This window comes from Petaurus breviceps, unplaced genomic scaffold (assembly GCF_028583685.1).
Source record: "Petaurus breviceps papuanus isolate PSGF00001 unplaced genomic scaffold, PetGlider_PUasm1.0 220, whole genome shotgun sequence".
NCBI classification, from domain to species: domain Eukaryota; kingdom Metazoa; phylum Chordata; class Mammalia; order Diprotodontia; family Petauridae; genus Petaurus; species Petaurus breviceps.
In genome coordinates, this window is record NW_027185876.1 from 18,461,360 (window position 1) to 18,523,832 (window position 62,473).

Consider the following 62,473-nt stretch of genomic DNA (forward strand, 5'->3'; position numbering starts at 1 on the left):
GAGAGAGAGAGAGAGAGAGAGAGAGAGAGAGAGAGAGAGAGAGAGAACTTGGGATTGAATCTTGAATCCTGCCTCTGACACTTGCTATTCATGTCACCTTAGCCAGGTCACTAGACCTTTCTGGGCCTTAATCTTATCTATAACAAATGAGGAGGGGGTGGGGGGAGGAACTACATGATTTCTAAGTCCCCTTCCAGCTCTCAATCTATAGTCCTATAACCAAACCCTCACTTCAACACAGCAAAACTCCAGCATTAGGTGGCTCCTTCTTCCCAGTCACTGAGACATATCCCCTCATCTGGGTCTCTCCCCACTCCCCACTGCCTCCTCAACCCTGCCCCAGCATGCCTGATTTTTTCTATGAATTCTTCTGTTGTTTTTCAAATTTGTCATTGGGGCAGCTAGGTATCACAGTGGACAGAGTGGGAGGTCTAGACACAGTAAGAGTCATCTTCTTGAATTCAAATTTGGTCTCAGACACTTATAAGATGTGCAGCCTGGGCAAGTCACTTAACCCAATTTGCCTCGGTTTCCTCATCTGTCAAATAACCTGGAGAAGGAAATGGCAAACCACTCCAGTATCTCTGCCAAGAAATCCCCAAATGGGGTGACAAAGAGTTAGGCACAGCTGAACAACTACAGCAACAAATTAGTTGTGCAGACTCTGTGCCTTTCTCTACCCTTGCTCCATTCCAAGAGGATGAAGAAAAAGTCCTGCTTTCACTATTGTTCAGCATTTTCATATTGCTATTTTGAGGCTTGCCATGTAGTTCTGTTCACATAAAACTCATCAGAGAGCTTGCGACATTGATCGCTAGCCCAATCTTGAAAGTCAGTTGGAAAGCCATCGTTACCTTTTGATTATAGTGTTCCCTGTCCTGGTTTGACTATGATCCACTTAGCCCCCTTCACTCTCCTGGGGATTCCCTTGTGCCCAGAGGTACCCCAGACACTCTGGAGAACTTAGCTCTTCCTTGGTCAGAGTAGCCTGGTTCATATTCTTAGCCTGGGGTCAGTGAATTTGTAGGGGTGGGGGGTTTTTAATATTTTGATAAATTTATTGCAATATAATTGGTTTACTTTGTAATCTTATTTGCTTTATATTATGTATTAAAAAAAAAACATTCTGAGAAAGGTTTGTGCTTAGCACAGTGCCTGGAATGTAGTAGGTGCTTAATAAATGTTTATTGATTGATTGAGAATGGGTTCATAGGCTTTCCCAGCTTTACAATGGAGTCCATGACATAGAAAGGTTAAGAGCTCAGGTAACTAACATTCACAAGTCCTCCTGGGTCTTCCTCACAGAGTGTTCTCCACAGATATTGGTATATTTACAACCCATCTCTCATTAATGACATTGTTTCTGTTGAACTAAGCTATTTCAGCAATATTGTTTGGACTAAAGTTGCATTGTCATAAAAACCAATTAAGTACTAGGGTGTGCTTATGTTCCCTGTGGATGGAGTTGGACCTGGAAGCAGGAAGACCTGAGTCCAAAACCATCCTTAGACACTGTGTGACCTCAGTTTTCTCATCTTTAAATTGGGGGAGGGGGTAATAATAGCACCCATCTCCTAGAATGGTTGTGAGGAACAAATAAGATAACATTTGTAAAGAACTTTGTAAACCGGGGCGGCCAGGTAGCACAGCGAGTAAGAGCACCGGCTCCAGTGTTGAGAAGACCTGGAGATCGAATCCCGGGCTCAGACACTCAGCACCCACCCAGAAACACCTGGCCATGTAACCTTGAGCAAGTTACTTAACCCCGATTGCTTAGGGGCAGCCAGGTGGTTCAGCGAGTAAGAGCACCGGCTCCAGTGTCGGGATGACCTGGATCAAATCCGGGCTCAGATACTCAGCACCACACCCAGAAATAACTGGCCATGTAACCTTGAGCAAGTTACTTAACCCCGATTGCTTAAAAAAAAAAGAAAAAAGAACTTTGTAAACCTTAAATAAGTACTCTATAAATTCTAACTCCTACTATCATTATTGTTTCTTCTCAATCAGCACTTTTCTCCCTCCAAGAGGATACTTCGACCTAGTTTTTGTCTTCAAACCAGAGCAGTCATTATCAGAAATGGGAAAGGTGAACAAGAATGTCTCTGATCTCACCACTTAAAGCTCCCTGAGTTACTTCAACTGAGTTATTTTGCCATCATCACCTCTGAAAATAGAAAGGTAATGAGTGATTCCTACTTAGCCTTCAGAAGTAGGCTATGCATCTAAAATGCATTTTCTCTGAAGGATTTTATGTGAGAAAAACACATATTGGACCAGAAACAACAAAATAAAATGTCAAGCAAATATATATTAAGAGCCAGGCTCTGTGTGTGTGTGTGTGTGTGTGTGTGTGAGAGAGAGAGAGAGAGAGAGAGAGAGAGAGAGAGAGAGAGAGAGAGAGATGGAAAGCTTGTCCTCTCACCTGGTTTTCTTTGTTTGTCCTTTGGTGACACCATAAGCTTGCTAAGTGAATTTATGGTCATATGGATTGAGGAGCAACAAAACAGCTCTTTAATCCAGACTCTTCTTGACTGGCTGAGAATGACTAGGATGAGAACAATGAATGAATTAGCTTATCCAGGTAGATTTATTCTAAAATTGGGAAGGACAGGGGAAAGAATCTCGGAACAAAAATTACATTCTCACCTTACCCCAGCACTATAACTAGTAATTCTGGTATGTATGTGGGGGGCATGCCCCCCCCAAAAAAAAGCACTTTGGCAAGTGGGACAAGCAGACAGAAATATTCCTTCAAATCTACATTTTGGGACAAATTTATAGGACTTGGAATCCTCAATTAGCTCTCCATCTGTTCTCTGTTTATAACTGGTTTCTCCTTGGAAGTTTCTCCCAAGGTCAACAGAAACTGGAAAGGTCTCCAACTTTTCCAAGGCATCCTATGTACATCTAGCCTTGTTGACTGGCTTTCACAAAGTCCATTGGTATGGGGCTCTCTCCTTGCATGAGGGACAGGCCAAAGTTGGTGAAAGATGAGAGAGCTTCCATTCTTGACCAGTTAGCTTTGGGACTTTCCAGGGGCAGACCCCCTTTGGGTCTCTTCAGAACCAATCTCCCTTGGAGACACTTTAAATGAGAACCTCTTTCTCAAAGAGGGTCCCCTTTGGGATTCCTCAAGCTTCAAGTCTTCAAGTATCAAGTAACTTTGAATGCTTCAGTCTTGTAGCTTCAAGAGGGAGGATGGGACAGGCCAATCCCACTTCAGGTTGCTGAAGGACAAGACTCTGGGAAAGCATGTTCAGAGCTGGCAGTCTCAATCATGTCCCTATCTCCGGCTTGCTACACTAAAGATTTCAGGGAATTTCCTCTTGGGTGAGGTCAAGGATAATCCCTCTTGCTTGAGCTGTGTTACTGTCTGTAATAGATCTCCTATGCATATCTTCTCCAATTTCTGTGTTGAATAAATGGGTCTCTACACTATTCCTATGTATTCATTGTGGAACTGGTATTTGATAGGAAAAGAGTCAAGTCTTGAATACAGAGTTTGGGGGCCCCCTGACCCCATTAATAATAACAAATTGATCAGAAGTTGGCTTGAACACAATCATGTTCCCTTAGTCTAGACTAACAATATTTAAGGAAGTAGATAGATATAATTCTAGTCCAGTGCCCCCTCTCTCTAAGGAGAGAAGAGTGGCCAGCAGCCCCCAACTCCTCCTTCCTCTCTCAGCAAGAAGAAAAGTCACCCTCCCTTGGAGAAGGATGGGGAGAGAAGAGTCTAAAGATGCCTATTCTGCTTCCCTTTGAGCCACATATCAACAACCCTCACCACTGGTGGACATCTCTACACACAGGGTTCACTCTTTTCCTACAACTGTTTGATGGATATGAGAGAAAGCCTGAAAAGAAAATCTTTGAGAAAAATGCACACAGAATTCTGGACACAAATAGACCAGGCCTTATGGCATAGGAGCTGATTTTTAATGTTGAGTGGGATAATGAACAATGTGCCATGATAGAGACTTCAAAGTTCCTTCAGTTTTTGTGACTATGAAAACTTCGGCCCATGTTGGAATCATGTGTTCCATTTGTAAATTGCTCAATTTAAAGGAATAAAACAGTATATTCTGGATCTTAGACTTGCCAGTTTGATCTTTTGGGTTCAGAGGGCTACTTCTCCTAAATACTAATTAACTTTTGCCTTCGCCTAATTTTGCTGGTTGCTCCATTGTCATAAAAAAATTTTTAAAAGAAAAATTGGTCACTATGGAGATGCTGGTAAATTTGTCCCATTTTTCATCTATTTGTTCTCTTCCTAACTGTATCTATAAATATTCTTAGAATGATCTAGCTTACTTAATTTCACCTCAAGATTTCTGCACCTTTATTTTCCTCTCTACCTCATCCATTCACTCTGACTCATAATCTTCTCCAATATTTCTCTCCATTAACATTTTGAAAATAATCTATATTCTAAAACTGGCGTTGCCCCCTTCTTGTCATGCCTCTCTTCTTTATTAAATGTTGGACAGCTGAGGGGCAGTTTAGAGAATCTGTTGAAGGAAATACTAGAAGTGTATCCTAGAATGAAGTAGCCCTTTGTCCCTTCCTTCTAGGACTAGGACAGGATGGGAAACATGCCCCCTTGAAGCTGAATGTGGTCCTCTAGGTCCTCAAGTTCGGCTCTTTGATTGAATCCAAACTTCACAGAACAACAAATATGACCTAGAGGACAAGTGGCCTGGAGGCCACAAGTTCCCATCCCAGGGTTAGGAGGTCAGCAGAGAACCGTTCCCCTTCCCCAAGTGCAAAAGACCTTCCTTCAAATCCACTCTCAAAAACTTACCAGCTTTGTGACCCTGACCAAGTCACTTGACCTCTGCCTCAGTTTCCTCATCTTTAACATAGCACCTCCCTCCCAGAGCTCTTGTGACCATCACATGAGGCAATAATTGTATATAGCTTAGCACAGTGCCTGGCACATAGTAAGATATAAAAATATTACCTATTATTAGAAGGAGGTGGGGGGGAAAGACAATCGAACCACCAGACAAGACTGAAACAACATAATCACCAAACGGGAATTAAGTAAAACATCTCCAGCATGAATGCCACTTCTCTACTCAACTCAGCTAAATCTTGTTTCAAATTCTTAGTGAAATACAGAATTTACCTTACTAACAGAAGCAGTGTAAAATTCAGGGTCAGAATCTTGAAGGAAACATGCCTCCTTCCCTTGCGTAGAGGAGATGATTCTAGGCTAGTTGGATTTTTGCCCAAATTTGTCTTTGCTACCAAGAAGGATATTGGGAAATTATTGGTGTTGTTTTCTTTTTTCTTAAAAAAATAAAAAGCATAAATAGAAGTCATTAACTAGGAGTACGGAGTCAGACTCTCCCCCCAAATCTGGGCATTTTTTAAAACAATGGACAATAACATATCACAGATTCCCGTGCTTCTGCTGAAGGAGTTACTGGGCCAGAGGCACCGCCCGCCCTCGGGCCGGGTTTCCGCAATCAATGTACTCCTGCCAGACAGAAAAAGGACAGGATCAAAAGCTAGAGTTGCTCACTCTTCAGCCTTAAAAACAGATAGAACAGAACTACGGTGGCTCTGCCGAGGCGAAAGTAATAACGCGCTACTCCCCGCCTCCTGTGGAACCCGCTTCGAGAAGGCAAAGGCGAGAGCGTTAGTGAAGCCGTGGCTGGGAACAATGGAGCACCCTCATGGGTTAGCTTCTTGGAAAAGGGGTGTCGCAGTGCAGGGAGGCACAGGCCGGGTTGGCCGCGATTCCAGCCGCACTGCTTCCTAGGAGCCCATTCCCTAACCCCAGAGCCCCGCCCGAGAGGAAGGGAGGGACAGGGCGTGGCCTACGGCTAGGCGTTCTTCCTAGGGCGTGGTCCACTCTGGGCACAGCCTTCTCCTCCTCCTTTTTCTCCTCTCTTGCCTGTTGTCAGTAGAGCTTTCCACCACCTAGTCGGATCGCCTTGTGACTGTTGGGGGAAGGTAATTCAGGTAAGTGGATGGGGGCTTGGACTGCCAAGCTGAGTAGGGTCCCACCACTCGCTCAGGTTCTATCGCCTCCCCTTCTCCAGACCCGAAGTAGAACCCCAGCAGCCGAGGGGTGCTGATTAGCTTTTAGGGACTCTTTCTCTCTCTTTTCTCTCGGCTCGGAAAGCGTCTCTCTGCTGCCCGTCTCATTCCCCTTTCCAGCATGTCAGAGTTGCGGGGTTTCGAGGGAGAGGGGCCGAGAAGGTTAGAAAGCAGGGTCGCAGGCTGGGTAGCCCAGGGGGAGCTCCAAGGTCAAGGCTTGCTTGGTTGCTTCCCATATTCTCACCAACTCCCGCCCCTCCTTGGGTACCCAGCTGGCGAGCACCACCTGCCCAAGCGCTTTCCCTGGGTCTCTGCACTGAGAGTACGCGCGGCGGGGGGGGTGACCGAAGGTCACGGGGCTAGGGCTGCCGCGGGCCTCTTTCGATGACATTGGGGTTTCCGAGCTGGCCTAGTAGGCAGACAGCCCCGGATGCAGCCAGCAAGACTCCCTTTGGGGAACGCAGGGGCGGGGGCGGCTGGGTTGTTGCTAGGAGCCGGTCACCGCCCAGGGAATTGGGGCTCTCTTTTTCTCCTGCCTCGTGGAAACGTTTGTCCATTTGTATTTGCACGTGTTTGTGGGTTTGCTCCCTACTGCAGTAGAGGCCGGCGCGGGGGCAGGGACACGGCGGACAGTCTTTGGGCTGTAGCTTTAAAATACTGCCTGGCATTTGCGAAGGGATTTTCAGGAGCTCTCCCAGCACCGTTGATGCAGAGAGACCCAGTGGAACCAGGGTGGGGCTGCGGGACGTAGGAGTGCTGGCAGGCAGCTGCCCTTGAGTCATTCTCTGAAGTTGTGACTTCGATGTCAAACTTCCATCTTTGATGCCTTCCTTTTTGATCTCTAGAGTTTACTAGCTACGTCTTAGCGCCAGGGGTGGGGAAAAGCAGAAAGCGAAAGGCTAAAATCTCTGGGGAGGAAGGCTGCTGAAGACAGTCGTGACCCTCATCCCTTGGGGGAGAAACATGATAGGAGGAAGGGTTTTGGGGATTGCCTCCCTGGACTTACTTTGTAGCTACAGCATTTCTTACTGTGGTGGATTTCTTTGAAGCAAGAGTGTAGGGTTGAATCTGGGGATTTAAAACCAAAAGAACCGGGTGTCATTTAGTCCGACCCCCTTGTTTTTACCGATAGGGAAACTGAGGCACAAAAAATAAATCACTTGACTGTGGCAGTAGTAGCAGAGCTAGGCCTAGGACCCAGATCCTCAGACTCCACGTTTCTAGTTTTTCCAGCCGGTTAGCAGATGCTTTCTAAAGCCTGCGTAAGAGTTCTCTCCTGTAGGCAGGAGGCTTGTTCTTGGGGTAATGCTGATCACATGCAACCTACAGCTAATGGAAGCTACTCAGAGTTATTGGGCACATACCACACTGCAACATTTTGCGGGGCTTTCAAAGTCTTGATTGAATTGGATAGTGTGAGTCCTTGGATGGGTTTAAATGGATTTTTAAAAATGAAATCAGGTCAGCTGCAGTGTTTTTGGAAAGAAGTTATAAAACCTGGATTCAAGTTCCACTTCTCCCCCTTTTCTACCTGTGTGACCTTGGGTAAAGCATTCCACTGTTCCGGGCATCAGGTCCCTCATCTATAATATGAAAAAGATGAATTAGGATCCGTTCACCCTTTTAGAAGAATAAAGTTGTTCATTTTCATTCAGACACAATGATGTTCCAATCTGTAATGCTATGTCATTGGAGATAATCATGGCAGGGTTTTAAAGACTTATAGATCCTTTAAAGGTCCTCATTATCAATGCTAGATTATAAAGATACTGAGTAAGGCCTTAAACAAATCAAAGGTTGTCTTTCAATTCACTCACTACTCACAGGACCACTCCCTTAGTTCAGGCCTTTACCTTCTCACCTGGATTGTTGAAAAGGCATTTTAATTCATGTCTTTGCCCCAGGTCTTTCTGAATTCAGTCCATCTCCATACAACTACCAGAGGATGGGGGCAAAATCTCCAATAAATGGTGCCTCGACTACCTCTTTTCTAAACAAACAGCAGCCTCATCTTTCAACTGAGACTGCTCACTCCAAAGTTGCCACTTATCCTTTAACTACCAAATCTCAGTCTTTTCTCAATCCTCAAGCTTGCTCACCTCTCTGAAGCATCTGACACTGTTGGTCACAACCCCCAAAAGAGATTCTGTCAGGGGTTTTATGATGTTATTTTCTCTTGGTTCTTCTCTCATCCGATTGCCCCTCAGTCTACTTTGCAGATTTTCATCTTTGTAATAACCTTTAAGGGTGTCCCCAAAGGTTCTCTCCTGGCCCTTCTTCTCTTTTTTTCTCTTTACCCTTTCCCTCTATGCTCTCATCAGCTCCCTTGGGTTTAATTATCTCTATGAAACTTTATTCTATATCCAACCACTGGACATTTTGAACTATCCCTTTCATGCTCCAAAACTCATTATGTCCAAAACAAAACTCATTATCTGTTTCCTAAAACCTTCTTCTCTTCCCCAACTTCCTGTAACTGTTGAAGGTACCACATCCTCATAGTTTCCCAGGCATGTGGCTGCCAAATCTTTACTATGTTTATTCTTGTATATGTCCCCATCTCTCTAGTTGCACAGCTACCCCTTTATTTCAGGCCCTTGTCACCTCTTGCCTGGACTATTGCAATAGCCTCTGGATTGATCTCCTTCCCTGAACTCTCTCCCCTTTCTAATCCATTCTCCATACAGCCTTCCAAAGTGATTTTCCAAAATCAAAAGCCTGTCTTTGTCACTCCCCATTCTCAGTGAACTCCAGTAGGTTCCACTTCCATGACCAAACATAAACTTCTCCATTTGTCTTTGAAAATTTTTCACAACCTGGTCCCTTCCTACCTTCCCAGTCTTTTGTTTTGTTTTGGGGGTTTGGGAGACATTTGGGGTTAACTGACTTGCCCGAAGCCACACAGCTAGTGTCTCAGGACCAGAAGTCTTTCTAACTTCAGGCTTAGCACACTATCCAATGTGTTACCTAGAAGCATTTATCACGGCCATTTTTAAGTCTTCAGACATCCTTATTATAATCCATTGAATCCTTTTACAACCTGAAAGATATTTATTACATCCTTTACTACTAAAGCATTTTAATCATCAACACATTATTTTCAGGTGAAGTATCTCTGGGTAAGTTATTTGATTCTAGGCTACTTTTTGCTGATTTCCTATTATACTATTGACTATTTGCCCACTGCCCAGCTTGTATGTTTTTTGAATCAAGCTAATATGACTGTTTGACTAGGTAAAATATAATTAGGAAGGTAAGCACTTTAGCACACAAAAAAAGATGCATTTAAAAAGCAATTGTAAATTTTCTTTTAAAAATTCAGTTTGACATTATATCTGCTATTGTTCCCACTCTTAACAGTTTTTTTTATGAATTTGAGACAGTGTGGTTTAGCGGAATGAGAGCTGGACTCCAGTCCAGGAAGATTTAGGTCTTGTTCTGTCTCTGATACCCATTATTGCAGTGGTGTCAAACTCAGGTAGCAAGAATATTCATAAGGATCCCTGCAAACAGCATGTTGACTTAGAAAAACACAGATTAACATTATCTATATTTTATTGTATTTTCAATTATTTTATTAAACATTTTCCAAATTTTAATCTGGTTCTGGCCACACTCAGGAATTTTACACACTGCATGTTCCCATAGCCAGGTGTTTGAAACCCCTAGTCTAGGCAACTGTCTAAAGCTGTAGTTGAAGGGAAACCTTCATTGGTTCAGGGAATTTCCCATTAATGAAATGGGCTCCCATCTCTATCTCTATTTGAGCCAAAGTCTAAATCTCATCTAGAACAAGACCCAACTCTTCAGTAGTCATTGTGAATCTGCCTCAATCCATCTATTCACAGAATTTTTAAAAAGTAATATTTTAATCTCTGCAGGTTGGGATGTGCCTGTGACTACATTTTAAATAAAGCTGCGCAGAGATCTATTCATGTTGGAGCTAAACACTTCCCATGTGCTGGGGCACAGCTGGTGATGCTACAGACTCCTGAGAATCAGCTCTAGGCTGCCAGAATTTCTTTTGTTAACTGGAGGTGGAGGGGTGGGAGGAGGGTTGAAAGCTTAAATTTTTTTTTCCAGCCTTGACTTTTTCTCCTCTGTAACTGTTTGTCCTCCATAGCTTCCCACGTCCTTTCTTAAGTATGACCAAAGATCTCCCTCCTGTGTCTTGGGATTTAAGTTCATGGGCTATCATGAGTCAAAAATCAATTGGAAGGTTGCCATAGTTTTACGTGTAGTATTGGTACTATTGTCCACACAACAAACACCATGAAGAAAAACCAACGCCCTCTAAAAACTGGAGAAATTGGGAATCGTTCTCCTTCCTGTGGTTTCTATCCTTGTGTTATTGTGTAGAGTCCAAGTACAGTATTAACTTGTTAAGATGAAGACTTGCTTCAATTTGGAGCTCTTTCTGAACTTTTTTTCCCCAGAGAAATTCCATATGGCCGGAAATCTCAGGCTGAAATCAACATCACTTCTTTAGCTAGTTAACTACTTCCTGGACATCTGTGTGCTGCAGTGAACTCTAGTTTGGGGAGGTCTCCTAAGGATTACATTAGAAGCTAAGCAATCTAGTAGATAATACATGGGCAACAATGTAGACTTATTCTACAATACCATATGTGTGATGTATAGAATGAATGAGTTGTTCAAAGGATGATCAGGGCTAAATAAGATTACTTCAGGAGGACTTCCTGGAGGAGGCAGGTTTTAAGGTAGAAGTTCTAGAAGACGGTGATATACATGGTTTCAGACGTTGAAAAGGAATTCAATTTGGGAGAAGTCACATGTGCTAAGGCATTTTGATATATCAAGTCAAGGATGATTTTCTTTGATTGTTGTTAATAATGACAACTAACCTTTAAATACATTTCAGCATTTCCAAAGCACTTTGATCTCAGGGTTGTGAGGAAGGTGGAACAGGCCCCACTTCACTCTGAGGAGACAACTCAGAGATTATGACTTGACCATAGTCACATAGCTAATAAGCCTCAACCTCAGTCTCCCATCTCCAAATCCAGAACTCTTTCTAACTATACTGTTGCTAAATTGTTGTAGGATTTGGAAAAATTAGCTCTGGCCACAAACTTAAGTCTACTGTCTGTGAATTTTACTCTTTTCTCTTTCCTACTCATTTAGACTTTTGCCTTTTGTAAAACACGCTGACACTAGGAAACAGTGTTTACTCAAAAGGTTACATTATCGGAGAGCTAAAGGAAGTAAGACTGGACTCCAAATAAACATGGAATAACAGAAAGGCAATCTGGGAAAGCTAGTTTTTGGATTTATGCATATATGGGGGTTTTATGTCTTTTTTTTTTAATCATGATTCAAAGTAGGAGATTTGGAGTTTATAGTCACTTGCCCCCAATCTAGTTTGTTGGGTTTTTTTTTTAAGATTCTTTTCCAAGAGAAGAAGAAACTCAGTTTCATTTGACAGTGTGTTTTAATGCCTCTTTACCCACCAATGTGTGTATTCAGAGACAAGGAAACACAAAATGTCCTTGTTTTTTAGACCTTAACAGAGCTGACTTGTACTGGTTGAAAGCTTGTCCCATATAGCTAAGAACCGGACAATATCTGTACCAATGATGATGCCTCCTTGTCTCTCCAAGGGAAAGATAGTGAATTAGGTTATTGTCTTCATTACTGGTGGTATTTATACAAAAAGCATTGCAGTGGACTTAACACTCCTGGATTTAGAAAAGTTTCATATCTAAGTCATGTTACCCATGGCCTGTCATTTCATTAGTATAGAGGTAACTTGGGTGACAAACTTCCTTCCACTAATATGGTAGCTTGGCATCTTCTTTGTAATTGACAGCCCTAGAGAGCTACCTAGAACAGAGAGATAGGAAATTATTTGCCCAGGTCATATAGCATATAGCAGAAATGAAATTTGAACCTAGGTCTTCAAAGATCTCAGGCCAGCCTGTATCCATACTACCATGCTACCTCTCATAGGTATTTGCTTTTCTTTTTTAATTGTGTTAAAGAGCACTCCCCATTGACCTTTAATTTGGAGGGTTGGAATTCCAACAATGCTTAGTTAAATAAAGCTAAATTCCATTTTTTCCCCAGACCTTTCACAAGCAGCACCTGCTGTGTGCCTGTTGCATTCAGGTATAGTGCTGTAGAGCAGAGCCCTGACTCCACTGCCTAGTCATCTGCTAGCCCAGCTGGGTTGAGACCTAAAAGTGGGAAGAGAATTGGAAATAGCCCACTCCTGGAGAGGTGCCTTCTTTGGGACTCTGCTGATATGGATGATCAAGCTTTGGGTTTAGGAAAATGTGTTACTATTTTAGTCTTTTTGAAACTCACTATTCAGCCCTTAATGACATTGCAACTTCACTCCCTTCTCATTTACTTACATGAATGTGCCATATATTCTCCTCCAACACTTCCTCCCAACCCCCATGTAATGTAATTTCTCTACGGGCAGAAGACTGGCATTTTGGGCACCAAGCCTTACCACAGTGCCTTGTCCCAGCAGGTGTTTAATACATGTTTTGACTTGAATTACCTATATCTTATATAGCTTAATAAAAGGGATTGCTTTATTAATTAAACACTAAATAGATCCATGGTTTTTAAGCAAAATTAGTTGTAGTCCTATAACTTTGATATGCCTTATGAACTTTGATATTCCATATGAGGAATAAAGCCTGACTCAGGTGCTGAGTAGGAAGGAGAGAGCTTTTTTTTTTTTTAATCACTTCATAGTGTAAATTTTGGTCAAGGGGACTTTGTACTGGGAAACTAGGTATGTTGTAAGGAAACAATTTGGTTAGTGACGGAGGGCCCCACACCCAGTTGAGTTCATTCAAGCATAATTCAGAAATACTGTTAGTTTAACGCTGGTGCAATAGAAGGAACTCCTCCTGCCTAACTAAGATAAGAACAGATCCAGAAGCATGAAATTGGAGAAAAGGTTAGGTGAAGTCCTACAGTTGAAAAACCTTCACCAGTGAATAGCATTACTAAAGAAGAAAGTACCTTGGTCAAAGTTTATTCTAAAACTCATCACAAAACAAAGTGAGAAACTGACCATTTCTTCTAAAACTCACATGTTCTGCCTTTCCACAGCAGATACTCCTTACTCTTACTTAAGCTTTTAAGAGTTTGTAATCATAACAATTTCAAACGAAAGTATATGGACCCTTTGGGACTTGCCTGAGATAAGGTTTAATGTTTAATGGCTCCCAGCAGAAAATTTTTCCCAGCCTACTTTGGTTCTTATTACCACAAACTCCTACTTACCTTACAAGCTTAAATAATGCCCAGTCTTTACCCTCCTCCTCAACCTCAGCCATTGACAGTTGCTGTAACCAGTTTACATTTTATACAAGACAGCAAGCAATATAGTTTAGTTCGGGAAACACTGCTCTGTTCAGACTTGACTTCATCTTGCCAATGTTTTGTCCTTTGGTCCAATATGACTTGAGCCTTGGGTTTTTTTTTTCCCTGTCTGTTGTATTAACGTGAACAGTCACTCTACTTTTTGGGAAACTAATCTTGTTTCTTGGCTGAGGAAGAGGGAGTCATTTCCTTAGCTGAGCCCAAACGATTCCTCCCCTGGTCTTCAAGTAGATTATAACTGTGAATTTATAGTTAACATCTTTCCCATTTCTTAGAAAGTTCCTGATCTTATAAAACTATCCTTTCACTGTCTGGGCTTTCTTTGGCCCATTTCCGTAGAACTTTGATCTCTAACCCATGTTTCAGGGTTCACTTGGTCTTGGCATATTTGTGAGCAGATGAACCTGCTTATGCCTTCAAGTTAAAAGCTGCACACTCACATGTTCTAGGTCCAGTTTCCTGAGGAAACATTTTCCCAAACCATGTTGCATTCTAGACAGCCCAGGTATCCAGGGGATCCCAGAGTAGAAATGGACAGTTGAAGAGGAGGAGGAGATCAGTTCTGACCCCAACCCCAAAACAGAAGAATGTTTTCCTCCATATCCCTTAACTACATGCTACCCTTCATCACCTCATGCTGACCTTGAATCTCAAGTATGATTTGGTTTGGGAAAAGAATAAGCATTCTGTATTCAAATGCAAACCCTTATTCAATGTAAAAACCATTTAGGAAATTTTAGCCCCACTAATCACACTTAGATTGGGTGATTTGGGCGGGGGGGAGGGTTTAGATTTTGTTTTATTTTTATTTAAAGGATCACTAAATGAATTGAAGTACCATAACAAACAGAACCAGGAACTCTCTTTAAAAAGGAAATGTCTTGAGTTCATTCTAGAAGTGATCATCTACTTTTATGGGACTAGAGCTAGGTAACATGAAGTGTTAAGAATATAATTAAAGTGCATCCTGTGGTATAGAAGGAAACAGCTGACTCAGACTCGGATCCCAGTCCCGTTGCATAGGTAGTACATTGTCAATTAGAACTGGTCAACCTCATCCATTTTGCTGGTTCTGATAGTTAGGCCTAACTAAATCAAGCTTTGTGCAGCAAGGTGGAAGACTAAGACTGTTTTCATTTTGGATTTCCAAATTGGATGTTTTAAGAGTTTGCAATAATAACCATTCAGTTTCTGAACTATTTCCTACTTGTATTATCTTAGAAAGTAGGGTTAGGGAATGGACTTGTGATTACATGAATATAGGAAACACCCTTTACCAGTGCAAGTCAACACTTTTGCAACTTACAAGTTTTTAAAAGTCACCTATGGGTATTATAAATATTCTAATCAACTACAAATGACCTATGACAGAAGATGCTATTCATCTCCAGAGAGAGAACTGATCAATAGAAATATGCATACTATGGTTTTACAGATACACACACACACACAAAACCAGGATCACCAATCCAGTACATGTCAGAAGCAAGATTTGAACTTGGATCTTATGGACTATGAGGCACAGAAAAATGGGGCATGGGTGTTTTGTTTAAAAGTCTATTCTGGTTCATCACGATCATGAAAGAGGATACAGATCAAAAACTAATCATTTTGTTTTCAAGAGACTATGGGCTATTTTTCCCTTTTCTTATGATAAGGAATGGAGGGTTTGTAATTTATATTAATGGAGGATAGATACCTTTGAAATTGCAAATCCATTAAAGCTAAGAGCATTAGACTTACAGTCAGAGGACCTGGGTTCAAATCTCAGCTCTACCACCTATAAGTAGCTTTGGGCAAGTACTTCACTTCTCTAGATTTCTGTCTTCTCATCTGTAAAATGAAGGGCTTGATCAATCTCCAAGGTCCTTCCAGCTCTAAATCTTTAGTCTCATGACCAACAGTATCAAGTGCTTTTCTTGAGTATGCCCCACCCCAATAGACATCACAAGAAGTAACCGTTAAGTGTGTTTTGGGAAGGGCTGGTCAAGCCAAACATTCGATGAATAAAATAACCTTTAGCAGAGTTAGCCGGATTAACTCCACCCTGCCTGGCTCAGAAGTTTTTTCCTCTTTGGCAACTATTGGGGGTATGCCCAAAGTGGAAAGGGCAAAGTCTAGGCTTTACTCATCATATTTTAGACCTAGTAAAAGTCACTTTTGCTGAAGTTTGACTTTTCGATCTATAACTCTCTTCAAATCTTGGAGTTCCTTGTGAATACAAAGCATTGAGTGGGGTACAAAGAAGTATAAGGAATAGAGACCCTGCCCTAAAGGAATTTATAGTCTGATTACAGAGAAAACAGGTCCACTCTCTTGCATTTATTGTTAGTTTGCTTTCCTTGTTACCTTGCAGCGCTAAGTGGGTGATGGGCAAATATGAAAGACATTCAGAGCACAGGGAGACCCACAAAGATTGGGTGATCTAGCTATAACAGATGGGACTAAAGGTGGGCAAGAGGATGGGTGAGAAGGAGAGTACAATGCTAAAGCAGAAATTCAGGAAACACATTAAGGGGATTGATCAGTGCCTCTTTGCCTTAACACTTTCTCACTGCTTAACCTTCTTCAGCTTAATTGACTCTTAATTACTAAATCCAATTCAAAGACTTTATTCTCCTAAATATCTCATGATATTTAACAGTTGTGATTCAAAGATCACAATCAATGATTCAGCAAAGACTTAGGATAATGGAAAAGATACTACTCTTGATCAAGGAAAAATGATCTTTCCAAAAAGGAAAAATAAAATAAAACCTTAAAATTATAGGACAGTGAACTTTTGAGTTTCGTTCCTAACAAAATTCTAGACTATTATTAAAGGAATATTTAGTGAATATCATGGGGGGCAGGAGACTGGGGGAGGGAGGAAAATAATATTTCCCTGGAACCAGAATGCCTTCAATCTAACTAGATCTCCAGCCTGACTTTTTCGACAAGGCTTCTAAATTGGAAAAGCACAGGTATGTTGGAGATATACTTACCTGGGTTTTAACAAGATGTTTGACAAAGTCTTGTGCTGTTGTGGACTAGCTGGAATAAATAAGGTGGGCTAGATAATAGTAGATTAATTCAGAACTAGTGGAATGGCCAGCTTCAAAGATATCTTTAATTGTTGGATGTCAACTTGGAAGGTCTCTGGTGGAATGTTACAAGGAACTGTTCCTGATCCTATGCTTTTAATTCTTATCAATGATCTAGTTAGAGGTATTGATAGACTGCTTATCCAATGTGTAGATGATACACAGATGGTAGGGATATCTAGATACACCGGATGTTGGTCTCCAAAAATATTTTGACACTGGGCTGAAACAAAATAAATATAATAGGGATGAATATAAAGCTATACACCTATGTTTTGAAAAATTCTTGAATACCAGGTGAGGAGTCATGGTTGGACAGGTTTTTTGGGGGAGGAGGAGGGATTAAAGGTATGGTTGACTGAAAATCTAAAGTGAATCAACAGTGTTCTAGGGGAACCAATGAAGCTGATGAATTTTGGGATTGCATTAAAAGAAACATAAGAGATAAGGGGGTGATAGTCTCATTGTGCTATACCCTAGTCAGAGTATATCTACAAAAAGCATAGTGTTCAGTTTAGGGTGTCATATTTTAAGAACATTGATAAGCTGGAAGGCCAGCAAAATGATAAATGATATGAAGCTCAGTTGAAGGAACTGAGGGCATTTAGCCTGAAAAAAAAGATGGGGTGGGAGGGGCAACATTAGAATTGTATTCAAATATCTGAAAGCCCTTCATACACAAGAGAGATTAGATGTGTTCTGTTTCTTAGAGGGCAGAACTAGGAACATTAGGTAGAAGTTTTACAGAAAGAAACAGTCTTCATGCAAGGAAAAACTTTCTAACTAGGACTGTACCAAAACAGAATGGGCTGCCTCAGGGAATGAAGGTCCCTGCTTTGTTGGAGGCCTCCAAACTAAGTGGTTACTTGTCAGTTATAGCATAAAAGAAATTTTTGGTGAGTTATGGATTGCACTAGATGGCTACTGAGGTCCCTTCCAGCTTTGAAATTCTATAATTCTGTGACTTCCTGGATCTTCCTTGACCTTATGACACTATCCTGGTCCTCACCTCCTTCAGTGGCTCTTCTTCCTACTCCATTTCTTTCTTTACCTATCACAATTTCTTAGTGAAAATTCTAAAAGACTTTTAGGAGATTTCCATTATAGCATTGTTCTCCAAGTTGACGTTATGAAACTCCAACTCCCTTGCATGAGATTTAAGCAGACATGCAGTTCATTGTTCCTACCAATGATGAAGATGTCAGTGGACCATTCCAGACCTGCCTGTGCACCTCTCCTCAGATCTTCAGGAGAGCACCACAAAGGACCCACCTAAAGTACTAGCATCCTTGCTGAAGTCCTTGTCCTCACTATTCATCTGTTGTCCCTTGCTCCCAACACATGACCAGCCCATAGTCTTATAGAATCATGCCTTCTTTGATATCCTGTACACTCCTTGGTTGCTAATTACTTGTTTGGAAGTGTTGAAGCCTGCTCACTCCTACCATAGTCCTCTCCATTGATTCTTGGGTTATAATAAGATTGATTTCTTTGGAGACAATCATGCAATACAACTCAGAACACAGAATCTGATAGTTGGAAGGGACTTAAGCAGTCATATCAGAAAGGAATCCCCTCTATAACAAACCTGGATTATCCAGTCTCTGCTTGAAGACCCGAGTGCTCAACTTGGGAGTCACTGAACTTGAAGTTTGAATCACAGCTCTACCACTTACTACATGTGTGGCCCTTGGACAAATCAATTCATCTCTCTGTCTCAGTGTCCTCATCTTTAAAATGAGAGGGTTGGCTAAAGCTATGATCCTATAACCTCTCAAGTCATTCTACTTGTGTCTCCCAGACATATAATTCTATAGTATTGCATAATATGGAATGACACTACTCTAACCAGAGTACTTAACTAATTCAGCAACCCCTCCTTTTAAACATTCGGGGGAAAAAAAGCCAAGGGAACAAAGTCCTTGTACTCAAAGAAGTCCTAATGCTATTGAAAGAATGAACTAGCTAACAAAAAACTACATAAGAGTGACAAAATGTATGGTATGTCCAGGAAAAGGGAAAAAAAACATTGTTCAGTGCCCAAAAGGAGCAACTGTGTGCCTTTGTTTTATCAGCTACTCAAGCCCAGTCAGTTGGGTTTTTTTTATCTGTTAGCTGTATGACAAGTACTCTCTAGGGAGTGGTTGTGACTGCCAAGGAGAAAGAATTCAGCAAATATCGATCAGGTTGTTTTAAATCCAGAGTAAATTGTGCTATGTGTGAGGGTTTTTGCTTGTTTCCCATCAGCCCTCACCATTTCTCCATTCCCTATGCACTGTTAACAGTGTTGGGTATAGACATCACAAAAACCTGACTCAGTTTCCTCATGAAGGCATAGAAATTACCCTGTGTTTACAAAGACAAAGCTAGTGGAGTAAATGAGGTCCAACAGTTCTTTGCACATAATAGGAGCAAAATAAATGCTGGTGAGTGGCCTCACAGTTGGGGAGTCTTTTCATATGTGCCTGGTGATTGGTTCTAGGATAAACCTAGCTAAGCTCATAATAATAATTGGCCTTCTTCCTTCAGCAATAAAACATGATGATCACCCACTCAGACTCAGAGGACCTGCTTTGTCTATGAAGGGAATTATCCATACCAGTTCATTCAGAGATCCTTAAAATACTTTTAAGCAAGGTAGATTTGATGTCAGTTCGTACAGTTTACCTATGATATCTCTAATATTTAAGGTATTTAAAAACCTTCTAAATAAGAATAATGCCTGAAGGTCACCTTCAGGTAAACCAACATCTCCCTATATCCTATATATAATGCCCCATATCTCACAGTCATGGCAAGGGGATTTTTCATTTTCATGGAGCACTGAGTGCAGCTGCCACCACCAGCTGTGTGGTCAAAATTTGTCTTTTGCCACTTCCTCTTCTGTATTTGCACCTAGTCTACAAAGGTCTAATAGAATTTAAGTTCCTTGAGAACAGAAAAGACTTTGTCTTTTGTCTTTGTGTCTGTATTGCCTAGCATGTAAACCTTCAAAGCCTGGTAAATTCTTTGATGTTTTCCTTTGACTGTCTAAACTCACCTTCACCCAATTGGCAACACACACACACACACACACACACACACACACACGTTTCCTCTGCTTCAAAATTATTGCTGCCTCTATTTTTTCCAATCATAGTTTCTAGTCTCAATGTAATAAAATCCAACTTCCATTAAGAAAGACTGATTAATTTATACAATTGTGACTTCTGTTCCTTCCAGAAACCATTAGGATTTTAAGAAAGGAACTTCTATGTAAACTCATGTAAATATCAAACTTCTGGTATGTTAATCAGTGACGTTTGTACAAAGAAGGCTTCCTGAGCATTCTTTGCCTATTCTAAAGGTACTAGCTTCCCCAACTCCCACCATGTGCCCTTTAAAAAAGACAGGGGGAGGTCAACAATTTGACACCCTTCTGCTTTTTAGACTACCTTTCTATGGATCGTTCAGTGACTTCAAACCAGTCTGTGGATTAGTCTTCTATTTTTTCTCCCTAGCTCATCTTCTTTCCCCAATCCATCCTATCCACTTCCACCAAAATAATTTTCCCAAGGCAGGAATCTGACTGTGCCCTCTCCCTACTCAGAAAACATTGTCTTTTGGCTAAAATACAAATGCCTTAGCTAGGCATTTAAGGAGCCCAAGAATTTAATTTTTACCTAAACACAATGTAGTATAGTGAAAAGAGCCCCAAATTTGGACTCAGTAACTGAGGACACATCTAGCCTATAGTGCATAACACTTTGTGAGATCTTGGGTAGGTCACTTAACCCCATCAATTTCCCATCCTTAAAATTGAGAGGTTGGGCTAAATGAACTCCAAGGTCTCTTCCAACTCTAAATTTATGATCTTACCTTCCCAGAACTTATTTCATGCTGTTCCCCTTAATAAACTGTATTTCAGTCAAACTGGACTATGAGACATTCACTCCCTGAACTCTACATCCTGTCTCCTGACTGGGTGGGTACCTTCAAGGCTAAGCTAACCTTGCTACCTCTTCTGAGTAGCCTTTTCAAAATTCCCACACTCCAATTAGTGTTCTTGACTGCCACAATATTTTTTGTATGATAATTGTCTACATATTGCATACACCGCCCCCCCTCCCCCGAGAATCTAAGCTTCTTGAAGGCAGGTCCTTTTTCATTTTTTTTATTTTACAGATGAGGAAATTGAGGCTTAGAGGTTAAGTGGCATGCTGAGGGTCCCATAGCTAGTGGACCAGACAGGATTTGAACCCAGATCTTTCTAACTCCAAGTCTGGCACTCTATTTTCACGGGGCCTGTTTTGTATAGTATATTGTATATAGTGACCACTTAAAAATTGTTAAAATTGGTTAATACCATGTAACTTGGAATGTTATTGTTGCATTCATTTACAAACTTGAAAAAGACTGAAGCAAACTTGCTTATATCTAGGCAGAGGAATAACTCAAAGAATATATGTATAAAGGTTGGAACTATTTTGTCTACAAGGTGTCATTGTGTCGGGGGAGGGGGAACAGTGTAGGGACCCTTCATTAATGACATTTGCAATGTGATTTTTGTTGCTAGCCAAACTTGACATGGGAACTGAATTTGAGTCCTAAATTCAGCACTTACCAGTTGTGTGACCTTGGAAAATTATTCTCAACCTATCTTCATCTGTAAGATGGGATGATAGCATGTGGGGCTATTCTGAGCATTTTTATGCATACATACCTACATACATACATACCTTGCCTTTTCAACTGTAAAATGCTATGTAAACTTAAATTGATGATATTCTATTAATAATTGCTGCTCCAATTATCTTTTTATTCTCTGACTTATTTTCTAAATTCTAGAAATGATCCAAAAGCTTGCTGGGAAAGGGCCAAAGTCCTTGGCTGCTCAGTTTCTGGGCCCTGCTAAGCAGGCCTTTCACAGTCATAGATGCCAGTTGCAGAGTCATGGAGGGGGCAGGCATTGCCAGCCTTGGGTCCTGCTGGGATCTGACCATCACACAGGAGCAGGACAGGCAGAGCCTTTTGCATTTCTGTGTTTGGTTTAATGATTTTGAAGCTGAGCTGTTCTGTCTGAGTTTCCATGTAAAACACAATTCATGTGAACCTCTGTCCAAATAACCCCACAAAACTCTCTTTTCTTCCTGGAAAATAAGGTTTTGTTGGTTTTTTCTGGACTTTGGTAATCTGTCCGATCCTGGGGTCAGGAAGACCTGAGTTGAAATTTGGCCTCAGACACTTACTACACACTACCTGTGTGACCATAGGCAAGTCACTTAACATCTACCTGCCTCAGCTACCCCATGTGTAAAATGGGGACAATAATAGCACCTGCCTCCTAGGGTTGTGGTGAGGAGCTAATGAGATAATCATTGTAAAATGATTAGTACCAGTGCCTGGCACATAGTAAGCCCTGTATAAATGTTAGCTCTGATTATTGTTACTCATGTATGTTCCAACAGTACTGAGCAGATAGTAGGTAATGAATAAATCTTTATTGAGACATTAGAAAATCTGTGTTGTGCATCCTCTCCAAAGGTCATCTATATACCTTTTCTCCCTAACAGGGATATTTATCTAGTAAGAGCATTATAAAAACAGATCTACCTTTTCTAATATTTTTGTATAACCAAGAATCATATTTAATTCCATGAAGACTTACAAAGTACTTATTCTGTAAATAGACCTTTGTTAGAGAAAATGCAAAATTTAGAGAACATTCTATTCCTGCCTTCATGGAGCATCCAGTCCAGCAAGGATATGACATGTAGCCAAATAACTAAAATACAACAACATATAATGAATATAAAACAAAATATTGTGTAATATTGTAGATAGGAGAGATCATAGTCATCTAAAGAACACAGAAAATTGTCAGGGAAGATGTGAGATTTGAGTGCAGCTTTGAAGTCTAGATAAGAATTCAGCAGGCAGAGAAGAGGGAAACTGGTCATTCCAGGCACAGGGAATAGAATGAAGGGCACAATGGAGATGAAGTACAGCATGTTTGAGGGCACAATCCTGGATGACTGAAATGTAGAGTACATAGAGGAAAGTAGTAAAATAAAAATACATACTATTTTGTCCTGATTTCATAGGTCAGTAACTATGTATTACTTGGTCTTAGAATTGCATGGAGTATTGCAGGTTTATGACCTGTCCATGGTCTCCATAGCTAGTATATACAAGAGACAGGATCCGAACCCAGGTCTTCTGGGTTGGTCTTTCCACTCAGTCATATTGCTTCTCCTTCATATGTGTTACGGTGTATGTATAGAAGTGTGTAGCATTTCCATAGAACTTTAAAGTATATAAAGAGCTCTCCTCAAACCCAGCACCCTGTAAAGTAACGTATGATAACTGACACAAAGGGGTTGTGTGACTTGCCCATAAATACACAGCTGGTATGTAGAGTCAGTATTCAAGCTCAGGTCCCTTGATCCCAAGTTCATGTTGCCTTTCACGTTGTCCCCTCGATGCTATTGAAGATCCAAATAAGAAAGTTCTCACTGGCAGTGTCCAATCATCCATCAGAATTATATGTGGTTTTATCAATGAAAATGGAATTAAATCTATCTGCTTTAGCACTGCACCCCAAATTCCCTAGCCCTTTCTACCTGAAGCCTCCTACGTCTGTTGCTTCCCCTATTAGAATGTCAGCTTGTTGAGAGCAAGTACTATCTTGGTGTTTTTATTTTTAGCCTCAGGGTTTAGCGCAGTATGTTACATGTAGTCACTCCTTAAATGCTTTTTATAAATAACACATTTTTTTCAATAATAAAATAAACTTATCCATTCATTCTTCCACTATATGAAAATTGGTTTGAGCTTCAACTTTTATCCCTCCCCAATGCCTCATCCAACTACACTGAGAATTGGACTGTTTTTCCCTAGCATCCTAATGGTATTTTTCTTTTCCCAACAGGGTCAAGATGGCAGTCCTTTCAAAGGAATATGGTTTTGTGATTCTCACTGGTGCTGCCAGTTTCATATTGGTCACTCATCTTGCCATCAACGTAGGCAAGGCTCGGAAGAAGTACAAGGTGGAGGTAAGTGTAGGGTATGAGCTGCTTCTTTTTACAGGCTAGCCTCTGGCTCTCAGAGAGGGGGAGGGGGCGGCTAGCAATCATGGCAACCTTTGCAAGGACATGTTAGCATTGGATAATACAGGGGAAAATAAGGAAGAGTGAAACACTTGGTTACCTAAAAATAGGACTGAATGTTTATCTGCCATGTGGAATGTATCTGATATAGTACATGTAGCGGAGGACCTGCGTTCAAATCTCACCCCTGCCACTTAATCTCTGTGACCCTGCACAAATAACTTAACCTTCCAGTGTTCTCATTTGTAAAAAGGAGACCCCTTCTAGCTGTAATTTTAAGGTACTATGATTTTATTTCTATGGATCTGCAGTTAACAAGGCTCTAAGCCAAATGTATTTTGAAAGTGTGATTCATAATTCTACAGTCAGTCAGCTTGCATTTATTAAGTGCCTGCATATGCTAGGCAAAGTGCTGGGTGCCAGGCTTCCATATCCGACTCAGAAAATAGCTTCATTAAGTTGCTTTGGAATAATGGAGTATGAATCAGTGAAACTAAATTTCATCCTGCATTTGGAAATGATCCCTGACATTGATCCTTTACCAGGATCACCAGATAGCAAAGCTGCTACTTGAGAGTTCTGGACCTGGAGTAAGCAAAAACCAGTTCCAGTCCCAGCTCTGACACTTGCCAGCTGGATATCATCAGATCAACCTCTGGGCTTGTTTTTCTATCTCTAAAATGGTAGGGGAAAAAAATAATGCTAGCACTAGCCACAAGGTTGTTGTGAGGTAAGTGGGCTTTTTTAAAATAGATTTTTAATTGATATTTTATTTTTATAGAGTCCAGATTTTCCTTTCTCCTATCTACTTTCCTTCCAGAGAATCACCCCTTATAACCAAAAAATAAATAAATGAATAAAATTTTTAAAAGGAGAAAGAAAATATTCAGCAAAGCCAAACAATATATTGAGGAAAAATCTGGCATATGCAGTGTTTCACACCAGTAAATAAAGTAACTTCCTACCCCTGCCCCCTGCAAAGGAGAAGTAACTTCTGATACCTCTCCATTAGAGGAAACCACTTTATAAACCATTAAGCATTTAATAAATATGAGCCACTCTAAGTATTAGTTTCAAACTCCCTAGAAGAGTTGATGTTTGTTCCCTCACTATCTACCACAGTGCTCTGCACCAGGGGACCTCACAAATGTCTGAAGCCTAGCTAGCATTCCTCAGGCAATTTGGAACAAAAGAGTAGAAACTGGGCAGTGTTCTGCCCACCCCAACTCTCAAACTCAGTATGTTGACTTTGCTTTAAGAATTTAAATAGGGAAATTTTGACTAACATGGGAAGCTAGCTAGCCTCAATGAGTCAGCTTTGTACTGGAAGGAATTGTGGGCAAGTTAACTCTAATCACTGTATGGAAGCCAACTCCCCAAAGTGCCTGCCCTGGGAGAAGGGTGTGGTGAGGCCAGCTTGGAACATCCCGTGCCAACCTTACCCTGAAAAAGAATTTGTAGCCACAGGTTGAATAGGAAATGGTAGTATCTTAAAACTGGTCTGGGAGTGGCATAAGCTGTAACCTACACACACAAACACACATATTCTCTCTCTCTCTCTCTCTCTCTCTCTCTCTCCCCCCCCCCCTCCTCCCCTCCCCATCAAAAAAAAAAAAATCCATGATGGAAAGCATGTTTTTACCAGACACAAAGATTCATACTGACTGCACATGTTGGGGAAGTGGGGAGGAGGATTCTGGTCTAGATTATGCTCAGGACAGCAATAGTATTGCTGTAAAAGTTTTCCAGGCTTTGCTAGTGATATCAATTTTCTGAAATCATTAATGTCTATGTGTGATGACATGGTGTCACAAAAGTCTTAAGTTAAAGCTTAAAACTACATTAAAACTTTTGGGACACCTTCTATTTGGGATAAGGATGGAGACTCTTTTCCCTCAAATGAATTTATTTAGTTAAAGTCACTTTATTTATTTTTGGAGGTGAAGAGGGATAGGTGACTTGACATCAGTCAAGCACACAGCTAGTAAGTGTCTGAGGTCAGATCTGAATACAGGTCCTCCTGACTCCAGGGCCAGTGCTCTATCCAATGTGCCACCTAGCTGCCCTGGCAAAGTTCCTTTTTGGAACTTTTTATGTATCTAGGTTATTTTGTTAAAAATAAAACATTGAAGTATACTGAACCCTAGTAAAGTAACTTGTAACATTATAACCAGTTTACTCAGGCAGCTACAAATTTACTAATTGAATTCACTTTTTAATGGTATTTCATTTGTCTAACAAATGGAGGTACTACCTGCTGAGTATTAGGAAACATAGTATCTTTGATTTTTGTCAGCATATAGAAAAAAGAAAAAACTTCCAAAAAGAAGTAACTCAACACCCTTCATTCTTCTTTCCCCTGCTCCCCACCACCACCTTTTTTCTCCCTCATCAGCATCATTATATTGACATTAATGTTTACATAGGGCTGGTGTAGACCTTCAAAGCCAAGGCATCAGGAAGGCTGAAAGTTTTTACTGGTTAAGGACCTAGAAGGAAGGTGGCAAGTCACGGTCAAAGCTAGGAAATGTAAACCAAAGTTATCATGTTTCCTGGATTTAGTCTTCACAATAGGTTTATGGGTACAGAAGGCTCATTTTCAAAAGAAAAAAAAAGGAGTTGGGGAGAAAGGGAGATGAAAAAGTTTGGCAAAATCATGGGATGCAAATTCTGCCCTGTGGAACTTGATCTAATCCAGCCCATGTTCTGACCTATCATTGGCCCTTTCTGCCTATTTATGATAACTTCTGAGGTGAAATAGCTTCCAAGATCTCTTTCCTGGTCTATATCTAAGACTTTATTTTTGAGTTGCTCTTTTTTTTTTTTTAATCATTTCCCCCACCATAATCCTGTGAGATGAGTAATACAACTATTTTTTCCCCATTTTACAGGGAAAGAAACTGAGGTTTTGAAATTGTTATACAGCTAGTAAATAGCAGAATTATAGCTTGAACCAATGCCTTCTGACTCAGTATTCAGGGTTCTCCCTCCCTTTCCTCAGCTATACTATGGTATCTATCATTATCATAAACTTCAAATTCTGAAATATCCTGGTAGAGACTACCACCACCACAAAATCTAGCCAATGAAATGACCTTAAGGATTCTGTTTTCACTCTCCTCAGTATACAGATGAGGAATTTAAGTACCTGAGATGTTAATTAAATTACTTACTCAACAACATAAGTAGCAAAACTGAATATTTTCCATCTTCCTAAAGAAAGTCATGGTTGTTTTTTTCTAATATCTGTCAAAAGATACCTTAGCAAGTTTGCATTAAACCCATTTTGCAAGGGTTGTATATTTTTCATTTAAGGACAAAAATTAAAGTACTCAAAACTATTTCTCTTTGTCCTTGTTTTTTTTTTCTTCTCATACTTTCATACCTCTAGTCTTTACCTTTAACTTCTTAATTGACTGCCAATTAGCTTTTTAAACTTTCCCTTAACATTTTAAATTGCAATATAGATATTGGTTTTATTATAGGAAAAGAAAGTCGTACATAATAGAGATTCGTAGCTTCATGTACAGTCATCTCTTTCTGTTTTACTTTGCATATGGGAATATTCATTTTATTGGATTTTAATGGAAGCTCTTAAATGTTAGGGAAGATTCCCTCTGGTATGACACTTAACTGTCCAAGGAAGAGATTTCTGTTCTCTAGCCCTTCACTCCATGTTCTTCTCTACAAATGGTAGCACCTCCTACTTTAGTAAAATGAGCACCATTAGCCCTGAGCTCTTCCAGCTCCCTTCTTACTTGATTTGTGTCTCTGTGTCTTTACCCATTCTCTTTTTCTTTCCTCATCCCCTTCCGGGGCTAACCCCATCACTTATGTCCTTGATTTCATTACCTATAACTTCCCCTAAAGTTTTGTTCCATCCAGTTTTGACCCTCACTCCTATCTTGGCCCCCTGGCTTCAGTCTTACTTCTTCCCTGTTAGACTATAAACTCCATAAAATTCCTTTATATCCCCATCAAAGCCTAGTACAATTCCTTGTACAATAAAGATTTGAAGAATAGCTAGTCTTGGAGCACAATCTGGAACTTACAGGTATATTATGACATTTTAAAACTATATCATTAGCCAGTTTTAAATTCCTTTTACCAACTCCACCCCCTTGTTCTGAGGCTAGCACTGACCCAAAGCTTTGTTTGTTTCTGGTTAACATAGGACAGATTAGCTCTCACTCAAAAATTAGTGAGTTTTCCATTATTAAAAGTATCTAAGGAAAGCTGAATCAATCAATATGCTGAAGATAGAAAGACAAAAATTAAAGTCTCTGCCCTCAAGGAGTTTACATTCTACCAGGAAACAACATGTATCTATATAAATAACTACAGTGTAAATATGTGTGGGGCTGTGGGGGTGCTGCCTCAGGAAAAGCCTCATGTCTGAACCTTGAAGTAAGCAAACTATTTGAAGAGCTGGGGGGGGTAGAGGGGGAGTGTTGAATAGCTGTCAAAAGATACCTTAGGAAGCTTTCATTAAATTATGTGAACCTGTGATATTGGGACTAACATGTGTTCTGTGTTTGTTTTAGTATCCCACCATGTACAGTACTGATCCTGAAAATGGGCACCTTTTCAACTGCATTCAGAGAGCCCACCAGAATACGTGAGTCTGGGATTTGTGCATGGGGCTCTGGTTTCTGTCCCCATCAGGCAATCAGAGAAATTTCTAAAGTCCTGAGCATTCTGCCTCCTGTTCCAAAACTTCCTTCTGAGATCCTGCTGGCAGGTCCTACCAGGCTAGAAAGGCTTTGATCACGACTCCAGCAAGAGACTATGTGTCAGAAATATTGAAATTAGTGTGTGTGATAACATTTGTTTGTGCCCTCTGATCTCTTTGCAAACAGTTAATCTCTCAGTGCTAAGTGAGAGGAGTATAATCTTTCTAGGCAGGCAGAGGAACCCTGGTGAGAATAGCTCCAGGTGATTGACTCCAGTGCTAGATCCAGAGGACTGAGATTGGGGCATGGTTTAGGGGGACTTTGGGTATATATATCAGAGTTGCTTATGAGGAATTTCTGCTTAATTTTTTGGTATGTGTGAAGGAGAGTATTATGAGTATATATTTATTGGAAAGTGCTATAATGTATGTGGTGGGGAGGGGTACATCAATAAATATTTTCTTTAAAAAAAATAGTTGCTAAGAAAGTAGGACACCAGGGATCAGAACTTCCTGAAAACTTTTGACCAGAAAAGATTCCAAATGTAAATTTGTATAGCACCTTTCTTTAACATACCACGAGTAGACCTCGATTCCCTACAAGGAAAGAGGGAAAGAATGACCTAAATGCCCTGGCTGGGTGCCAATGGCTTAATCCATCCTTTGTAACCCATTATTGGGGGGGGGGGGAGAAAGGAGAGAGTGATAGGTCAAGATGTTCTACTACTGAAAACTTGTTAAACAAGACTTTCGTTTCTGAAGCAAAATTCATCTTAATGTGTTTGTATTTCAGATTGGAAGTATATCCTTCCTTTTTATTCTTTCTAGCTGTTGGAGGTGTTTACCATCCTGTAAGTAGTATTCCCTTTTTATTTATTTTTATAAATGCATTATCTCTGTACCCTACTTCCCTCCCCTAAGCGAACAATAAAAAAAAAGCTAACAAATATTCATAGTCCAGCAAAACAAGTTCCCACATTGTTGGTGTCCAAAAATATATGTCTCATCCTCTGTTTCAAGTCTATCACCTCCGAGTCAGGTGCTTCATCTTCAGTACTCTGCAATTATGGTTTTCCATCGCATTTGATAAGAGTTCTAAAGTCTTTCAAAGTCACTTTATAATTTATTGACATTGTAAAAAATATTCTCTTCATTTTTTCCCATTTCATTCTACATTAGTTCTTAGAGGTCTTTCCACTTTCCTCTGAGATTGTCCATTTTTCATGGTACAATAATATTCCATTACATTAATATGCCATGGTTTGCCTAGCTATTCCCAATATATGGGCTCTCCCTTAATTTCTGGTTCCTTTCAACACTCCACCCCAAAAAAAGAGCTGCTATAAATATTTTTGTACATGTAGGTCCAATTGGGTGATACAACAGGACTTTGGTGAAAACAAAGGTTTTTTTTAGTGCAATTTCTTTTTAATGAAGAGAAATCTATATTCTTTCCCTCCTACCTCCTCCTTACATTGGAGAAGGGGGGGGGGGGAAAGACAAAGACAGTTTCTGTAAGAAATATGTATAGCTGGGGTGACTAGGTGGTATAGTGAATAGAGCACCGGCCCTGGAGTCAGGAGGACCTGAGTTCAAATCTGGCCTCAGACACTTAACACAAAAACTAGTCGTGTGACCTTGGGCAAGTCACAACCCCAATTGTCCTCCAAAAAGCAAAAAAAGAAAGAAATATGCATAGTCAAACAAAACAAATTGCCACATTGGCCATGTTCCAAAATTATGTTTTATTCTGCATATCAAGTTTATCAGCTGTCAGGAACTAGGTAGCACACTTCATTGACCCTTTGAAATAATAGTGGGTCATAGCTGCCTTGATCAGAATTTTAAGTCTTTCAAAGTTGTTTTTAAAATATTGTATTGTATTTAGGAAATAGATTGATCTGTGGAATCAATTAGGTATACAATGTACACCAGCAAACAAACGCTGTTGCCTATTGTTTGAATACCCCAGAGACCCCAACTACAGAGATAAGAATTCACTATTAGTAAAAAAAAAAAAAACCTGGGAAAACTAGAAATCAGTATTACAAAAGCTAAATGCACTTAAACCAACCTCTCACACTGTATGCAAAGATAAGCACCATATGGATACGTGACTTAGACCTAAAGAATGATATGGTAAAGAAATTAGAGGAACTAGGAAACATGAAGGCTTACCACCTCATTCTTCAGGCACAAACAAACTGAAGTGACCCCAAAGGTTGTCCAGGCTCATGACTGTGGCCTTTGCTGTCACCGGCTCATCTAGCCCATTCTACAAATTCCATTTTCCCTATTAGCACCCCCTCTTACCCTGCCATCACCCCCACCTTTACCCAGGTTTTCCCAGATCCATAGTATAATAGCACATCTGAATTCTATCTGTGATTCAGCATTTCTGGGGCAAGAGAAGCCATGATATTAATAACGGCAGCTAACATTTATGTAAGTGCCTACTTATGTGCCAGGCACTGTGCCAAGTACTTTACAGATATCATCTTGTTTAATCCTCACAACAACCTTGGAAGGTAGGTATGATTATCCCCATTTCACAGATGGGAAAACTGAGACAAACAGAAGTTAAGTGACCTCCCAAAATCACACAGCCTAGTAAGTGTCTGAGGCCAGACTTGAACTCTCCTCTTCCTGACTCCAGGCCCATCTAGCTGCCTGACTTCTCAAATAGACCTGACTTTTGAGTGAAGAGAAGATATTTGACCATATAACCAAAGGATAAAAATATTCCAGATTCTAAAAGGTCAAACTGTTGTAAAGACTCTGCCAAATGTAGGTATTAAGTCTAATATTCTGTTTTTGTGATGCTGAAATGGGTCTGCTTTTGTTTTAGCGCTTAGTTTCTGGTTTGGGGATTGCATGGATAATTGGACGCGTACTTTATGCTTATGGCTATTACACAGGAGGTGAGTATGTTTATATGAGCGTGCATCCATATGTAGTTTGTTTCCTTAATGGATAACCTACTCAGTCTTCTTTCAGCTAAGCATGGCTTTACTTGGAGGGAGGGTGGGGGCGGGGAATGGAGATAGGAACTGGGAGAATATACCAGACCAAGATTTAGATCAATGAACTAAAATATTTTCAAGCTCAAACTTGTTTAGGGCGAGTTTCCCCAAAGCAAAGAGTTAAAAAAAAAAAAAGATGGAAAAGCAGCAGGGCCATGGACTCGCTCTGTGTCTTATCAGGTCCCCTGTAGTGCTGTTTCATGATACTATTTCTATCTAGTATGCCAAGTACTGATAACAGTGTCAGCCTGCAGTTATGGTTTTCTGTGTTAGCCTCCTGAAGCCCAAGTGCCTGATAACCCTAAGACACTTTCATGGTATGTGTGCCAAAGGTTGAACTTGAATCTCTCGGATAAAGCATTCTTCTTATTTCTTTTGTAGAGCCAAGCAAGCGGAATCGAGGCTTGGTGGGTTCCATTGCTCTCCTGGGACTGATGGGGACAACTGTGTGCTCTGCTTTCCAGCATCTTGGTTGGATGACCCGAGGCTTGGGCCAAGGGCCTAGGAGTTGTCATTGAAGAAACAAAGGCTTAACTATCTCTTTCTTTTGGATGATAAATCTTTAACATTCAGGCGTGCTTTTTTCTTTTTCTAAATACAATAAACCTATTTGGCATTAGCCTCATACCTATACCCCCAAGAAATACCAATTTGGTTTTTTTTTAAGTGTCTGCCTTGAATAAATCAACTGCTTATACTGGTGAAAAGTAGGTACAGAGAAAATTAATTCCCCAATGAACCCAGAAAATTATTAGCCACCTCTTAGAATTCAAAATTGCAAAAGATTACTCTTTCTGTCTTCTTACTATAAATACAAAAAGTGAATAAATATTGCTTTAGCATCTGAAGAAATTGTTGGGGGGAGGGGCAGAGTTGATCAGATTATCCTGTCCATATTTCATATATTTAGCTTCAATTGCCTTCTAAGTGAATGAGGGGTTTTGTGGCAAACTAGCCACTACAAAAGGAAGGAAAGTAATAGCTCATGTATAGAATTTACATAATCTAAAGAATATCCTAGGTGATGTGTTGGATAGAGTGCTGGACCTGAAGTCAGGGAAGACTCGTCTTTGTAAGTTCAAATCTGGCCTCAGGCACTTATTAGCTGTGTTGACTCTGAACAAGTCACTTAAGCCTTTTTGCCTCTGATTCCTTATCTGTAAATTGAGCTGGAGAAGGAAATGGCAAACCAGTCTGGTATCTTTGCCAAAAAAACCCCAAATGGGGTCATGAAGAGTCACACATGACTGAACAACAACAAAGCAATATTCTTTAGAGCCAGCAGAAGTTTCAAGAGGTCAAGAGGGAAGGGAGGAAACAAGCTATACACTTTGTAAATAGTATACCATTTGATCCTCACAACAACCCTGGGAGGTAGATACTATTCTTATCCCCATTTTACAGTTGCTAAACTGAAACAAATTGAGAGTAAGTGACTTACCCAGGGTCACATAACTTGTACTGGATTTAAATTTAGATCTCCCTAACTCCAGGTTCAGCAATTACCCACTACCGCATTAATTCCTTAGTTCTAAGCCTGAAGTTTTCTTTCAGATGATCCATGGGGGTTGCAATATCAAAGGTGTTAACAAGTTTTCCTTATTAAGACAAGCCAGACTTGGTTGTCAGACATGTTTGCTTTCTGATTCAGAGACTCTAAGATAGTGATTAGCTAAGTGGGACATCAGGCATAGGCTTAGAACATCCCTGTCTGCTTGGGAGGACAAAATATTTCTAGTCAAAGGAGCTAGATTGCTTCAAAAAAAAAGTTTTATTTGGACCAAAATGAACATTATGGTTAAAAGCATAATTTTTGGAAACAGGGACAAATCTCAGAAGTTTGGGAACATGAAGCAAAAAATAACAAAAAGCAATAAATTGCATATGCAAGTAAGGAAACACAAGATTGAAGGAACTTGAGTATCCTGATGGAGTTTTCTTGTTTTTGATCCTCACCATGCACCCTAAAATCTAATATATATAGCAGCACCTTGTACCTCATACAGAGGACTTTTTGTTCCATGTTCTTGCTTAAAGGAATGCTTTTAAGAGCCACTGAGTCAAAGAAAGTTTAAAACAACACGAGATGGTCAATAACCAAGATCCTTCACCAATCCCTTCTTAGCCTCAACAGCAATTTAATCAGAGCCTTCCACTTCCTAAGTAATGAGAATTTCATCAGTTAGGGCCTCCAAGATACAGTGTTGGAGAAATGGAAAACGGAGCGACTAAAGACACAAATCAGGAAAACTAAAAAATGAAATTTGGGCAGGGTGGAGGGGAAGAATTCTAGAATAAAATGTCAAAAGAAAATAATTATGCAGTAACCTCAGAAAAGAATATGGGATGCCCATGAGGATTTTGTGAGAGGTGGGAGGACTGAAAAAAAAAGAGAAAGAAGAGGTGAAGAGTGAGATAGACTGCCTAAAGTGAAAGTTATAAAATTTAAACATAGAGGACATTCAGAAAAAAAACTAATGAAACAATAGAAAATTGTATTTTTTTTTTTTAATGAAAGAGCATGTGAGATATCTAGTGGCAAAAACAGTTGACTTGAAGACAAGGCAAAAAGAATCTAGGAATCATGATAGGATAAGAACACATTAAAGCAAAAAGTCCAAGTGCCACACTTTAAGGAATCATAAAAGAACATTTATCAGAAACTAAAAAGTTTCACAGATGATCCAGAGGTCAAAGTATAGCTTGATAAGAAATCACAGATTATCACCACAAAAAACCCCAAATATACAGAGGAAGTAGGTGCTGTGGAGTGCCTAGACACACATCAAAGATGCCGGGGTCATCTACTGTATCCTGGGCCATCACTGGTCATCTTGACTTTGGTCCTGCCACTGGACCTCAATGACTCAGTAAGAGAGAGTGAGGCTGCCAACTTTACATAACTCTGCCTCACTTAAATCCAACTGGCACACAATTCAAGACATCACCCCAGCATTTGTATTGGTCCTCTTGGAAAACAAAGGATAACAACAGTATGCCAAGATGCAAAATCCTCTGAGATAGATACACATAATAAGGTGTTCCAGAAGTCTTAATAAGGTTTTAGGTTATTAAAACACATATATGTATGTGTATAAACACATATGTGATCAATCATATATATACTACACATATATTACTAGAAATATGTAGTACAAGGAAGATGTAACTTATAGGTCAAGTGAACAAGTATTAAGCAACTATGTGCCAGGCGCTGTGCAAGGACTGAGGATACAAAGAAAGGGGGGAGGGCGCTTTCTGCTCTCAAGGAATTCACAGTCTAATGGAGAGTCTATATGCAAACAACTATGTAAAAACAAGACATATACAGGATATATTGGAGATAATGGCAGAGAGAAGGCACTAGGGAAATCAAGAAGGCTTCTTGTAGAGGGTGGAATTTTAAGGAATCCAGGAAAGCCTGCAGTTGGAGATGTGAAGGGAGAAAATGACAGGCATGGAAGGCTGCCGGTGAAAACGGACAGTCAAGAGACAGAGTGGCCCATGTGAAGTCAATGTCACTGCATCACAAAATACATGGAGGAGAGAAAGGTGTAAGAGATTAGAGTGGTAGGAAGAGGCCAGATTTTGAAGGGCTTTAAAAGCCAAACAGGGGGACGGCTAGGTGGCACAGTGGAGCACTGGCCCTAGAGTGAGGAGGACCTGAGTTCAAATTCAACCTCAGATACTTAACACTTAAAAGTCATGTGACCTCGGGCAAGTCACTTAACCCCAATTGCCCTCCCCTCCCTCTTTCAAAAAGCAATTAATAAATCAATCAATAAATAAAGCCAAACAGGATTTTATATTTGATCCTGGAGGTAATAAGGAACCATGGGAATGGAATGGAAAAGCACATAGAAACAACTTCCTATGTACCAAGCACTGGGGTTAGAAGTAGAAAAGCAGCCTTTCAATACTGTTCTCAAAGATCTCACATTCTAATTGGGTGAAACATAATGGAAGATTCCAATTTACTGCAGATGGAAAGAGTAGGTGGTGCTTAGGATTTGTCAGGTAAAGTAGAAGGCCAAGATGGTAAGGTCCCAAGGAAGTTGAGTGTAATGAATAGACAAATGGCCTCTCTCCACCAATGACTGCTGGAAGAGGTTAATAGGTCCCAGGGTAAGAGCAAAGTGGGATTCAGAGTTACCTCTAAGAGAAATGGGATGAGAGAGAAAGAGATCTCAGGGTCTAGCTGAGTGAATGTCCAAAACCTTTTGGAAACTAGGAAAGCAGATTGGGTTGAAGAAAGGTAAGTTACAGCTGCACATATCCCCCCCTCCCCCATCATTGATAGACTGGGTCAAGAGGAGAAGAGGTCGGGATTCTGACTTCCTACCTTCTTGGCCCCTTGGTGCAACCATGAAACATCAGTCAGAATTGTGCAGGACTACACATCAACTAGAAGAAAGGAAAGAAAATATTAACATATGATTTATCAAAAACATAGAAAGTGGTTTATGACCAAGAATAACATCCTGTGGAATCATAATTCTATATGTGAAAAAGAGGACTTTTCACATAACAAGCTAGTGTTAATGAGAGAAAGAATGGTATAGTGAATAGAGAATTGGCCTTTGAGTCAAGATAACCTGTGTTCAAGTCCCAACTCTGGCAAACTATTTGTGTGACCCTGGGAAAGATCACAACCTCTTAGTGACCAGCTCTCTGTCTATAAATTGCATAATTGTTGACAAAGGGTGTTTCTTCATTTTATAATGAGGGGCAGCTAGGTGGTGCAATGAATACAGTGCCAGCCCTGCAGTCAGGAGGACCTGAGTTCAAATTCGACCTCAGACACTTGACATGCTTACTAACTGTGTGACTTTGGTCAAGTCACTTAACCCCAATTGTCTTGTCTTCTCCCCTCAAAGGAAAAAAAAATGGCTTCTTCATTTTGTAATGAAGTTACAGATCTAAACAAAAACCAAAAAAAATCTTAGAATCCTGGACTTCTAAATACTTCCATTGAAAAAACTAGAACTGAAGAGATTTTAAAAGGCAAATACAGAGGACAATATTAGAAATGTAAGGAAGCTTCTTCAGATTGTTTTGTGGTGTTTAACTCCATAAATCTTGAGAGTAGAAAAAGAAACTATCCCTAAGAGCTGATGCTGTGTGTGATAGGGGTGGGGAGAGAGTGTGTAGGAGGCAAGCTATGTGCTTGAGCATTCCAAAAAAAAATGTCTTTGGTAGGAAACGCCATGAGGAGTCTCATTACCCTCACTCTTATCTAATCCCGGCAAAGAAAGGTCTCTTTTTTAAACCTTAAAAAATGAAATTAAAAGAATATAGCAGTAGTAATAGCGAAATAGGTGGGGTACATGGAGGGAGAGGAGATAAGTTTGAAAGGGAAGGTAAAGTGGGAGAGGGGATGGCATCAAACAAAAAGGGAAAGAAAGAATGAATAAAGGAAAGGAGTGAGGGAAGGAGGAAAGCAAGCAAGGAAGAAGGAAGAGATGGAGGGAAGAGGAAGGAAGCATTAAGCTACTTACCATGTTCCAGGTACTATGCTAAGCACTGGGGTTACAAATAAAAGCAAAAATAAAGTCAGTATCTACCCTGAAGGAGCTTACATTTTAATGGGGGGAAGGGGAGGAGCAACACACAAAAGGAAACTGTAAAGTGATGGAGTGCTAAGGCAAAAATGTTTCCTTTTAACTCTGCAACCTTGAATCTGCCCCCTTGACCTTATTCTCAAGTTTGAGCACCTCAATAATTCTGGCTAAAGGTAATTACCGTGTTTCCCCGATAATAAGACACTGTCTTATTAATTTTTTTGGACAGAAAAACACCAGAGGGCTTATTTTCAGGGGAGGGCTTATTTTAATGAACATTGACAGCAATTTTAATAAACAGGTAAATGTGAACAAAAAAATGTACCTTTATTCAATAAGCAAATCACTGGGGAAGAACAGGATGACGCGCTCACTGCTGCAGCTCTGAGTGGATGCAGCGCGGGCCGTGGCGTGTTCTTCCGCGGGGGGGGGGGGGAACGGTGCATACAGAGGGTACCGTAATGTAGCGTGTAGCACAGGGGATCACCTTCACTACAGTAGCAAATCTCAATAGGGCTTATTTTCGGGGGAGGGCTTATTTTAGAGGAATCTTACACAGTAAGGGGAGGGCTTATTTTCGGGATAGGTCTTATTATCGGGGAAACACGGTAGGAAGGAAATCAAGTGGATGGGCGGCCAGGTGGCTCAGCGAGTAAGAGCACCGGCTCCAGTGTCGGGATGACCTGGAGATTGAATCCCGAGCTCAGACACTCAGCACCACACCCAGAAATAACTGGCCATGTAACCTTGAGCAAGTTACTTAACCCCAATTGCTTAAAAAAAAAAAAAGAAATCAAGTGGAATCTTTCCACAACAACCTAGAAAATGTTCCAGATGAATTCTGAACAGGAAAGCCAAGAAAATGTCAGGAAGCTTAGGAAGACAGAAAGAGAGGTCTGCTCATACTGGGGTTGGAGCTGGCCAGGAGGCCACAGCAGCATTTGCAATGGGGATGGGGAACATTCTAGCACCCAGGAATTGAAAGGTCGCTGGGACTGAACACCAGAGCACCAGCACCACAGCAGAAAGAGAACCCAGGAGACTAGGGAACTAGTTCTGAGAGCAAGAACAGTTGCTCTGTAACCTATTACCCAATTCTGGATGGTAGACCCAGGGTAAAGAGGAGCAGTGGCTGGTGAGAAGGGCTGTAGCTGTGTACTGAGCACAGAAGAAATTCCAGAGGCTCAGAAGTGTGGCTCAGAGCCCAGGAACAGTGACTCAATTCTAATCTTTAGCCCAACACATAAGCCTATGGTGAAATAACCAGGGCAGAAGACCAAGACCAAAGCATAGCCAGCAGTTCAGTGACTCTGAACCTGCAGAACCTCTTCTCAGTATGCTAAAAGTGACAGAGTTCAGTTGGAGTCTACTAAAACTTAACCATACAAAAGCCAACAAACTGAATTTGCAGAGCTTAGACCAGGAGAGCAGTGAACAGATCTTTCTCTGCAACATACCATTTTAGAAACACTGAAAACTTGCAGGTCTCCAGAATGAGCTGTGAAAGGAGAAGGACATAAAAAGACAGAAAGAAGCTCAGGCCACACACACACACACACACACTCACACACACACACACGAAGAAAATAGAGTCCAATACTAACATAAGGTCTAAAGTCAAGAACTAGGCTGGAAGAATAAGCAAACAAACAAACAAAAAGAGAACTCAATCATAAAGAGCTACTATGGTGACAAGGAGGCTCAAGACTTAAATACGGAAAAAGACAATGACCTGAAAACATCCATCAGTAAAACTTCAAAATATGAATGCAAATTGGACATAAGCCCAACAAGAATTCCTATAAAAGCTAAAGAAAGAGTTGATGAAACTAGAAACATATTTTAACACCAAATGAGAGCTCTGGAATAAAGATATGGAAAGAGCTCAGTAAAAAAGGTATAAAACTCCTTGAAAATTAAAATGGGTCAAATGGAAGTTAATGATTCCATAAGACATCATAAAATAATAAAACAAAGTCAAAAGACTGAAAAATAAGAGAAAATGTGAAATACCTCATAAGAGAAATAAGTGACCTGGGAAATAGATATAGGAGAGATAATTTAAGAATCATTAGACAATCTGAAAGTCATAAACAGCCCCCCAAAAAAGCTGAGACATCATACTTCAAGAAATTATGAAGGAAAACTGCCTATGTGTCTTAGACCCAGAAGGCAAAGTAGAAATTGAAAGACTCCAATGGCAACGTCCTAAAAGAAACCCCAAAATGGAAACTCCCAGGAATATTATAGTCAAAATTTAGAGCTCCTAAGTCAAGGAAAACATTTTGCATCTAGCCAAAAAGATTTTGTCCATTAAAAATTCTTGGAAGATTTGGTTAAATTCTTTGTTAAAATTAAGTAAACTCTACATACACAATTCCCTTTATCTACCAGTCTATTAACCTTGTCAAAAGAGGAACTTTATGTAAGTCTAGACTGATCAATTTTTTTAATTCGTCCTAGATACCAATTTTTACTTTGTCCAAGTAAAATTCCTTTGGATAGGAAAAAAGAAGTAGTTGGTCAGTTGGAGCCTTTAAGCCACCCAGAACTCAGTACTAGAAGTAGTCATCTTTGAAGGGGCCTTTTGGGGGTAGGACCACATACTGACACTGTTTTTACATTGATTGATCTATTCATGACAAAGCCACAGTGATTCTTTATTATCATTCCTTCCTTTTCTAGATATTCTCTTTAATAATATAATCAACCATTTGCCCAGTAATCAAAGCTAATCTCATTGGTTTGTAGGGTATATTTCCTTTTAGAAAATAAAGACATTTGCCCTTCTTCAGTTGAGAGATTACTCTCCTGTTCTCTATAATCTTTCATGCATCACCTAACCTGGATGTCATATAGGTCAAGGAAGGATTAGCAATGTGACTAATTTTCTTTCATTTTAATCTACTTTGATAAATTTTTTTAACAGGAAATAGGACTGAAAAAAGAATGTCCCTCAATTCATATCTTCTAAATGACAAAATTTCCATAGGACAAATGGAAATGTATTCAATGTAGTGGTCAGCTGTGAATTATCACCTGGCCATTTTCCCTGCCAAATCCTACATGAAAGAAAGAGCAAGAGATCAGGTGTGAGGTCTCACTAATGTTAACACAGAGACTAGAAGATAATCCTCTAATTGCTTAGTAGACCCTGCTTGACAATTGCCTCTAGAGCTATTATCAATGTTGATAAAGATTTAGTCATAGTAGAAATGACCCCATGCTCTTTGGGTGCTGTAAATACTATTTGGAGGGGACAGAGAAACAGAATATAGGATGGTCTGCTCTTCTGCTTATATTTACTCTTTTGTTTTGCTGATTAATGTTCTTTGCTATCAACATTTTTGAAGGACAAATTGACCAGGTTGGGATCTGAGTAAACCACAGCCTCCCCGATAGTCATCCTGGCTTCTTGGAAAGTTAGTGATAAAGCTATTAGATGAAATTAAATTTTAATTTATTAACTTCTTTTCTTGACCAATTTTTAAGATGAAACCTCTACTAAACAACATATTATATACTTTTGTGGCAGGAAGAATATTTTTTTCATCATTTAATATTTTATTTTCCCCAATTACATGTAAAAACAACCTTAACATTTTTTTTTCAAATTTTGAGTTCTAAATTCTCTCCCTCCCTCTCCACCTCCCCTCATTGAGAAGGCAAGAAATTTGACATAGGCTTTACATGTGTAGACATGCAAAACACATTTCCATTTAAGACATTCTGTGAAAGAAAACAGACAAAAAAATGTCAAGACTTTTCCAAAAGAAAGTAAAGAAAAAGTATCCTTGATTGGCATTCAGGCTCTACCATTTCTTTCTCTGGAGATGGACAGGACCTTTTATAAATCCTACAGAATTGTCTTAGATTATTACATTGTTGAAAATAGCTAAGTTATTCATAGTAGATTGTTGTACAATATTGCTGTTATTACATACAATGTTCTGGTTTTTCTCATGTTTTTCTTTTTTTTTATTTTTTTTTAAAGCAATTGGGGTTGAGTAACTTGCTCAAGGTTACATGGCCAGTTATTTCTGGGTGTGGTGCTGAGTATCTGAGCCCATATTTGATCCAGGTCATCCCGACACTGGAGCCGGTGCTCTTACTCACTGAGCCACCTGGCCGCCCCTAAGCAATTGGGGTTAAGTAACTTGCTCAAGGTTACACGGCCAGGTGTTTCTAGGTGGGTGCTAAGTGTCTGAGCCCGGGATTCGATCTCCAGGTCTTCTCAACACTGGAGCCGGTGCTCTTACTCGCTGTGCTACCCGGCCGCCCCTCTCATGTTTTTCTTAGAGCATCCTGGTCATCATTTCTTAAAGCACCATAATATTCCATTGAAATCATATACAACAATACATTCAATCATTCCCCAATTAATGAACATCCCCTCAATTTCCAATTCTTTGCCACCATCAAAAGAACTGCTATAAACATTTTTTGTACACATAGGTCCTTTTCCTTTTTGTTGTTGTTGTTGTTGTTGTTTTTAACTCTTTGGGATACAGACCTAGTAGTGATATTATTTAGTCAAAGTTTGGATTAATAGCACTTTGGTCATAGTTCCAAATTGCTCTCCAGAATGGTTGAATCTGTATACAACTTCACCAATAATACATTAGTGTTTTAATTTCCCCTCCAATATTTGTCATTTTCATTTTCTGTCATATTGTTTTCATTTGCATTTCTCTCATCAATAGTGATTTAGAGCATTTTTTTCATATGATCTTACATAGCTTTGATTACTTTGTCTGAAAATTACCTGTTCATATCCCTTGACCATTTATCAATTGAGGAATGGCTCTTATTTCTATAAATTTGATTCCGTTTTCTATATGTTTGAGAAATGAAGTTGTTATCAGAAAAACTCACTGTAAAAAAAATGTTTTCCCAGAAATGATTATCAGCTATGTATTTCCCTCCATCTTATTTTCCCTGTTTGTCCTACTCTCTCTGTCTGTCTGTCTCTCTGTCTGTCTGTCTCTCTGTATCTCTCTCTCTGTGCCTCGCTCTGTCTCTGTCTGTCTGTCTGTCTCTCTCTCTCTTTCTCTCTCTCTCCTTTTACCCTGTCCATTCTCAAAAGTATTTGCTTCTGACTTTTACTTCCCCCAAACTGCCCTCCTTTCTATCAGTTCTTCTCCCCCTTCTCTTCTCCCCTTCCCTTCCTACTTTCTTACAGGATGAGATAAATTTCTATACCCAGCTGAGTGTGTACACTATTCCTTCTTTGAGTCAATTCCAATAAGAATAAGGTTCATGTGCTCCCCTCCCTGCTTCCCCCATTTTCCTTCCATTGTAAAATCATTTTCAGGTCTCTTTTACATCAGATAACGTATCCCATTCTGCCTCTTCTTTTTCCCCTTCTCTCAGTGCATTCTTCTTTTTCAACCCTTAATTTTTTTTCAGATAATCATACCATCACATTCAACTCACACTTCTGCTTTCCATCTATGTATACACCTTCTAACTGTCTTAATAATGAGTATGATTTTAGGAGTTATAAAAATCACTTTCCCATGTAGGAACAGGCGCCAGCAAGCAAATCACTGGGGAAGAACAGGATGATGCGCTCACTGCTGCAGCTCTGATTGGATGCAGCTTGGAGTGCAGCATGCGTTTCACCCGGGGGGAGGGGGGACGGTGCATACAGAGGGTACCGTAATGTAGCGTGTAGCGCAGGGGATCACCTTCACTACAGTAGCAATCTCAATAGGGCTTATTTTCGGGGGAGGGTTTATTTTAGGGGAATATTACACAGTAAGGGGAGGGCTTATTTTTGGGATAGGTCCTATTATCAGGGAAACACGGTAATAGGCTCCGATAGTAAAGAAATGTTTCACCTGTGTTGCTAAAAAAAACACGCCACAGATTCCCATGGATTCAGGTCTGTTTATGTTTGTATCCAAGGCTTTGCTAAGGGACTATGGCTTCCCTTCGCTTCAGTAGAAATAATACTAAGGCTTTGTTTCAATAGGAATAATACTGAGAATGCTTTGCTTCAATAAGAATAATATGGAGAATGTTTTGCTTCAATAGAAACAATGCTAAAGACATTGCACCCCTTAGAAACATATTCTGTTGCTAGCAATCACATTGTCTATAAAATTATGTCTAACAGAAAGCTCGGGGCTGTCTTTCAGTCTGAGGGGCAGTCCCAGCTGGTTAATAAACACTCCTATCAAATTATAATTGGCCTAGCTGTACTGTTATATCTCAGGTGTCCATTACAATGCTAAAGTGGGTCTCTGCTTCCCAAGTGAAGGGGGCACTCTCCCAAGCTTCAGGTTTTTGTGCAGCTATTTTCAGAGGTAATTCTGGGGACCTGTAAGTTTTTGGTTCTTCCAAAGTGGTATAATATAGAGAGAGGTGAGTTTACAACTCTCCTGTTCTGTGTTCTGCTTTGTGAGTGACCACAAGCACTCTTTTCAACCCTGGAACTGTGACCAGGGTCCCTGCTCCCCTGCAGCCACAAGTTCTGTTGTGCTGGTGCTCCTTTTTCCACTGGGACTAAGACCCAGGACTGTGACCTAGATCCAAGTATAGGCAATGCAACAGAGTCCTGCTCCTGGTACCAGCAAAAGGACCTCTATAAATCTCTTTCTGACAGATTGTCCAATTCCCTTACTTTCTGTGGACTGAGAAGTCTGGAGAACACAACTTCTGCCACTGATTCAGGTGCCTGGAAGGGTACTCTTCATTTTCTGAGGTGATGAACTGTGCTCCTCTCTCACCCTGGTGCAACAGACCTTTCCTGCCAACCTCCTAAGTTGTCTTTGGCTGGAAAATGGTTTTACTCCATCTTTTTTGGTTCTGCTGCTCTAGAATGTGTTTAGAGTCATTATTTAAAGGTATTTGTTGGGATTTGGGTGAAAGATCAGGTGAGCCTCTGCCTTTACTCTACCATATTGGCTCCACCTTCCAGGAAAAATACATATCTTGTTTAACAGTATCTTGTTTAAAACAAGATAAGCACCATGTGTCTATGGGACTTTTAAAAAGAACCATGACTCACAAAATAAGTGATTCTCTAAGTTCCCAACAGGATTTTGTGGCCTATCCAAATTATGTTGAATATGAAAGCACATGGGCCACTAGGGCTAAGGGTCAGAAGGAAGCACGGGAGGGGAGGCCAGAAAGGCCTACTAATATGTCAGCCTATGGAGGGAAAATGGGTATGGAGATTGCCACAAAATAGAATATAGTAGTAATAATAATAATACTTATAATACTAATAATCCTGTACTAATACTGCATACTAGAACTGGGCTTAACATAGGGGGTTCTGAATAATAAAACTAAAACCAGTATTAAGAGAAGATTAAGATTAAACCTGTGTCATTTTCCTATTGATCCTATTCACAATTCATTGATTTTGTCCCGTAACTGCTTAAGTCATGGTTCTTTGTCTCTAAACTTGAATTAGAGATTCAATTGACTTTAAATTTAAAAATCCAGCTCTCCTGCTAATCATTGATCTATTCTTGCCTCAAGGAATTTAACCAACCTTGGGGGATGTGTGTAAACACAAAGGAAGTTGGGTGGGCCTAATATCTTTACACCAACAAATTATATTTCAAGGATGTCTGGTTTGTCATGCAAAAGTCTGGGCTTCTGTCTCACACCTGGACTCAAATAATGAGTACTTCTTAGTCTCATGAGTGAAAACGGGGAGTAGAGGTGGAGGTTCGTTGCTAGTCCCTATTACCAAGCTTCCAACCAATCATGTTGTTCCCTGCACCTCAGCTCTGTAACCAATTATGTTGTCCCCAATCCCATGACGTCGTCTATCCTGTTCTGTTCTTTATTCTAGAATCCCCAAAACCTATAAAAGGGGAACTGATCTTTTGTTTGGAGTCTTTAACATAACTGGAGGCAGCTTATTGACCCATTTATTGACTGGCGATATAACCCTGCTAATAATTGTTATTTTGCATAAAGATGTGCCTCAGTTTACGTTTTTGTTAAATTTAAATCATAACAAAATACAGATCTCTTTAGTCCTTGTCAAATACACTTCACACATACCTTGTGTGAAGATTAACCATGTAATCTCTAGGAGGCCACACTAAGTTAATAAGAATTGTTTGAAATAAAATGTCTCCTCCATGTTGTCAAGGGATAGACTCAGAATGCGGTATGTTGGGGAAAGAGATCTTATTTTGAATACTTTGATAGAAAAGAAAAAACTAACTCTATTAACTAATGAATGCATTTTTACATACCACTCAGGAAAGATGTATCTAAGTTCTGTCTAGGTTTTATTCTGCTCTAAGTCATACAACTACAGCTTCAAAGACTTTCATCTCCTTAAAGAAATCATTCTACAGTGAGATAAGTCTTTCATTCCTCTCCAAGCTGCCAGACTCTCAGACTTTCCCTGCAATACAATTCCCCACACTCTCTGTTTTCAACTTCCTTTTATGTTTTGTCTCTCTTCAATTAGAATATATGTTCCTTGAGGGTAGGGACTGTCTTTCTGCTTGTATTTATATTCTCAGTGCTCAGCATAGCACCTGGCAAATAATAAGAGCTTAACAAATGCTTGTTGCCTTGACTTTTGAGATCCACAGGACAAGTCTTACAACAATTATTGAAAACTCACTTTCACTAATCCTCAGCTATCATTTTATATCATATAAAGGCCAAGTCCATTGGGCTAACATTATAGTAAATTCAGCTAACACCTACAAGAAGGGGGGGAGGGGAGAGGGAAGGAAGGGTGAAGTATAATTATTATTAACAAAGATCAAAGTCTATGTCCCGAACCAAAATGCCACTCTTCGTATTTGTTATCTTCCTTTATTAGTATATAAGCTCCTTAGGACTTCCTGCTAAGCTGGCAGGGTTTCAGCTAAATAAGCAAGGACTAAAAACTAGCATAAGTGCTGATCAAACTGGTGCCACAGTACTCACGCTGGGATACCTCAAGCCCAGGAGCTCTGAGATCCCTAATTCCCTGTTTTGAAATGCCAGAAGAGTCCCTGAAAAGCTCATTCTGAACCTTAAAGATCTAAAGGGGCCTAACCCTTGGAGGTGGAGGTTGATATGAGAACCCTGGGAGAAGCCAGGGCAAGGCCAAGGAGGGTTGATCACCTTGCCCAAAAATGAAAGTGTGTCCTGTCCCCCACCACAAAGCATAAATTCAGGAACCAAAGCTGGAGAAATTAATAAGACAAATAAAATTTCTTCTGGTATGAAAAAAGCATCACAATTCTAACTCCATAATAACTGCAAGTAGAAACTCAAAAGGAAAAAAAAAAGGATTTTCCCCATGGACTATGTCAATGGAAGAAATGAAACAAAATATAAAAAAAGATGAAATAAAAGTTGTGGAAGCAAGAATTGAAAAGATGGCTTAAAGGAGAAAGTGAAAAACCTTTCCTAAGAAATGAAATTCCTGAAAACTAAAGCAGAACAAACAGAAAACAATGATTCCATGAGAAAACAAGAAAAATTAGAACAAAATCAAAATACTGAAGAAGAAAAAAGAAAATAAAGTTAAGAAATCTGATATCAAAAGCAAGTTACCCAGAAAACAGGAGGTGTAATTTAAATATTACTGGACTCCATGAAAGCCATGATTTAAAAAAAAAAATTCTAGACATCGTACCTCAAGAAATGGTAAAAACTGTCCAGATTTATTAAAACTAGAAGGTAAAGCAAAGATAGAATCAATCTGCCCATCACCTCTGAAAAGTAAAGGGCAGAGAGGAGAAAAGGAAAAGACAAAGGAAAAGAATAGAAAGGAAATTTTAGGAAAAAGAAAGATAAAAGAGGAGGAGGAGAGGGGAGGAGGAGGGGAGATCTAGGAATGTCAAAACCAAAATCCAGATCTTCCATGTCAAAGAAAAAGTACTACAAGCATCCAAAATGAAACAGTTCTAGTACTAAGGAATTATAGTTCTTTTTTAAAGCAATTGGGGTTAAGTAACTTGCTCGAGGTTACATGGCCAGGTATTTCTGGGTGGGTGCTAAGTATCTGAGTCCAGATTTGATCCCAGGTCCCCCTACTCTGGGGCCAGCGCTCTTACTCACTGTGCCACCTGGCCACCCCAAGAATTATAGTTCTTATAGTATGAAAGGTAGGATTGCACAAGACCTGACAACTTGAGAGAAGATCTTGGAATATGTCTCATTGTTGATGCTTTCCACAGTGATTATTTCAGCCCTCCATTCCTTTGTTTGAAGCAGGAAAAAAAAAGGCTACTGTGTATCATCGTCATGGCATGCGCTACACATTGTGCATCAAAAAGAAAAACAATTTCTTCTCAAAATGGAAAGGAAACATAGTAACAACACATTAAGAGGAAAAATAAAAACAGCTATTTCTAAATAGCAGCTCCTTTTCCTAATACCATTTGTAGAAATGATGTTGCAAGTTCAAATTTTCACTTCAGAATCATGAGAAGGAGTTTGTATCTATTTCATCAAAAAGAATCTTTTGAAATACTTAAACATGGGATCTTAGATGCTCTAAAGAATAAGTTAATAGCAAGGTCCTTATTATCTAGGATACAAGGCATTAGAATTTGAAATGAGAATGGAAATACATACATACATATATACATGTATACACACATACATATACATGCATATACATACATACATATATTTTTGTATGTATGTATAAACACTTCCTCAGTTGCAACAGATTCAGATATTGTACAAGCAGGCATGTGCTGGACCCAGCTCCAATCTTTTTGTAAGAGACAATTGTAAAATTCCTAGTATGAGCACTTAGACCGACATTGGAGACAAACATTACAAATCAGAGCTTAATTTTCTGTTTTAGTGATTGTCTAGACTTAAAAAAGTATCGAGAAAAAATGTAATAATGCTGATTAAACTGAAAAATGTGTGATAGGTGCATTTTTTGGAGATCTAATTGTCAAACATTTACTAGCATACCAATAAATAAGACTGGAAAAAGGAAGGCAGGGCATTGAAGGAAAGAAAAGTATAAACCAAAATTTTAAAAATACACCACCTATATAAGTCACTGTTAAACAAAGGTGAAATTAACAAAGGACAAGAAAATTACAAAAATTATAAAATACTTTATGGTCCAATGTGATTTCTTAATCTAGCCATACAGCATTTACACCCACACCTACACCTCCACTTTATTATAGCAATTCAAAATTATTGTCAAAACCCAAATGTAAGTTATCATAAAAGACCAACAGAACAGCTTAAGGGTAGCTTTCTAAAGGCAACCAAACCTTCCAACCAGGAGAAGAAATCAACAACCCCTCGTCATCTTGGCAGCCTCCAGAAGGATTCAGCAATGCTCCATGCCCACATTTATTTTTTTTCTTTTTTCTTTTTGGGGGCAATTGGGTTAAGTGACTTGCCCAAAGTAACACAACTAGTAAGTGTGTCAAGTGTTTGAGGTCGGATTTGAACTCAGGTCCTCCTGACTCCAGGGCTGGTGTTGTATTCACTGCATCATCTAACCACTCCTTGTGGATTCAATTTCAAATCTTGATTTTGCCAGAGTCAGGGTTTACTCCAGTGACCTCAGGGAGTTTCAAAATTCTCAAAATAATGTAGTTTTTAAGTCACTTTTATTTTAAAAACAATACAGAAGTCTTCTCATGAAGTCAAATGTTCCTTATAAAGAATGCTTATCATTACCGTAAAAGGCCTAGGCACATATTCCTCAGAGAACTGAAATATCTTTCTCTTTAATTTTTATTTTAGACCAAGTGATAGCTAGTTTCCTCAATTCTAAAGAAAAGGAAGTAGACCTGGCTGTCCAGGATGCAAAAATTGTCTTTAATAAATGTGGGTGGGGCGGCTAGGTGGCCCAATGAATAGAGCACCAGCCCTGGAGTCAGGAGGACCTGAGTGCAAATCTGGCCTCAGACTTACTAGTTGTGTGACCTTGGGCAAGTCACTTAACCCCAATTGTCCTGCCTTCCCCCCTCCAAAAAGACCCCCTCCCCAAAAAAGAAGAGACTAATATGCAACAACCCTGGAAAGGTAGTCTGGAGCCTAGGAGCTAATGAAGGACTGCCTTAAGTGCCAAGCTGAGGAGCTTGTCATTTCTGATAGAGGTAAACAGGAAGCTAGATGGCTCAGTAGATAGAGCACTGGGCCCAGAGTTAGGAAGAAATTAGTTCAAATCTAGCCTCAGATAATTACCAGCCCTGTGACCCTGGGCAAGTCACTTCACCCTGTTTGCCTCAGTTTCCTCATCTGTAAAATGAGCTGGAGAAGGAAATGGCAAACCACTCCAGTACCTTTGCCAAGAAAACCCCAAATGGCATCTCAAAGAGTTGGACATGACTGAAACAACTGAACACCAACAAAAAAGAAGCTGTTGAAGTTTCTGAGACGGAGAAATGGCATGGTCACTAGTGATTTTGAAAGATTATTTTATTGCTTATAGAGAGGATAAATTGAAGAGGAGTAAGCCTGGAAGTTGGCAGTTCAATTAGGAGACTTTTTTTTCAAGTTTGGGATTTTTATTTTTTGTTTTGGGGTTTGTTTTTTGCTTTTTGGAGGGGGGAAGGCAGGGCAATTGGGGTTAAATGATTTGCCCAAGGTCACATGGCTAGTAAGTGTTGAAGTGTCTAAGTCTGAATTTCAAGTCAGGTCCTCCTGATTCCAGGGCCAGTGCTCTATTCAATGTGCCACCTAACTTCCCCTATTAGGAGACTTTTGATATTACATAGACAAATGATGAGGGCTTGAACTAAGGCAATGGCCATGGGAATGGAGAAATTGAATATCCCAGAAACCTCCAGAACAAAAGAGCACAAGAATCCTCAAGGTAATTTTAGGTTAGTCATATTAGAGGCATAAATGATGTTAGAGTAGAAACTTTGAAGGTGAAGATCAAAGAGACTGATAGAGACAAAGCAGGAAGAAGGACACAAATGGACCCAATCTCTGATCCACTGGAGCAGAGAGAACTTCAAATAAAGATGCTGGATCTGAACCAGCAGTGGAGCAGTGAGGTGAGTGGGCAAGTTCCTGTCTGCTAGAGGGGATGTGAACAGTACAAAGGGAAGCTAAGACTTCTGTAGTCATCTGAAACAAGGGAAAGAACAAGGCAAGGCAAGGCAAGGCAAGGCCACAAGCATTATGTGCTCAGTCTGTGCCAGTGAAATCCTTTGACAGTTCAGTATGGCACGGAATGATTCGATTAATTTTGATAGCACTGTCATTTTATTATATTTGCTCGGCCTACCCATGAGCAGTTAACATTTCACTGGTTATTTAGATCTGTCTTTATTTCTACAAGAAGTCATTTGTAGTTGTTTTCATACTGTTCTTATTTGCATCTGGGTAGATAGATTCCCAAGTATTTTATACATTCTCTAGATATTTTAAAAGGAATCTCTCTATCTCTTCCTGGTGGGTTTTGTTGGTAATATGCAGAAATGTTAATGATTAATGTGGTTTCATTTTATATCCTGAAACTCTGCTTAACTTATTACCTCAACTAATATCTTAGTTGACGCTTTAGGTTTATTTAGATAGACCAACATATGATAATCCCTACCCTCCCTTCCAAAAAAATTTTTTTTTAATTTTATAGTCTATAGGGAAAAGGGAGATCCTATGGTTAGAGTCTGTCTGCCTTGTCAGCTAGACATTCTGGAAGTAGCCAGAGTCATTGAAAAGCAATCAGAGGTGCTTCCTGTGTCCTCTTAGAAAAGGGGTAGAGAACGTGTGCAACCTTCATTGGAGGTGACCTTCTGACAAAGATTCACCCTGTGTTATCTCATCAAGTTATACAGGCTCAGGGAGGGGGAGGGAAAGGAGGTAGGGAAAGGGAGGGGAGGGTGTTTCTTATCAGAGCAGTCAGTGTCCCTGGCAAAGTGATTGATAATGCAGGATGTAAATATCCTTCTTGGCTCTTGTTCCTGTAAATGGGTCATTCAGAAGAGGGCCATGTATGTTGTAAGAATGAAAGGGGTCTCAAGTACATTTGACTGTTTTCCTGCCCCTGATGTCCCAGGATTGTGTTCTCCCGGCTTCAGGAACTCAAAATAGGGAAACATATTGAATAAAAAACTTGTGCAATGAGTCAGCTTTATTAGAAGGGATTGCAGTGGGCATGAGTACCTTACAAGTCAACTCTTCAATCACTGTGCAAAAGTGGATCCCAAAGTCTCCAGGGATAGTTGTGGTAAGAAAAATCTGGGAGAACTATTGATACTAACCCTACTGTGAAAAAAAAAATCTATGGCCACAGGTTGGGCAGAAGGAGCAGCACGTTAAGGCCCAGACCCAGGGTCTTAGACCCAGGAGTATATAGCTATATCCCTATCTCTGAATGAGGATTACCCTGGCTGTATCTTTACCATCTCCTCCTACAACTGTCCAAATTTAAGCATATTCCAACATTCACTTTTACAAGATTTTGAGTTCCCCCTCCCCATAATGATATGCACTGTGATTTAGGCTATACCTGTACGATCATATTAAACATATTTCCACATTAGTCATGTTGTGAAAGAAGAATCAGAACAAAATGGAAAAACCATGAGAAAGAAAAAAAGAGAGAGAAAATAGAGTGCTTCAATCTGCATTCAGACAGTTCTTTCTCTGGATGTGAACAGCATTTTTCATCATGAGTCCCTTGGAATTTTCTTAGTTTATTGCATTGCTGAGAAGTGTTAGCTCTATCAGACTGGTCATCACACAATGGTGCTGTTACTGTGTACAATGTTCTCCTGGTCCTGCTCACTTCACTTAGCATCAGTTCATGTAAGTCTTTCTGGATTTTTTCTGAAATTTACCTGGTCATCATTTCTTATAAAACAATAGTATTCCATTACATACATATATGTGGTGGGTTTTTTTTTTTAGTGCTATTAGTCATTTTGCTTCTGTAGAAATTTCTAAGTCCGCCCAAAGCAGCTACAACATACTGGACCATCCTAAAAGACATGGTACCAGGAAATAGCCACCCTGTTCCAAGTAAATGAGAGACTGAGCAACCTGCTAATCTACAAGGTAACCCCTGAAAATGGTCAGGCAGGGTCCACATCTCACTTTTGGGGAGTTAGATTCCCTGGTAATCAATCATTGGCAATCAAGGCTCCAAGAAGAGCCCACCCACCATTGGCAAATAGACTGTTCATACCATATAATGGCTCTTATGGAGGCAAATGAGATTATGGTTGGGATAATGAAGAAATTGCATGTTAATGCCCCCTTGGGGGGGTTGATGAAGTGTGTCAGTAATGCCTGGCCCAGAGAGAGGATCACTGCTGGAAAGTGTGTGTGGGGAGGGAGGTGGGGGGGGGTGGTGTTGAAACTATAGAATCTTTTCCTTGCTTTATACTCCAGCTGTAGTGATTCCAAGGAAAGAAAGGACACAAATAGAGCTGGACTCATTAGAGACTGAGAAAGTATTGCCTGGGTAATCCATGGAACCAAGACTAGGACTATGACCTGATGCTAAGGATATATACCTAGTAGCGAGTAACCACAGAAGTACCAGGGCTATCCAGGAAGTGATAAGGTTGATATGCTCCATAGACAATAGGTGAAGAAATTTCTCCTGGTGCCAGATAATTCTCACTACTGGAGTGTATACAGTATGTACTTTGTATGGTACCCAAACATGTTATATATCACATATGACTTCTCTGTGTTTTCTACAGTATACAATATGGCATTCATATGATGCTGGATGTTTTTGTGTAACCAACATGCTTGATCTTTACTATGAACTCAACTACATAATGCTACATATTGTTTCATCATTCATTCTATTTCTGGGATAATACATGACACCCTAGTACCGAATGGTCTGTATAACTGAGAAACTGCCTGTGACTAAATTATAGGCAAAGTATTGGACACTGGGGTGTGCTCTAATAAATTGTACTAATGTTACTGATGCAAATTTGCAAGGACTGCTTTGTTTTTTTCTTTTTGGAGGGGGGAAAGCAGGGCAATTGGGGTTAAGTGACTTGCCCAAGGTCACATGGCTAGTAAGTGTATCAAATGTCTGAAGCTGGATTTGAACTCAGGTCCTTCTGACTCCAGGGCTAGTGCTCTGTTCACTGCACCACCTAGCCACTCCAGATTGCTTTTTTTTTTCTTTTCTGAGGGGAGAGAGTGATAACAGGTCAAAGGCTTTTTGCTGTAAGTATAGGAAAGTAAGGCAAAGGTTGACAACTCTTTCCATATTTCCCTAGTGTTATTACTAAGTGCCTCCTCAAGGCTTATTGAAGCTTCAAGGCAATTTATATAGCTCAGGGTATGATGGGAAATATAAGGACAAATAAAACATATCACTGTATTTGTCTGTTTAATCTCACTTTTGGAAAAATTTATTGAAAGGTGGGCAGAGGGACATGCACTTTAACCCCTTTGAGGGCAGTAGTGTTAAGAGTTGAAGATAATTTACCCTGACCTAAGAAAGACAGATAATTGGGGGATTTTCAGAAGGGTTCGTGGGGACTACAGGGGAGGGAGTCAATTCGAGCAAACATTGATAGCTACTTTAGTGAACCTTTTGTATATCAGCTGACTAACAAAAGTCCTAAAAAAAAAAGTTTTGATTTACCCAAAGGTATATTGGTCCAGGGTCATCTCATTTAAAAAAAAGAGTATAATATTATCACACACATCTGAGTCTCAGAAGATAGGTTGAGCAGGCTGCAGTGGCAGTGACTTAGTGGGTAAAATGCTAAAAGCAGCTATGGAGGCAGGACAAATGATGGCCATAGAGGTGGAGGGAAAGAAATTACTTTTGGGCAAGGAAGGCCCTAGAATCATCCAAAGGATCTGGGAGAGGTCAAGCCAAGAAATAGTGAAAGCATAGCTGGTTGCTAGTAAGTAGGTGAAGCTGTGAGAGATGGTGCACCATGATATAAGCCTTCTCCATTAGAGTATGAATGTACCAAGAAGCTCTTCTCTTCCCAATTGGCCTCTCAGTCCAGAGAAGTTCTCATATATAGGGGAAGAGAACTTTAAGTCTATTGTTTGGTTTTATCTATTTACTTTGTATTTATGTCTTAATTAAATGCTTTACAATATGATTTGTGATTCCAGCTTAGTCTGTTGGTAGAGAATGCACTAACAAGAACTCAGGTCATACTTATATGATTATAGTTAATGAAAACATTTCACACTCAATCTGTGTGGTAATATGGTTAGCAGAGGTTCCAGAATTCAATGGAATCCCTGTTAAAAAATTTTTTTGAGGAGGGTGAGGTTATCATCAACTAGAGGGATCAAAGAAGGCATCATAGAGGTAGTGATAGCTACTGAACCACATGTGATACGAAGGAATAGGTGGTAATGTAAGTCTCCCAACTTCTGCTGGATACAATTAGGGGGAAGTGTTGGCCACTTACAACAGTCTTCACTAGCTGGCTTCTTTCTGATTCTCTGACTTCACTAATGCACGCCTCAATCTCACTCTCACTCTGGAACTTCCTTCAGTGCCTGGGCTCTTCTTATCTGGAACATCCCCTTTTCCCATAGATGAGCTTTGGTGACTGAGGCAAGTAGACAATGCTTCATTCCCTTCCCAGCTCTACTTCTGACTCTCAGGACTTTACTAACATGCTCCCAAGTGAGCATCTCCCCACTCCCACCCTTTTCAACTCCATTTTGTGTGTTGTCTTTCCCCATTAGAATTTAAGCTTCTTGAGGGCAGGAACTATCTTTCTTTTTTATTATATTTGCATGTCCACAGCTTATTTGCCATTAGAATTATAAGGAAAACAGATAACCAGTAATATTTGCTAAAATTTTATCAAATAAAAGTCTCATTTCTAAAATATATAAGGAACTGATCCAAATTTAGAAGAACCAGAATTATTCCCCCATTGGAAAATGGTTGAAGGATATGAACAGGTAGTTTTCAAATGAAGATATCCAAAGCACCAAGAAACGTGACAAAAAATTCTCCAAATTACTAATAATTAGAGAAATAAATACAAATTAAGGCAATTCTGAGATTCTACCTCACATGTATTAGATTGGCATAGCAAAAAAAGAAAAGAAAATGACAATTGTTGGAGAGACCTGAGAAAGCAGGCATACTAAATGCACTGGAATAGCCTTTATGGAAATCAATTTGGAATTATTCTCTAAAAGTCACTAAATTATTCATTCCCTTCTATATCACTATTAAGCCTACTAAGCCTATACTCAAAGAGATCAAAGAAAGAAAAAAGAGATCCAAATGGACAAAAATATTTATAGCAACTCTTTTTGTACTTGCAAAGATCTGGAAACTAAAGAGGTACCCATCTATTGGGAAATGGCTGAATAAATTATGGTATCTGGATGTAATGGAACATTACTGTGGCATAAGAAATTATAAAATATATGGTTTCAGAGTAATGTGGGAAGATCTGTATGAAATGATGCAGTGAGGTGGGCAAAAATAGGAGAATGATTTGTATAATAACAACAGTATAAAAAATATCAAATGACTAAAAAATCTGATCACTGTGATGACTAACTAGAATTCTAGAGGACTAATAAAAAAAGCATGCTTTTGACAAGTGATGGACTAAAAATATAAAATAAGACATTCATTTTTGGACATAAATGTGAGAATTCTTTTTCCATCACTATGTATTTCTTACAAGGGCTTTGTTTTTATTTTGTGGAATGAAGGAAGGAAGGAACGAACGAACGAACGAACAAAAACGAAGGAACGAAGGAATGAAGGAAGGGGAGGAGAGGAGGAGGGAAGGAAAGAGGAAGGAAGGAAGAAAGGAAGGAAGGAAGGAAGGAAGGAAGGAAGGAAGGAAGGAAGGAAGGAAGGAAGGAACGAAAGAAGGAACGAAGGAACAAAGGAGGGAAGGAGAGAAGGAAAGAGGAAGGAAAGAACAAAGGAATGAAGGAATGAAGGAAGGAAGGGTCATTGAGGTATTTTCTTATAAAATTCAGTGAAGGGACTAAAAAAGCCAGAAAGAAGTACATACAGGGGGCGGCTAGGTGGCACAGTGAATAGAGCACCAGCCCTGGAGTCAGGAGGACCTGAGTTCAAATTTGGCCTCAGACACTTAATACTTACTATCCACGTGACCTTGGGCAAGTCACTTAACCCAGATTGCCCTGCCTTCTCCCTTCCAAAAAAAAAAAAAAAGAAGAAGAAGAAGTACATACAAATAAGCAGGAGGCTGAACTTATATACTTAAGAAGAAAAAAAAGCTGTGAAGATCTGGGTTCCATGTACAGTCTGTTCTGTTACAGGACAAATGTGTTCCTAAAAATCATAGCCTATTGTTCAACGAAAACCAAAAGAATTATGGGGAAATGGGATCAGATGCAAAATGCTCAAAAACTTCATTAGTTACCATTTTTTAAAATAGGGAGCTAATCAAAATGGCAGCAGTTTCATACATGTTGAATGGTTAAGAAATACATAAATAAATATTACAAGAAATAGTGTTGCATTAGCAACCTTGGGTTACTCTTTGACTTGTACCACAGTTCCCATGGGGCTGGGCTGGCAAAGTCTCCCACCGGTGTACAGGTGGCAACTCTGAATCTCAGGGACAGAGGCCTCAGCAGAAGGTGGGGGGAGGGCATGCTGCAGACCAGCCTTCCTCCATCCATGGCTCTGACTGCACTGGAAAATATACAATAAATATTGCATTTTACCTTGAAAAGAACATAAAGTTTGCTTGTAGAAGTGGTGAGTTCTTATGAAGTGGTACAGTTTTCTGCATTCCTACTCTTTCTACATGACAAAATCACACATAGCCAAACATGAAATTCACATTATGATCAAATGGTTCCCCAATATATCAATTGCACTGGAAAAAAATGCATTTTCAAAACAAGTTTTATGGCAGAATTGATTATACACTCTGCTTTTTCTGCCCTACCATGTATATTGAAATGCCTATCTCATTTGGCTTTTGTTAAATCTATAATAATAATCCTGAAAATAGATGTTAACAGCATTAGGAGTTAGTTGCTCCATGAATCCCCAAGTTCTAAGTTTCTCAAGAGATATAGAAATCCTAAAAGACCTCTTGCACACAAGCTTTCCAAATGGAGATTTCCTCAACTCCAGTCTGGAGAAAGAAGAATCCAGTGGATTATCCTGAAACTAGAGGATTAAAACCACAAGATGCAGATCCAACAAATATGGAGCACATTAAGAATGGAAAAAGGGTAAGTCTAATGGGCAATTGGAGTGTGTTATTGTTTTTGTATTTATTCACGAGTTCTGGTGAGACCTTAACATCTTGTGCATTTTCATTGGAGTGAATTCAGTAAAAGCTTCCTTATACTCAATATCTACATTGCACATTGAATATTAGGGAAATAAGTGTGCTAGGCACAGCATTATGAATATACAAAATACACAAACATAAGCAAAAAGTCAGCCCTTGTCTTCAAAAAGTACACATTCTTTGTGTCTTCAGTATTTCCTTCTTGAGCATCTCCTGAGCTGACTTTTGAAACATTTTAATCCATGGGATCCTACCCATCTTCTCCTTGAATGCTTTCAAATCCAGTTTCCCAAAATCTAAGGTGCATGTCAGACCATGCCCAGATTTCTTCTCTCTAGAAAAAGGGATTCCCTTCCATTCCAAGGTTCCCATCATTTTCATTCCAGCATCCAGGTTCTTTATTACTAAATTAGAATTTTCTATTGTTACTTCCTCTACCTTTCAAGAGATCAAATTGTCACTGAGGCAAGTCAAGAAGTTAGTAGCTGTTCTGCTTTTGGGAGAGAAGTCTCCATCAAATGTCTAGATAATTGATTCTCCATCACAATTATGCCATATCTCTGTGCCAAGTTGGTGTCATTTCCCAAACTCGTCTACTTCCCTTTGTCTAGGTGATTTGTGGTATATTCCAATGGTTCTCCATTGACCTTCCTCCAAAAATACTTTGTCATGCTTTCTTCTCCCCACCCACCCCAACCATGGTTCCTTCACTTGAATATACCTCCTTACTATACAATTTGATACCCCACTCTCTTTTTTACCTTGATTGTTTCTTCTGAATAATGTGTGCTCATCTATAGCTATGATCTAGTCATAGCCAAGCCTGTGTGATAATTTCCAAGTTCAAGTTTGCCTTTTTGTATTAAGACCTATTATTTGTCATCTAAATTATGGACATTTGTGAGGTAATGGCTTGGACAAAAATCAGCTTCCTGAATTGTGTCTCCTATGAACTTCTGGATGTCTCATTTATTATTATTCTTCGTAGTTTCTCTGCTTTATCTAATTTGGATACTATACAGGGAGTCTTGTCCCTCTACCATCCCTTATAATTTAAAGCCTTTTTTATTATATTAGCGAGGGGGGAAGCATTTATTAAGGGCCTACTGTCAAGGTGCTATTTTATAGTTGGGGAAACTGAGGCACAAAGAGGTTAAATGACTTGTCCAGGGTCAAAGAGCTAATAAGTGTCAAAGGTCAAATTTGAACTCAGTTCTTCCTGACTCCAGGCATAGTATTCTCTCCAGTGTACCTCCTAGACAACCAGTAAGTGAATTCTTACCAGCCTTTGTCAGATATACTCCATTTCTGGTCAGGAATCCGCCATTCCTACATTTCACACTGTGACCCAGAAACTAAAAAAAAAAATTTCAGTCATTCAGTTAATCAATAAGCATTTATTAAGCACTTACTGTGTGCCTGGCATTGTGCTCAGCACAGGATCCTAGGCATGGGGGAGACAGAACATCATCTGAAGAACAGCATCTAGACCACTTTGGCTGGAGCATGGAGAATATGTACTCTCCAGAAAGATTGTCTGGAGTCTTATTGGGAGGAATTTTAAATGTCAAACATAGCTTCTGCTTTTCTTTGATGTGTACATTTCTGAATAGCACACTAAAGCTATCTTGAGCTTCTAGGGAAAGGGGAAGCAAGCACTGCTACTGCCAGACATCAGAAACCTTTGTGCTTAGTTTAAGATTTATTTTCCTCATTTCTCTATTATCTACATTTACATCTGAGCTGATTTCAGTCTTTTCTGAGCATAGATACTACCATCACCTCCTTAGCAAAGTTACATCATGTATTCTCTAAGAAACATATTATGAGAGGCTGAAATTCTAGGTCAGCTCACAAACTCACAAAAATCTGATTCATCACGTGCCTTTAGTATAGTACCATATGAACTATTCACCCAGTGCAAGATGCTATAGAACATTTCTGGTGTTCAGTTAAAGTGCAAGGTCATTAGGATATATCTTTCCTGTAATAGGGGGCCTGTACCCATTCAGCTGCTGCTTGGCAGTAGGAGAGGAGATTCCTCCCTCTTTCAAGTTTACTGGTGCTAGTTCTTATGGCTTGGGGGTAAGAATTTACCAAGAGCTAGGGATAGGGCTTCTCAGAGTTGGAAAGTAAAGAGCTTTGGGTATCTGGGGCTTCCTATCAGCATAAAGTCTAGAGACACTTCTGTCCTGGGCTGGTTTCCCACTGATTCTCCCTTTTTGTTCTTATAAGAAGTCCAGAAATCAGCTTGCCTGCTTTGTTTTAGTTAAATATTAAAATATCTCTTATATACATGTGATTATTAATAAATTGATACTGAGCTAGATGAGGATATTTAAGGGTGTGACAAAAGGCTCTCTTTCTGCCTTTGGACTTATGCTCAATATTTTTATCAACCATTTACATGAAGCCATAGAATGTAAAATCATAGGATTTAGAGCTGGAAAGGACTTTAGAGTTCAACTAATCAAACCTCTCATTTTGTAAAAGCAGCAGCTAAGGACTAAAAAAGTTAAGAGCTTTACCCAAGTAATTAAGTGGTAGAATCAAGGATTTGAACCCAGGTCCTCTGATGTCAAATCCAGAGCATTCTGCTCTGCACCATGTTTATCAAATTTATGGATAAGGGATTCATCAGAAGCAAAATAAACTCTTAAAAAGGGGGCAAGAAAAAGAGAAGGAAAATATAAGAGATAAAGATGGAGTGAAATACATAATTAACAATCATAATTTTGAATGGGAATGGGATAAGCTCACCCATAAAATGGAAGAGAATAGCAGAATGGATTAGAATGGATAGCAGAATGGATTAGAAACCATATGTGTTATTTATAAGAAACACATGAAACAGAAAGATACACCAAGTTAAAATAAATGACTGGGGCAGAATCAGCAGCAAACTGCTTCAGCTGAGCTAAAAAAAAGGCAGAAGTAACAGGTCATGATCTCAGAAAGAGCTACAGGGAAAAAAAAATAGACCTAGTTAAAAGAGATAAACAAGGAAATTCCATCAAATTTATGTATGAAATGTAGCTGAGAAAGGTTGAATGACAGAATTAGGGTCCAAAAAACTATTAATAGTCAAGAATAGTAGTAAGGTAAAAAGTGCATTTGTGGTTTTAAAAAACTACGCCAAAAAAAAAAAAGATGGGAGAGACACAACAAGAAAAGTTTCTGTGGCAAAGAAAAAAAATCCAGGAATTAATTATTTATTCACAACACTAATTCATAGAAATGTTATTCATAGTATTCATTAACTGTAGGACTTGGGCTACGTGTTCTATGGAATTCATGCAATTTTTGGCCTCTAAGAGAAGTATATCCACAGCAAAGGAGTCAATATTCAATGTGGCAAATTTAAGCGCCTACTTTATTAAAATTATTGATAGATGGGCAGCTAGGTTGTGAATCAGAATGTCAGAGGAACAGCTGTATTTACATGACAGAAAGTCCTTTTGTTACTATGAGGTCCCAGGCTGCTGAAGTTAAGAGAACATAGGAAAGAGGAAAGTATGAATTTGGTCTGAGATGAATTGTGAAAATTCACTGTTTAAAATGGGGAAGGAAAGGGGATGAGAATAAAAATGTATTAAGTGTCTACTATGCAGCGGATAGAGTGCCAACCCTGGAGTCAGAAATATTCATCTTCCTGAGTTCAAATCTGGCCTTGGACATATACTAGCTGTGTCACCCTGGGTAAGTCACATTTTCCTCATCTGTAAAATGAGCTGGTAAAGGATATGGCAAACCACTCCAGTAACTTTGCCTACCCCCCCCCCAAAAAAAAAAAACAAATGAGGTCATGAAGAGTTAGACATGACTGAAAGGACTGAACAACGACAAAGATCCTGGAGTTAGAGACATGAAAAATGACAGTTCTCTCAAGAAGCTCATAGTCCAGCAGGGGAGGTGATCATGTGCACAGGTCATACAAGACAGAATATTTCAGTTCATAGAAAACAAAAGTTGTTTGATAAGAGCTTTGAGAAAATATAGTATTTTTCTAAATGAGGATAGAGAGGAAAGGCTTCATGAAGAAGGTGGTTGAGAAGAACCTTGAAGGAATCTCAAAAGGCAAAGGCACTGAGAATGTCTCCGATTGGCAGTGGGAGTGGAGGGGGGGAAGGAAGCATTTACAAATGCAGAGACAGTAGATGTCAAGCTAAAATCAAAGGATGGCAATTAGTCCAATTCTACTTGTCCATAGAGTGCATAAGGGCAGCATGATCTAAGTCAATATGATGTAAGAGGACAGAGTGAAAATCGAGAACTGGAAAGTTACAGTTTGGCTGAAATACAGGACCACAGATTTAGAGCTAGAAGGAACCCTAGTGGTAATATATATGACCCAACTCTCATTTTAAAGAGAAAATTTCAGCCTAAAGAGATTTAGTCACTCACCCAAGTTAGGACTCAACCCCGGGTTCTATAATTCCAAATCCAGGACATTTTCCATTATAAAATGGGGTGGCATGACATAATGCTCACCTCCTACACTCAGCTGGATCTATGACTTTCCCTTTAATGATGCAGATATCCCATCGAATGCCTGCTCTTCCTTTACAACTTTTCCATGTCCTCCCTTAATGAGACTTTCCCTTAGAGGGCTCCCTCTCTCCTGTAATCAGGAGGCAAGCTGGGGATTACTGTTGTCTCTTGCCTTTGCCGCCCCTTTTTTTTTTTTTTTTTTTTGCCTTTTGGAGGGCAATTGGGGTTAAGTAACTTGCCCAAGGTTACACGGCTAAGGGTGTGTGTGTGTGTGTGTGTGTCTGTGTGTGTGTCTGTGTGTGTGTGTGTGTGTGAAGTATCTGAGGCCGGATCCAAACCCAGGTCCTCCTGACTCAGGGGCTGGCGCTTTACTCACTCCGCCCCCATTTTCTTTTTCTAGATAATCCCTCTGATGATTTTTTACTTGAGTTCTTGATGAAGCTGCTCATTTGTTATTTTTCAGAAAGCTCACACTCACCATGTGATCCTCCATTGTTTTCTACGTGATGTTCATTTTTAGTTCCTTGTCTCTGTGTCTCAGAGCTGTATAATATCGATCTAATACTGGTTTTTATAAAGATGGACTTTCGTTTGTGAGAAGTTTGGGGTCACTAAAGGACCTGTGCAGTTTCCTGAAGGAAATGCAACTCATACTACTACTACTCTTTTTTTTTATTATGGTACAACTCTCTAACCAGCTGTATAATCTGTCCGAGACATACATACCGCTGGACAAGCTCTAAAGGCCATCTGTCCAAATATGCATCATAACGTGAGCAGTAGAAATTTTTCATCTACTTGGCCATTCCTAAGTGGATGGCCAGGCTAAAACTCTTTTGAGTGACTTCAAGTCTCTTCCTACAACTATGCTCCAAAAGCTATTAAATGATGCAAATTTTTGACCTAGCAAGACCACTACCAGGTCTATACCCACCCCCACGTGCACACACACA

At 39.7% G+C, this 62,473-nt stretch overlaps 1 protein-coding gene across 1 annotated transcript; it reads left to right on the forward strand.

Moving 5' to 3' along the window:
- The first annotated feature begins 5,789 nt into the window (after nt 1-5,789).
- Nucleotides 5,790-31,929, forward strand: MGST3 (microsomal glutathione S-transferase 3). The gene is made up of 6 exons (XM_069094686.1): nt 5,790-5,976; nt 23,413-23,536; nt 28,135-28,208; nt 29,056-29,113; nt 31,111-31,183; nt 31,667-31,929. The coding sequence occupies exons 2-6, from the start codon at nt 23,420-23,422 to the stop codon at nt 31,801-31,803; spliced, it is 459 nt and encodes a 152-aa protein (XP_068950787.1). The 5' UTR covers nt 5,790-5,976; nt 23,413-23,419; the 3' UTR covers nt 31,804-31,929.
- Nucleotides 31,930-62,473: the final 30,544 nt, after the last annotated feature.

What these genes read in the sequence shown, in the direction of transcription:
- MGST3 (XM_069094686.1), top strand. Translation starts at nt 23,420, where the DNA reads ATGGCAGTCCTTTCAAAGGAATATGGTTTTGTGATTCTCACTGGTGCT. An exon ending in GGAAGAAGTACAAGGTGGAG is followed by an intron (nt 23,537 to 28,134) that starts GTAAGTGTAGGG and finishes TGTTTGTTTTAG; the next exon opens with TATCCCACCATGTACAGTAC. An exon ending in CAGAGAGCCCACCAGAATAC is followed by an intron (nt 28,209 to 29,055) that starts GTGAGTCTGGGA and finishes TTTGTATTTCAG; the next exon opens with ATTGGAAGTATATCCTTCCT.